We start from the raw sequence: 72,089 nt of genomic DNA on the forward strand, positions 1-72,089 counted from the left end.
TGCATTCCATCTGAAATATGACCCTCAGGAAGAGCAGAAGCTCCTTACATATTGCCTGACGTCTCTTTCAGAACTGATTTGCAGGACAGAGTTCTTCTCCTCAGCTGCTAATGACAATGACAGAGAGTTTCTCCTGAAGTGCTTTGGACATAAGGAGGAAGTTCTTCATAATAAGGGGAGTAAAATATTGGAACAGGTTGCCCAGAGAGGTGGTGGAGGCCCCATCCCTGGAGGCATTCAATGTCAGACTCGATGGGGCCCTGATCAGCCTGATCTAGTTGGAGATATCCTCGCTGAGGAGAAGCATTATTGTATCATGCTGCTTTGATTATCATGAGCATGAAACCCAAAATAGTTCTCCTACAAAGAATGAAGAGATGGATGGCATAAGAGAAAATATAGGTTAGAAGCTTCCATTCAGAAGAGTCCAAACCTCTTTCTACATGTAAGAACATGGAAAATAATAATTCATGTTCAAGATATAACAATTAATTTACAATAATTGAGGGTTTCTTTTCCTAGAGAGTTGAATTTTTTTCCTTATTATTTTGAAGAAAGACTTCTGATAATCATCTGTTCAAACCACCTGCTCAAGACAAGACCAATTCCAAGATTAGCTCAGGTTCTTCAGGTTAATACTCAGCTGAGTTTTTAATATACCCAGTTGAATTTTGAATATTACCTAATAAATCCTTTCCTAATTTGCTAGGGGGAATTTGTATGACTAAGAGATCCCAAGACCTAATCCTAATCATATTGAAGTCAGTTGGAGCCTTCCTGCTTAACAGAAGTTTGATTTTCTTCTTATCCAGGCCTCCTGCCAAGAGTGTTCTCTGACTTTCTTAAGAAGCAGACTACAATAAAATAGGGATAAAATGAAAGGAAGTCCACTAGCAAAGCTTTCAGTGTCACTTGTATCACATCTTTAATTGGCTCAGGGGGTTAGCTGCCTTTCTTGTAATTAGCAAGCAGGTGCTGGACCTAGGAGATAGCACCTCTCAATTAAATAAATTCCCTGTGTAGATTTAGTTGTACTGTCACTTCCTGAGACTAATGAACTCTTTCTTTGCCTGCCACTTACTTTTGTTTCCATTTTAATCACTGCAACAAGGGAAAAATGAAGCTTATCTGGTCAGATTTCACTGTTCCTTTGTTTGGTGCTTCTACATGATTTCTAGTCTTCTGTGGAAGAAGTTGCTTTGTTGTAAAGCATGGGACAGTTTTGGAAATACACTGCCTTAAGGAAGAGAAAGCACAAAATTGAATCCTACTATGGGATTGTGCAGAATTCTGGAAAATTCATACTGATTTGTGTGGTCTTTGATATTACATCTTCCTGAATAGGCTATCCTACAAAACAGTCAGTTCTTGTGAGTGACAGTGGTTGATGCACCTCTTCGAACTCAAACATCTGTCTGCATCCCATGTGAAACTCTGGGAGAAATTAGAAAACAGGAATATTAGGAGATGGATCAAAAGCAGTGAGAGCAGCAGGACAGGGAGGGGATTCTGCCCCTCTGGTCTGCTCTCCTGAGACCCCTCCTGCAGTGTGGCATCCAGTTCTGAGGGGCTCCAACAGAGGAAGAACACGGAACTGATGGAGTGGGTCTGGAGGAGAACACCAAGATGATGAGAGGACTGAAGAACCTCCCCCACAGAGACAGGTTGAGACAGTTGGGGCTGTTCAGCCTGGAGAAAAGAAGGCTCTAGGGAGACCTTAGTGCAGCATCCCAGTATCTGAAATGGGCCTACAAGAAAACAGGAAAGGAACTTTTTACAAGGGCTTGTAGTGCTAGGAAAAGGGACAATGGCTTTGGTGTTGGATGCTAGAACATTTCTTTTCTTGCTACAATCAAACCCAGCTTAGAGATTGTTCACTATTTTTTTTATATAGATGTATGTAAAGGTGTGAGAATATTGAGTGACAAAATAGGGATGCCTTCTCTGTCCTTTTAATTATTCTAATGTTCATAATATATGAAAGTTTTTCTGAGGTGTTTTTCATGAATAACTTCCCAGAGCCATATGTAAATCACATTAATTCCCTTGAATGAGAAGAAATTCTGAACTTCAAAGGGATTGCAGCTTTTGGTTTTTTTTTTTTTTTTTGTTTGTTTTTTGTTTTTTGTTTTTTGTTTTTTGTTTTTTTTGGGTTTTGCTACAGCCACTGATTTCCATATCTTCTGTGCTCTAACATTCTTTATGCCAGTGTGACAGCTACATGTAGAGTATGAACAAATTAGAGTTTAAGAGTGTGCTTTATAATATTTTCATTTGATAGAAACCATATTGGAACCATTCATTGCTACTGACAGCTTTTCATTAAAAATACTTGTGTAGCTGTTTAATAACAATGGTGGACAAATGGTTTTTCTTCCCTCCCTTGGCTCTTGCTCCATAGGAAGCACTTGATTATGTCTGGGGGGAAAAAAAAAAAAAAGGCAGATCCCTTCCAGTATTTGAAGAGGGCTACAGGATATTAAGAGGGACCTTTTTCAGAGTTATAGCACAAGGGATAATGGCTTCAAACTAGAAGAAGCTTGATTTAGATTAGTCATTAGGATGAAATCCTTCACCACAAGGGTGCTGAGACACTGGAACAAGTGGCCCAGAGAAATTGTGGAGGCTCCAGGCCTGGAAGTGTTCAAAGCCTGGTTGGATAGGGCTTTGGGCAACTTGGTCTAGCAGGAGATGCTTCTGACCATGGCTGGGGTGGGTTCGAACTAGATGGTTGTTAACATCCCTTCCACCCAAACCATTCTGTGATTCTGTGATTCCAGGTCAAGACAGTCAGGTGATATGCCAAGTGGAACTATTTCTTTCTCAAAAAGGAAAAGTGTTTGGGACTTCAGCATGTCCTCAGTTGTCCTTAGATCAAGGTCATACTTCACGTTGGCTGTACAAAGAGAAGAGATGATTCCATGTTCCAAAAAGCTTACAGATGTAGTGGGGACATGGGTTAGTTGTGACCTGGGTTAATGCTTGGACTTGATGATCTTAAAGCTGCATTCAGTTCTGGAGCCCCTATTACAAGAAGGATCTGGAGGTGCTGGAACGTGTCCAGAGAAGGGCCACCAGGATGATCAGAGGGCTGGAGCACCTATCCTATGAGGACAGACTGAAAGAGTTGGGGCTGTTCAGTCTGGAGAAGAGAAGGCTCCGAGGTGACCTTCTTGTGGCCTTCCAGCATCTGAAGGGGGCCTACGAGAAAGCTGGGGAGGGACTTTTTAGGATGTCAGGTGGTGATAGAACTAGGGGGAAAAAAATTAGAAGTGGGTAGATTCAGATTGGATGTTAGGAAGAAGTTTTACACTATGAGAGTGGTGAGACACTGAAACAGGTTGCCCAAGGAAGAGGTAGAAACCCCATCCCTGGAGGTGTTTAAGGCCAGGCTGGATGTTTCTCTGAGCAACCTGATCTAGTGTGAGGTGTCCCTGTCCATGGAAGGGGAGTTGGAACTAGATGATTCCTGAGGTCCCTTCCACCCTAAAAATTCTATGATTCTATAATTCTATGAAAGCTCTCTTCCAGCCAAAATGATTCTGGGATTCTATGATTCCTCTAAAAGACTTAATAGGACTCAATGCATATGTCTTAGGGGAACCAAATTTGTAAGCTTCCAGCAACATGGAATTCCATACACTTGGGTTTGCACATATAGATCATGTGGCCATACAGTCATTCTCTTTTGTATCATGGAGTTCATAGTCCATGGGCAAAGACATCAGGAAGGACAGTAAATTTGAAATACATTCCCTGAAGGAAGATTCTTTGTGAAAATGCAATTTCCTTTATTGTTTTTAAGGTGTTGAAATTTAAGAGGTAATAAAACATGAATACCAATTTGGAAGCATTAGTTGCTGCTGGCAACCTTGAGAATGTATTATGCTTTATTTTTCCTCTTCATCATTTCTGCAAAAACTGAGCAAGAGGATGAGTAACAGCACGTGCTCACTGAACCAATAGACAGGTCTGACCTCCTTTTCCCCTTCTCAGGAGCAATAAATTATCACTAAAATTATGGCTCAGGTACGACACTATCACGCAGTGCATCTCAGCTCAGTAAGAAATTCAACCTCATGCCAACTTTGGACATTATGAAGCAGTCCATTTTAGCCCCAAGCTGGCTGCATGTGTCTCCCAGAGGACAGCTGTGTTTGCATTTTGAAAGTCTTGCATAAAGATTTTCCAAATTAATAAAATATTTTTAACATAAATCAGTGTCAGTTTAAAGGAAACCCAAATCCCCTTGAGCAGAAGGGACTAAAGGGAAAGATAAGTTAAGAAAGAATTGTTGGGGGAGGGGGAAGGTGTCAAAATTATTTTTTTAAACTCTGTTTGAAAAATGTGCTTAATTTATTTTTTTTTTTAATACAAAAGATTTTTCTTTTGATTTTCCTTTAACACCACAGAGAGGTGCTGCAGATAAAGTCGCAGGGTGTGTATTAACTTGAAGAAACACTTGGTAAGTCCCACTTAAGCAACATCCAGTGACCAACCTGTGCTCTGAAGAGAGAAAAACTGAATGGAAAGAGTTGGAAACCTTCATTAGATCTCTGCATGCATCTAAAAATTCCCACCTGGAAAGCTACTGCTACTGAAAGGAAGAGTAGGAGAGGAACAGCAGCTCTGCCCTTGATTGCTATGAGGTTGGTGTTTCATCCCAGATATTCATAGAATCATAGAACCATGGAATCCTTTTGGTTAGAAAAGACCTATAAGATCAGAGAGTCTGTTAACCCATCACTGCCAGGTCACCACTAAAACCATGTCCCTCAGCAACACATTTACATGGCTTTTAAATGCTTCCATTGAATGAAGACTCAGTACAGGACACTGATGGATGGGCCAGGGAAGCAGCTGCTCATTCATAGCTTTGGATTGCTTCACTCAGAACTTTGGTAACTGACTAAAGGAAGGAAAACAGGATATATCTCATGTTATATCTCATAAGAGAAAGCAAGCTTAAAGGATGTTTCAAAGGGATTGTGGGGAATTGTTAAAATTTCTTATGGGTAATGGTTAAAGGTGGAAAGGAGAAGCACTGGGGTGTAAGGAATATCAAAAAATTGAGAGGAGTGGTGATAAAGGTTTGGTTTTGCAAGTAATCAACTTCTGCATACAGACATGGCCAAACATGTACAAGCAAACATGTGCAAGCAAACAACTGGATCATGCCTGGCCATTTTTCATCTAGGGGTAGGATACTGCTGGAATCAACTACTGGAAAGATCACAAGAGCTGCTTTCCAGCAGGTCAGCCCCTCACCTGTACTTATACATTCCTCCCCAGATGAAGGACTCTACACTTGTACCTGTTGAAATTCATGAGGCTGCCCCCTCCCCAACTCTCCAGCCTGTTGAGGTCTCACTGAATGGCAACACAGCCTGATGGGGTGTGTGATGGTTTTGAGGCTATGCTTTAATTTCTTTTCACAGAGTTTGAGCAGAAAAGTAAAAGAATGTAAATAAATCACAACTGGATGTAAGAAAGAAAAATAATGATTATTCTAAACACTTCCATTGGAGAGAGAGAAACCTTTAAGATTCAGTTCTCAAAACAAAGTTCAGTCTGTCTAGTGTTCTCTCTGCAGCATTCCAGCAGGCTTTGCTCAGAGAGAACACACCTGCACACTGACCTTGGCTGAGTTATAACCACCTCTCTGCTTCTTGTCTTTCTTGCTTTTGCCAGGGGGTCTGGAGAAGGCAGTGAAGGGGGAGATAGAAGGACAGCTTTCCTGGTTTGCCCAGCAGGGTTTTGTGCTGTTTCTGTTAATTGTACATATCTGTAAATATTGTAAATAGTGTATACTTGTACATATTCATTGTATTCCATTGGAGATTGTAGTTTTTGCTTGTAAAATACAGCCTCATTTGCTTCCAAACTGAGCTAGTCTGGTGTTGTTAATGCAGGGAAGAGATTTCAACCCACCACAGGGTGTCAGCCACTCCTCCCAGTTTGGTACCATTGGTGAATTGGCTGAGGGTACACTCTGTATCGTCACCCAGGTCACTGGTGGTGTTGAATGAAACTGGACCCATTTCTGATGCTTGGGGTACAAGTGAGGAGGAGGTGCTGTCCCTTGGATATTTAAAAATATGATTCCTTTGTGTGAAGTCACTGACAAACTGAACAGCTTTACATTTGAAGCATATGGTTTTACCTAAAAATCCACCTCATGTTGGTTTATTACAAGCCTAAAATTGGCCATTTATAAGACAAGACACATGTATTTTCCACCAAGGTAAGAATAAACATACCTGTTGCTTTCATGCAAAGTGCTGTGGAGAGCCAAATAACTTTCTAGCAATGTAGTAAGATCTGAATAACATCAGTGAGAAACTTTTGCATATTCTTGATTCTTCTTCATCAAGACAGAAATAGACCTGTCAATGTACTACAAAAAATGTCTTCAAGCTAACTAGCTGATGAGACAGGACTGGTTGGCATAAATGCTGGGGGAGACACCATCCTTACAAAAACTTCAGTTCAATTCTTCAGATCTGAAGAGCCTGGAATCTTAAAACTGCAGCTTAGAGGTTGTTATTTAAGAGGAATTTCTGAAGTTATTCAGGTTTGTGAAATACAGAGGAGGAAAACAAACTTCTCTCAAAGGGTCTGCTCAATGATATCCTTCCCAATGTGTCAGTAGGTTTATAATCACTTTTTGTGTGTGTGTATGTCCTACAATACACTTATCCATGTTTTAATATCAAGGTAAGTTTGTTCTTTGTTATTTGAGTGGTTGCTCAAGGTTTTCATAGAATCATAGAATCAGTCAGGGTTGGAAGGGACCACAAGGATCATCTAGTTCCAACCCACCTGCCATGGGCAGGGACACCTCACACTAGATCAGCCTGGCCAGAACCTCATCCAGCCTGGCTGCAAACACCTCCAGGGATGGGGCCTCAACCACCTCCCTGGACAACCCATTCCAGGCTCTCACCACTCTCATGGTGAAGGACTTCTTCTTTACATCTAGTCTTACTCTACCCATTTCAGCTTTATTCCATTCCCCCTAGTCCTATCACTACCTGATATCCTAAAAAGTCCCTCCCCAGCTTTCTTGTAGATCCCCTTCAGATACTGGAAGGCCACAATAAGGTCACCTCAGAGCCTTCTCTTCTCCAGACTGAACAGCCCCAACTCTTTCAGTCTGTCCTCATAGGAGAGGTGCTCCAGCCCTCTGATCATTCTCGTGGCCCTTTTCCAGACACCTTCCAGCATGTCCATATCCCTTTTGTAATAGGGGCTCCAGAACTGGATGCAGTACTCCAGGTGGGGTCTCACCAGAGCTGAGTAGAGGGGGAGAATCACCTCCCTTGACCTGCTGGCCACACTTCTCCAGATGCAGCTCAGGATCTGGTTTTGCATAATGGTCAGAATTAGGCACTAGAAACCAGGACAATGATAATTCATTTTAGTTCCCATAATGATGCTGCCAGGCTTAAGTGAGTATCTCTGATCAATGGAGTAGTTCCTGTTGGCTCTGAAGGCACCTCATTAGTTTTAGTGCACTAACAAACTTCCGAGATAAGAGTGGCAGTGAACATAAAGCTGTGAGAAGCAAAATCAAGATCTGAAGGGAAGCTGGTTTAAAGACACTTATGTTTGTGACAGAAATCACTTGCTCTTGACCAGGAAGGACCATCTGAAGCAACTGCTGGTATAAAGTACCTTTATCTGTGTATATGCTTAAAAGAGATAACACTAACGAGGAGAAGGAAAATGAAGAACCAAACAGGAGTCTGCAGACAGCAATGCTGAGTGTTCTGATGGCATGGAGTGGATTGCACTGAGTTTGGATGTTTTGTATATGTTCATAGCCTTGGCTTGAACACTTTTCCCATGACATTTTCAAAACTAACTTTTCAGCTTCTTTCAGAATGACATATTTCAGTTTAAGCAAGCAAAACCCATGGAAAAAACCTGACCTTAAAGAATGTCAGATCATTTTCAGCTTTATGTGAATCAACATCTTAGCTTTACTTTCAGCAGAAATCACCAAAATATTTACTGTGATCGAAGCTCATCCTCACTCTTCCACCCCACACACCTTTTTTCCACTAAATCAATTATTTGCCCAAACTCACCCTCAGTGTAATACTTTTTCTGGCTTTAGCTAATTAGATTTCATGACGTCCTGTGCATTTTCAGTTGTTCAATCGCTATCAATCACTTTAATTGGAGCAAAAAAGTAGCAGTTTGCATAATCTTGCTGTTCAGTCTAGTCAGCTAGGCTGTCAAGTGAGTTAGATTTTACTTTTTTCCATGTTATTTATTTATTTATTTCAAGCAATATTAGTGGAATTTCAACAGCTCATATGATTTAGAGCTCCTGTTTTGAGTGAGGAATTACATGCAAATTAACAATTATTGCAAGGTAATAGTAAGTATGGCTTTACAAGTGTCAGATAGTTCTAGAAGTCTCCAGAAATTGTGGGGGTTTTTCCCCACTTTTATCTCTGTTGCATGTATCAAAATGTATTAGATAACTGAAAGTACTCATACTGTTATTGATGATCTGGATGAGGGGATTGAGTCGATCATCAGTAGATTTGCAGATGACACCAAGTTGGGAGCAGGTGTTGATTTGTTAGAGGGTAGGAGGCTCTGCAGAGGGACCTTGACAGCTGGACAGATGGGCAGAGTCCAATGGCATGAGATTTAATACATCTAAGTGCTGGGTTCTACACACTGGCCACAACAATCCCATGCAATGTTACAGGCTGGGGTCAGAGTGGCTGGAGAGCAGCCAGGCAGAAAGGGACCTGGGGGTACTGGTTGAGAGTAGGCTGAACAGGAGCCAGCAGTATGCCCAGGTGGCCAAGAAGGCCAATGGCATCCTGGCCTGTATCAGGAATAGTGTGGCCAGCAGGAGCAGGGAAGTCATTGTGCCCCTGTACTCAGCACTGGTTAGACCAGACATTGAGTACCGTGCCCAGTTCTGGGCTCCTCAGCTCAAGAAAGACGTTGAGTTGCTTGAACATGTCCAGAGAAGGGCAACAAAGCTGGTGAGGGGTCAGGAGCACAAGCCCTGTGAGGAGAGGCTGAGGGAGCTGGGGTTGTTTAGCCTGGAGAGGAGGAGACTCAGGGGAGACCTCATTGCTGTCTACAACTGCCTGAAGGGAGGTTGTAGCCAGGTGGGGGTTGGTCTCTTCTTCCAGACAACCAGTGACAGAACAAGAGGACACAGTTTCAAGTTGTGCCAGGGGAGGTTTAGGCTGGATGTTAGGAAGAAATTCTTCACAGAAAAAGTGCTTGGCCATTGGAATGGGATGCCTGCGGAGGTGGTGGAGTCCCCATCCCTGTAAGTGTTTAAAATAAGACTGGATGAGAAAATTAGTGCCATGGTTTAGTTGATTAGGTGGTGTTGGGTAATAGGTTGGACTTGATGATCTCAAAGGTCTTTTCCAACCTGGTTAATTCTGTGATTCTGTTTCACTTCACGTTTCTACCGTACCTGTTAGGGAACTGGAGCACCTCTAGGAAGAAGAAAGGCTGAGACACCTGGGGCTGTTTAGTCTGGAGAAGACCAGCTTAATTGGGGATCTGATCAACATTCAGCAATAACTAAAGAATGGGGAGCAAGAGGGTGGGGACAGACTCTTTTCAGTGGTACCCAGCAAAGAGCAAAAAATGGAACTCAGGAGGTTCCATCTGAACAGGAGAAAATTCTTTGGTGTGATGATGCTAAAGCCTTGGAGCAGGCTGCCCACAGAGTCCACACCCACTTGGACATTGCGATCCTGGGCACCCTGTTCTGGGTGACCCCGCTTTAGCAGGTGGGTTGAACTAGATAATCTCCATAGCTTCCTTCCAATCACCACTCTGCTGGGATTCTTTTTCTCTGTGTTTCCACCCAGCTTCATGGAGTTTGACTGCAACCATTCATTGTTAAAGTGCAACACAGTTCTGAAGACAGAAAGATTTTCCTGAACCGGAAAATCATGTTGTATTGCTCTGTGCCACAAATTCTGCCCCCTTTTCAAGGGAAAAAACTGCTATGAGTTATTTCTGCCACTATCCCCTCTCAAAGAGATGGGAGTTAGAATAATTGCAGTTATGAAGTTAAATTAAAGCCACTGTGTACACGTCATGGGTATCTTGATGATCAGCTATTGTCGTGCTTTAACACTAGTTGACAAAGAAACACTGCACAGTCCACTCTCTCACCCCTTCCCCAGCCCCAGTTGGATGGGGAGGAGAACTGAAAAAAAAAGTCCTAGGTTGTGATAAGGACAGTTTAATAACCAAAGTAACATCAATGAAAAGGAAGATAATGGAGAGAGAGAGAGAAAAATCAAACCAAAGAAAGACAAGAGATGCACAATGCAATTGCTCACTGTCCTCTGATTGATGCCCCAGCACCGACTGGTCCCTCCCAGCCAGCTCCCCACGGTTTACATGCTGGGCATGGCAATCTGTGGTGCAGAATATCCCTTTAGCTGGTTCAGATCAGCTGTCATGACTACGTCCCCTCCAAACTTCTTGTGAACCTCCTTGCTGGCAGAACATGGGAAACTGACAAATCGTTGATTTAGGATAAATATTATTGAGAAACAACCAAAACATCAGTGTGTTGTGAATTCATTCTCACTCTAAATCCAAACACAGCATTGCACCACCTACAGGGAAGAAAATTACCTCTATCCCAGCCAAAGCCAGGACAGTTGTTTGCAAGACAGATTGTTTAAAATGCTGGTTAAATTAATTATTTCCCTATTCCTTTTCACAGATTTCCCTTTCAAGGTCAAATTTCAACTCATTAGAAGCTTTTGCAACACCAATGTCAATTCACAAGGGACAACTGGCAAATCTCAGGTTGACAGCACAGCAGGGTGCTGACGTGGGGAAGCAGTGATGAACAACATGCTGTTTAACATGAACTGTAAACAAAATATTCCAATTCCTCAGCTTTCCAATGAAAGCATACAACTCTAGTAGACATCATGATGCTGCTCTGCTGTGTGGTGCATTTAATGCAAGAACTGCACAATACTCACTTAACAATAGATGTCTTTTGCTGCCTAGATTGGTTTTGCAACTAGAGATAAACAAGCTAAAATATGACAGAGTTTGCTTGACTCTGGGAATACTTGGGGAAATTTAGGAGAAACATATGGTGAAACAATCTGGCTGTATTAATTTCAGTGATAAGTCTTTCTCACAGATCCAAATATTGTATTTCCTAATATGTAGTCCTCAACAAAATTAAAATGTTTGCCTAACACATGACTACGACTAATGCATGAAGTTTAAATAAGCTAAAAACTGCCAGAACAAAACCTTGGGAATTTTATTAGCTGTAATTTCTTCATATCACTCACCAACTCCTGATCCTGCCACTAACAAAACAATTCTGCTGCTGGAGAAAGAGATACAGCAGTGAAGTCACTGCATTTAAGAGGCTCAAAAGGTGTAATGAAAGCCAAGGGTAAGGGCCGGGCTGATCACAAGCTAGAAGCTCTCTCTGAACCCCTCAGCTGAGGGAGCTTGAGCAACTAGTCAAATAACAAAGAACAAACTTACTTTATTGATATTAAGACTCGGATAAGTATATTGTAGGACAGAAATAGTCTGGGGAAAAAAAGTACGATTATAAACCTACTGACATATTGGGAAGGATATCATTGATCAGACCTTTGAGGGAAGTCCAAGATAGACTCTTATTTTAGACAGTTATAGGGTACTACAACTGAAAAATAGTAAGGCCTTCAAGTTTCAGCAGTTAATTTTGATAGCTTCATTCCTCATATGCCAAAGAGAGCTCCAGTTTGAGCACACAGGGATGGAGACAGAAAAAGGTACAGCACACCTGTGCCTTGGTCTCTTTAGCTTGGTGAAGAGAAGATTGAGGGGTGGCCTCATTCATGTTTATCAAGATGTGAAGTGCAGTGTTGGAAGGACAAAGCCAAGCTCTGTTCAGTGATGTCCAATGATAGGACAAGGGGCAATGGGAGCAGAGAAAGTTCCATGTGAACAGAAGGAAAAAATTTTTCACTGTGAGGGTGAAAATGCCTTGGAGCAGGCTGCCCAGAGAGGTCGTGGAATCTTTTTTGGAGACATTCAAAACCCACTTGGATGTGTTCCTGTGTGACCTACTCTACGTGATTCTTCTCTGGCAGGGGTTTGGACTGGATGATCTCTCGAGGTCCCTTCCAACCTCTAACATTCTGTGATTCTCTGATCTCTTCACAAAAAGAGGTATCAGGAAATCGATATATTTCTGACACTATATTGTTTATAGACATCTGAATTATTTCTTTTTGGAGCAGATGGGAAATACATGAAACAAACCAAAGCTCACGTGTTTTCTAACTTCTAATGACTATTGCACTGGGATAAAAATAAATGCAAGTTACTTTGGACTAATTGGGTTTATTTCAGAAACTGTGCAGAGGGTTTTTCCTCCTGAACTCTATAGATAATTCCCTGAGTTGCAATACTTGTTGTGATTTGTATATAATTTGAGTAAATCCAAACAGACTGGTATAAATATTAATCCACAGAAATGATGGTGCACAACCAATTATTTTGCAATCCATTTCAGATCTACACATGTCTTTAATCACTTAATCACTGGCAATAATTACTGTAATCATTTAAGCAAAGCAGCTCAGTGTCTGAGGAAGGTCTACACAATGAGGGTGGTAAAATACTGGAACAGGTTGCCCAGACAGGTGGTGGAGGCCCCATCCCTGGACACATTCAGTACCAAACTTGATGGGGTCCTGATTGAGTTGGAGATGTGCCTGTTCACTGCAGGGGGGGTGGACAAGACAATCTTTGAGGGTCCCTTCCAACTCAGTGTGACTGCATGATTTCTTTCATGCAAACTCTGCCTGCCTTTCCTGGATCACTAGGGAGTTATACTGACAGTTCAATGACTTGAGCTCAAGTTAATAAACCTGCTGAATGACCAAAGATCATCTTGACATATCTGTGAGCTTTCAATATCTATCACTTTGTTTGACAGTCTGTAGTATTGACTAATTTGCTTAAATGACATATTCTACAAAAATGCTGTATCAGAAGGAGGAGGTAGGAGCTGCAAAGTTCCTATGAAAGACAACATGGATAACCAGGTTGAGAAATGGCTTCCAGGAATACCCTGCAATGAAGAAAGTTGGACAATGACATGGTAGGAGTGGTAAGGAATCATTCTTCTCTCTTCCAGGACAATCATTGGGGAACAATGAACAAAATGATCAGTTCAAGACTAACAAAAGCAGCTTTTGTAAAAAAAAAAAAAAAAAAAGAAAAAGGTATGGTAGCTGTGGGACCTGTTACTAGGGAACATTATAGATGATGAAAATGTAAGGGAAAACTGAGCAGATGCCTTGGAGACAAAAGCACTGAAGGGTTATGAGAGATTTTGTAACTACACACTTCTCTCCTGAGCCTCATGTGGTTAGAGACTGGGACAAAAATACTTCCAGGGGAGTACATACCATAAACTTTTTCTATGTTCTCCCCTGCGTGTTTGCTTTTACTCACTTTTGGCAAGGAAGTGCTGTCCTAAATTGCTACTAATCAGACGTTCTGCTGCTATTCCTGTGTTTGTTAAGGAGTTTCTGTGTGACACTTTCCTGAGTTCACTCTGTAGAGCAACATTCTAAAAGGTCTACTACAATAAGTCTCAGTCATTCAACTCAAAATAATTCCATAGAATGGTTTGAGTTGGGAGGGACCTTAAAGATCATCTAGTTCCAATCACCCTGCCATGGGCAGGGACACATTCCACTAGACCAGGCTGCTCAAGGTCTCATCCAAATTGGCCTTGAACACCTCCAGGGTGATCTCCTCTCTTCCAGCTCAAAGCCACTGTCCCTCATGCTATCACTCCAAGCCCTTGTAAAAAGTCTCACTCCACAGCTTTCCTGTAGCTCACTTCAGATATTGAAATACTGCTCTAAGGTATCCCTGGAGCTTTCTCCTCTTCAGGCTGAACAAGTCCAACTCTCCCTGCCTGTCCCCACTGGGGAGGTTCTCCAGCCCTCTGATCATATTCCTGGCCTCCTCTGGACCCACTCCAGCAGTTCCATGTCCTTCTTGTGCTGGGGGCACCAGAACTGGACACAGTGCTGCAGGTGGGGTCTGAGCAGGGCAGACCAGAGGGGTAGAGTCCCTTCCCTGTCCTGCTGCTCTCACTGCTCTGAATGCAGCCCAGCACATGGCTGCCTTCTTGGCTGTCAGTGACCATTGCTGGCTTACGGTGAGTTTTTGATCAATTGGCACCCCATAGTCCTTCTCCTCTTCTCTTAGAAATCCATCTTAGCATACAGAAATTCCATGTTCTAAGAAAGTTTCCCTGACAGTGCTCAAAGCTCTTACCCACAGCAAAATCCATGTTGATGTTGCAAAGGTGTGTATATGCTTGGGTGCATGCCTCAGAGAACTGAAATCACTCTCATGGAAGTGCTTAGAAAAGTGACAGTCAAACTGGTTTTACAATTGAAAACTAAACTTTCTCAGCTCCTTGACTAACAGTTGTCAAGGATGAGTGTTTTAAAGCACTTACTTAAATCAGTTGTCATGGAATCCTAATTCAAGATCCTCCTCACCACGGAATGAGTGGAATGCATGTCACTCAGGATAGGAAAGCAGCAGTGTGTTCTTGATGAGGAACAGATGACCTTTAAAGGTTCCTTCCAACCTCAAATGTTCTGTGATTCTATAGTTTCTTGAGACTGAACAATAATTTGACAGAATTTAAGGAATTTGATGGAACTTAACAAAGTGTACCAGATTTTTATCAATGTACAATTTGATGGCAAGCTTCACCTTATTAATTACTGCATAGAAAAAGTATACAAAGGAACATTAAATTACACTCAAGTTGGGAAGATTTATAGAGGGTCTGGGGATGAAATGGGCAAGGGAGGCCTTCCCATTGAATCCCAAAGTTCAGGTGGACCTTTTTGCTCTCTAAACTGCTCAGAGAGGAATCTAGAAGGAGCAGGATCCAGGTTTAGCCTCAGACTTTCAATGATTTTTGTCAAAGGGTAGGAGTGGAAGGAATAAGGGAATCCTACACAACAGTAATTTATGATTCGTTACTATTGTTATAGTAAATCACAGGATGAAGTCTTACTATTTTTACTAACACTTAACTATTAGTTAATTATCAGCAAAGCTTTCATAATCAATGTAACAACATGGTCAAAGATTGGAGAATGGCAAGGCTCCAATGAGATGCATGATAGTTTCCTCAGTCAAACTGTACACACAAATACACACTGAGGCAGATACAGAAGTTAAATTATGTACACAAACACACTGGCAGACACAAATATAAAGGCTAAGTCATACACCTAGACACCTTCCAACCCAAACCATTCTACAAATCTCTGGTTTAGCACCAGACTTGACAGAGTTAGAGAATGGTTGGACTTAACGACCTCAAAAGGTGTTTTCCAACCAAAATAATTTTATGATTCTGTCTTTGATGACAGAAGTTGAAACTGACACAAGTTTTTTTCCTTTCACCTCTTTTTTTTTATTTCCACCCCCCCCCCCCCCAGTTACATTTGGGATATTTTTATGCCCAAATGCCCAGAAGGTGAGTCTCAGATGTTTCGTTTTCAGTTTTGCTAGGCATCCTTGTCTGTTGGGTAGAGCAGTCTGGCCTTTTGCAAGTCTTTCATGTTCATGTTTTCTGTAGTCTGGCACCTTTTTATCACTGGCATGTATCCTTTGTCTCCTTTCTTTTTTTTTTTTTTTTCCTTTTCCATCTTGGCAGTCACATTACTAACACTTCTGTAAATAATGTGCCTGGACATGCCACCTGTGTTATGAAAAACTTGTTTACTGTTGCTGGTTGCACTCTTTCAGTACACTTATTAGTTTGCCCTGGACCCAAATACATTAATTACATGTTGTCTAACAGAGTTCTAATTTACTGGTGTTGCAGGCCTATGCTTTGGATATGCTGAGGATGACTTTATAAGTGCTTTTGTTTGTCATAGTGATCGTCTTCAAACATCCCAATAGTCACTAGGGCAGTTTCAGTTCACCTAATAAGACGGACTGTTTGAAAAGCTCATGCACGCCTACAGAACTCTAATGGAGATTTCTGACATAAAGTTCCTTTTCTGCCACTCAGTTCAGGTTTCACCTTCAGAAATTGTAAGCATAACTTCAGCCAGTTTTGGCTGCCCAATTAATCACCCAGAGCAGTTATGCATGTGGATACAGGATAAATTTCTAATGAATTTCCTGATAATGTGGAAAAAGCCTAACAGATACAAAGCTTGCACCTTGTCTTCTGTTAGAAGGGTCTTGGCTATCAATCTAATGAAATAATTCTTTATTATCTGGAAAAAAAGTTATCAACTGAATTAGTAATTTTAAATGCTTAAGTCACAGAAGTTCAGTCAGTTTTATTATTTATTTGTTCTGAAATACCACTTTGCTACTAACACAAAAGCAGGTGGGGAACGCTCTCCAGAATTATTTAATCTGATGTAAAAGGTGAGTCACCTTTTCTTCACTTCTCTCTGCTAAATATTCCTGGCACTGCCAGGTACACTACTCTTGACCCAAGCCAGGATGCTGGTGGCCACCAGCATCCTGGCCTCGATCAGCAATAGTGTGGCTGCAGAACTAATGAAGTGATCTTACCCTTGTACTGGACACTGGTGAGATCACATCTTGAATACTGAGTTTAGTTTTGGGCCCCTCACTCCAAGAAGGACATTGAGGGGCTGGATGCTATCCAGAGAAGGACAACAAAGCTGATGAAGGGTCTAGAGAGTAGGTCTGGTGAGGAGTAGCTGAAGGAACTGGGATTGTTTAGTCTGGAGAAGAAGAGGCTGAGGGGAGATCTCATCACTCTCTACAACTCCCTGAAAGGGGAATTGGTCTCTTCTCCTTAGTATCAGGTAATAGAAGAAGAGGAAATTGTGCCAGGGGAGGTTTAGGTTGGAAATTAGGAAAAAATTCTTTGCTGCAAGAGTGGTCAGACACTGGAACAGACTGCCCAGGGAGGCGGTGGAGTCACCATTCCTGGAGGTGTTCAAGAAATGTGTGGCCATGGTGCTTTGGGACATGGTTTAATGGCCACAGTGGTGTTAGGTCAGTGGGTGGACTCGATGATCTCAGAGATCTTTTTCAACCAAAACAATCCTATGATTCTGTGATTTTCTTTCCCTAGGTCAGCTCTGTCTTTTGCTCATGATCAGAACTGGTGAATGATCCCTCTCTACCCTTTGTCTCCACCCTCAAACTTTCTGTTGCATTTTCACCTCCCCATCCCACTGGAAGTGGGTAAGAGTGAGTGAGTGGCTTTGGGGTGTTTAGTGCCAGCTGGGTGGGCTCAAACCATGACAAGTACTTTGTTATTTCATTCAGTGATAAATGTTATGCTGGTGTGCCCTGTGGTAGCTGAACATTCCTTTTCTAGGTTTTTGCTGATTCAAGATGAAGACCATAAGCACATATTGGAAGTGAAAAATTTCATGTAACCACTCAGTGTTTTACAAACTGGCTTTTCTTGTTATAGTGGCTACAAGGGCAGAGAAGTTGTCATGTTCTCTCACAGCAGACTACAGAAAGAATAATCTTTAAAGGCTGTTTATGAAACCAGGTAACATTTATGTCTGCTTTTTGTGCTTCTTTATTTTTGTCTTGTTTTATGCTTTAGTGGGAAACACATCAATGTAGCCAGTTAATATGAAGTGTTCATTTAAATGGTGCCAGGAATGATTTATAAAACAGTAAGTCAGGATCTTACAGATCTTATACTTTAAACACTCAGACTTTCTTCTTCTTTACCTTCCTGGGCTTCCAAGTATCTGTAAACCTCAGTGTTAGATGTTAAAACATGATTGGTACATCATGTCCTCTTTTCAGTTGGATTCAATAACAGGAAGAAAAGAAATGGCTTCTTCAAAAGAACATAAACAGAAAAAATCGCAGTACATTTCAGCTTTACTTTCAGGGCAAATTAATTGAGATAAGATAGTGTGTGTACTTGAAACAACCCCAGGGGAATCTTTGTGTGAGTTAAAGAAATAAATAAGTGAATCATAGGAACAGACCCTGTATTTTTTATGCTGTAACTCTAGGAATGTTTGTTTTATTTTATTCTATTTTTAAAGGATTTTCCCCCAACTCTTTCCTGGGTTTTCTTTTTGTGTTTTTTTTTTTTTAATTCAGCTTTTAAATATGAGCCCTATAAATATATTTTGCTTTTTCATTGGTTGTATTTGCTGTCCATCCTAATGTATTACTAGCCAAAAGGCAAGTGTTCCAATACTTCATTATCTGGCTTCTAGTCCGGATGGACCTTAAAGAGAGGAACTGTTAATTTAATCATTGATTTGATATTTTGATACAGTCACCTAAGCTATTTTAAGAATAATTCATAAAATCATAGAATGGTTTGGGTTGGAAGGGATCTTAAGGATCCAGCCCCCTGCTATGGTCAGGGACAACTTCTGCTAGACCAGTTTGCTCAAGGCCTTGAACACCAGGGAGGGGACATCCACAGCAACCCTGGGCAACCTGTTCCAGCGTCTCACCACCCTTACTGTCAAGAATTTCTTCCTAACCCCCAGTCTAAATCTGCCCTCCTCAAGCTTCAATCCATTCCCTCTCATTCTGTCACTACAAGCCTTTGTAAAAAGTCCCTTCTCGGCTTCTTTGTACTCCCCCTTTGAATACTGGAAGGCTGCTCAAAGGTCTCTCTGGAATTTTCCTCAGGCTGAGCTGCCCCAATGCTCTCAGTGTGTTCCCATAGGGGAGGTTCTCCAACCCTCTGATCATCTTCATGGTCTCTTCAAGACCCTCTCCAACAGTTCCAATTCCCTCTTATACAGAGGGCACAAGAAGTGGACACAGTGCTCCAAGCGGGGTCTCACCAGAGCAGAGCGGTAGAATCCTCTCCTTGTCCTGCTGCTCTCACTGCTTTGGATGCAGCCCAGCATACGGCTACTTTCTGGGCCACCAGTGGCCATCATACAAAAGTAATTTTCATTTCCTGCTTGAGAAACCACCTCCAAACCTACTTGCCAAATCATTGACTTGATGGTTGGTGTCTTCCAACCAAAACAATTCTGTGATTCGATGAAGTAATGACAACTAGCCATTAGAATTTTCCGTAGCTTTTAGTGACATATCCAAGGACCACGCTGGTTATCTTACTGGGCTGCACTAAATTCATGAACAAGATGTGTGAACACCTCCCTTAGCATTCCTGGGTACATCCAAGCACTTGTGCATGTCTACTTTGTTTAAACATTTCCCAACCTGATTTTGCTCAACTAGATGCAAGTTGTCCTTGCTGCATTTACTTCTGTCCGGTCTCATGGCCCTGGGATTTCTCAAGGTTCATCTAGCCAGCAAAAACTAATGCAAAGAAAGTGTTCTGCAGATGACCATTTCCACCTCCCTTGCCATGAGGTCCATTTCAGTTTAGAGCAGCAGGCCAACTTTTTCCTTGTCTTCCTTTTGTCAGCAGTGTAGCTATAGAAATATTTATTGTTGCCTTGCATTTTCCTTGCCAGTTTCTGCTGCAGATGGCTTCTGGCTTTCCTGTTCCATACTTTTTGTAGGCAAATTGCATTATATCTTGGTAACACTTGAGTATTAATATCACCCAGTGATATTAATGCTTAGTAATTAATATCACTTCTCACATAGTTTACCTTTATGCCAACTTGAAAGCAGGATCGTGTGCTCCTCTTATGAGTCTGTAACAATTATCCTACTTACCAGTAACACACATGGCAGCAGAATTTGACTCTCACATTTATATGTTGTTAATCTGAACATCAAACTCAACTACTACACAGTAGTTACCTGTTCTTCTTAAATACAGGTGAAGAGAGAATTATCCACATTTGCTCCTCCAAAAGTAACATGATCCTCAGTCTTTCTGAGTTTGATCTTCTTTTAGGACCATTTTTACACATCATTTGTAGTTGCATGGTTCAGTCTATTTGTGTTGACTGGAAAGAGAGACTGTGCCACGTTTCTGGAGATGACATCATATTTTACTTTTTAGTTTTTAATGTGCCTACAAGTTTCCTGGGTCTTCTCTAGAATTAAGAAAAACTGGGGCATACTAAAGTGCCTAAATAGCAGTTGAGTTTTTCTGAAACATCTCCTTACTCAATATCTTGTCCTTCAGAACCACTCTGTCAGTTTTGATACAACTGTGAGGAAAAATCATTTTGCTTTTTGGCAGTTGCAGGATTAGGGTCTAAATATTTGCCTTTGTCTTGTAAAGATTGCCATGTAACATAAATAAATGAACACACTCCTGAAAATTAAATGTTATGTTGTAACTAATTCATTTGGAATCATTTAGCAGGCACTGGATTTTACACTAATTGCTTTAGGAGATTAATGAATTCACATTGCTATTCAAGTCTCAGATTTCTTGGCAAAGCGTATTGTAAGAAGCTAATAAAACTGGTGCACGAGCTTCATTTGATGTGAGACAACTTTAAAATGTCTGCCTGGAGACTGGGAACACCATGCAGTGAAGTTTTTCTTGAGTAGGCTGTCTCAAACATAAACAGCCAACTCAGAATTGTTTACTTGCCATTTCCTGGGTTTTCTTACTACTTTAGTGGATGACTCAAACAGAATCATAGAAATGTCTAGGCTGGACTAGAACTTTAAGATCATCGAGTCCAACTATAAACCTAACACTGCCAAGTCTACCACTAAACTGTGTCCCTAGGCACCCCATAGAATCATAGAATCATTTCAGTTAAGCTCATCAAGTAAAACCATTATCTAATTCTACCAAGTCTGGTGCTAAACTGCCTCCCTCATCACCACATCTCTGCATCTTTTAAACACCTCCAAGCATGGGAATTTAGCCACCTTCCTGGGGAACATGTTCCAGTTCTTGAAAATGCTTTCAGTGAAGAAATTTGTTCTAATATCCAACCTAAATATCCCTCCAGGGATGATGATTCAATCCCTACCCTGGGCAGCCTGTTCCAAGGCTTAAAGCATGAGCACACAGACCTACCTTTACAACGTGTTCTGTCTTTTTGACACTAGCAGGGTAGAGTACCAAGTCTTTCTGACTTTTTGGATTTATATTTAACAGACCTGTTCATGGAAAAAGCACTGAAAATAGCCTGAAATTAAATGTTAGAGGGTAAAGTAGAGTGCTTCTGGTAGAAAATGAGAAAATTATATACTCAAAAGGAAAGACTGTCAGTCTAAGGTGTAATTCTATGACACTTAGCTTAACAAAGAGGTGATTGGTATTTACATAAGTAACATACATAACCAGTCATATTCCTGAAACACAGGACTAAATTGCAATAGAAAAGTCTAGAAAGAGACTTTTAAGATCATTCAGTCCAACCGTTAACACAGAACGGCCACATCACTACAAAACTGTGTCCCTCAGCACCACATCTCCATGGCTTTTAAATCCCTTCAGGGATGATGATTCAGCCAATGCCCTAGGCAGTCTGGTCCAGGGCTTGACAACCCTTTGGGGCAGAAATCATTCCTGCTGTTCAACCTAAACTTCTCATTGATCATCTCAAGACCAAATGGTCTTCCTGTCTTATTAAGCAGACCACAGCTTTTGTTTCCATTGCAGCTTTTCTGTGTAAGCTACAGACAATATAGGCTGGGTAAGGAGTGGCTCGAGATCCGTCTGAAGGACTTACCTAGAGCTCACAATCTCACTCCTACTGCTAAACAACTACCACTAAGCCACATTCCTCAGCATCATATCCACGTCTTGGAATTACTGGTGATGGTAACTTCACCACCTCCCTGGCCAGCCTGTTGCAGTGCCTGAGAACCATTTCTGGGCAAAAATTTTTCCTAATAGCCAACCTGGCACAATCTGAGCTCCTTTCCTCTTGTCCTGTCACTTGTTGCATGTGGAAGAGACTGATAACCACCTGGCTCTGACCTCCTTTGAGGTAGTTGTAGAGGGCAATGTGGTCTTCTCTCAGTCTCCTGAAGACTGAACCCCAGTTTCTGTAGCTGTTCCTCATAAGATTTGTGTTCAAGGCCTTTCACCAGCTTCGTTGCTCTTCTTTGGGCACAGTACAGCACCTCAATGTCTTAAATGACACATGAGATGGTAGTATGTGCATAAGAGTTGTACATCCATGTATCATGTCTGAGGTCACCAGGTCCTTCAGACAAAAGATAAGTTAAGCCATATCTATTTAAAAGCTGTGATTGAAGGCATTTTTTAATTTTGCAGACAGCTGAGGTGACTGGTTCTGCATGGAAATGCTCCTGCAAGCTATTTTCCACTCTGTTTTCCCCCAGATCAGTTGCTTGCTTTCTGTATTAAACAGTTTTCTAGCAGAAGTAGCTGACTGCTAAATTGCTTGATCCTTCCTGCTGCTCAACCTGTTAACATCCTTGGTCGCTGCTTAGAAACATATTCTGATTTATTATTGCCTTACAATTTGATACTGATTTGCAGCAGAAAGAGTTGATCAAAATCATATGAAGGGAAGACTACTCCTACCTCTGTGCAGTGTCCTGTTGCTATGGTAACTGAGAAGATCTGAGGTTTACAAAATTACCAAAGTCTAGAATGATGCTGAGTGGTTTACAATGTGAGGGATGTAAACACAAACACACATGCACATGCACACACATGAGCAGAGACACAGAAGAGGTCTACATGTGAGAGTTGTTGGCCATGACATGAAACTAAGACACACTTTGTCCTTGCATCTTGCCTGGATCATGACCTGTGGCTGCAGACAAAGGAAACTGTCATTATCCTCAACAAGTCTGCAGGGGACACCAAGCAGCTGATTGGTGTAGTTGACACAACTGAGGGATGGGATCCATGCAGAAACACATGGACAAGTTTGAGGAATGGGCCTGTGTGAAGCTCATGAGATTAAAGAGCACCAAACACAAGGTCCTGCACCTTGATATCAATACAGGCTGAAGGAGGAATGGATTAAGAGCAGCCCTGTGGAGAAGGACTTGGGGGGACTGGTGCATGATAAAGTTGGAAATAAGCCAGAAATAAGAGCTGAGAGCCCAGAACCAACCATGTCTGAGGCTGCATCCTCAGCAGTGTGGGTAGCAGCTGGAGGGAGATTCCATTACTCCATTCTCAGAAGAACTCACCTGTGGTGATGGGACCAGCTCTGGAGTGCTCAGCACAGCAGAGATATGAACTTGTTGAAGGAGAGCCAGAGGAGGCCACAGCAATGCTGGGAGGGCTGGAAGCCCTCTATTGGAGTCGAGGCTGAGGTAGTTGGGGTTGTTCAGCTTGGAGAAGGGAAGGCTTCATGGAGATTTAGTTAGCATATGCAGAAGAACTGAGAGAACTAGGAATCTGAATGCAGGGATTCATGTGCTTAAAAAAATTGCTAATGAGCACTATGAAAAATAAAGTTATGATTGTCTTTGTATAGCTGAAACAGCTGGGAAAGAAACAAATGCTCTGATTGCTTTTCTCTTCCTGCACTACTAATTAAAATCTATCTTTCTAAGAACCTAGCACAAATTTTCTAGGCAAACAAGAGAATTAAGGTAGACCTATTTGGATGGGTACAGACAGTCATGAGCTTTCTTTGGCTGATCAGGAAACCAGTTGCTGTAACATGTTCTGAATTACATGTTGCCATTCATAGATTCATGGAATGGTTTGGGTTGGAAGGGATCTTGAAGATCACCTAGATTCAACCCCCCCTGCCATGGGCAGGGGCACCTTCCACTAGACCAGGTGGTTCCACTAGTTTCAGGTCAGGTTTCCACACAGCTCATCCTTGAGTAGTTGATTTATTTTTTTTAATAGGTGTGTCTCTGGTGAACTCTTTACAAATTGGACTGCTCTATGAAACGTATCTTAAGCTTTCTCAACAGGAGGACTACTCAGTAGAGGAAGTATTACACTTGCTGTCCACATACAAAGAGATAAGGCTGGAGATGAAGGAATAGTCTATGTCCTCTTTCATGTAGGCCAAGCCAGGAGAAGAAGAAATAAACACATGCACTTGTCTTAAAAGTTTTGATAATATCTATTTTTGCAATACAGGATAAGAAGCTGTGTGAGATACTTTACTTTCTGAGGAAACTCAGAAAAAAGATTATTTAAAAACAAAGGTCCCTATTTCTCCTGGTTCAGTCTCTCCCTCCCTATGTCTAAAGTGTAAATAAATAAAGAAGGAAGCAAGCAAGCTACAGGTTAAAGTGACCTTAGCAGAACTCACTTCAGATAAGACTCCGAACAGACAATAGCATCAAAAAGATGTTTCCAAGTCAACTCTGAATGGCTATTTTTAATGTTTTCCTTTTTACCATTATATTGAAGTCACCACATGTAGAGAAAGTAACCTGTGGTTTGTTCTCATTGTGTGGTTGAAAAGTTGATATCTGCTCATGGTGTGAGCTACCAACAGGGAAGCCATAGGACATTTTTATGTGATTATAGCCAAAGGCTTAACCTGCCTTGCAGAACTTCTGGTCAAAGCTTTTTTTGCCAACATTATTGCTGTTTTGCTGTTGCTGTTCTTTGGAGCCAACAGAGTGGAGGCTGGGATTTGTATTGAAATTCAGAACATATAGAAATCATTGACATCAAAATAGAGTTCTTGCTTATAGACAGTTTTGTTCAGCACAGCTTGTGGCACAATGCTATTCACATTTTGCAGTCAGTGAGGTACAGAGTCTTTCATAATGATTGCTTACCTCAGTTCTTCTATAAAAACACAAGAACATTATCTTCTGCATTTACATTAATTAGAAAAGACAGAAAGCAGCAAGTTTTCTTCCTTTTAATTTTTTTTTCTTTCTTTTCTTTATTTTTTTTTTTTGGTTGGGTTAAGTCTATTCATTAAGATTTGTAGAAAACAGATTTGATTCTACTTTAATGCATTCAGACTTCATTGCTTATTGAACTATTTTCATTACTTTGAATTTAGAAAATAAGCTTAGCCTGTTAATGGACTTTGAACAGAAAGATACAAAGGATCTCAGGCTTCACTATTTCCTACTAATTACTAATTCTGTTTCCATAAGGAGGTTTAATGCTTCTGCCTAAAATTAGCTGTGCATGCCTTTTGGAATGTGTATTTAAAAGAGCTCCTGCTGCTCTGGTAGAAATTTGTTTTGTAGAATTCTTGTAAACATGCAAAAAAATGAACTTGTGCATCTGGTTAGCATAGCAGAAAATTCCTGGTATGCACAGACACAAGTGCTTGTGCATGCAAAGGCACGCAGGCATACAGTTTTGGTTGGGCTCTCCAGTTCAAGAGAGACAGAGACCTGCTGGACAGAATCCAACAGAGATCATCCACAAGGATGATGAGGGGACTTGAGCATCTCCCCTATGAAGAGAGACTGAGATCCCTGGGGCTGTTTAGATTGCAGAAGAGAAGACTGAGAGGGGATCTGATCAATGTCTATAAATATCTGAGGGGTGGGTGTCAGGAGGAGGGGCCAGTCTCTTTGCAGTGGTTCACAGTGATAGGACAAGGAACAGTGGGTTCAAACTTGAACATAGCAGATTTCACCTCAACATGAGGAGAAACTTCTGTACAGTGAGGGTGATGGAGCACTGGAACAGGCTCCCCAGGGGGGTTGTGGAGTCTCCTTCTCTGGAGACTTTCAAACCTCACCTGGATTCGTTCCTGTGCAGACTATCTTAGGTGATCCTGCTTTGGCAGGGGAGTTGGACCTGATGATCTCTTGAGGTCCCTTCCAACCTCTGATGTACTGTGATACTGTGATACAAGTATGTGCACAATATGAGGTCTGACTGCACAGAGCATGAGCTTATCCCACACAGTTTAATGTATTATGGGAATTTCAGAGAATTTTGGATGACTTTCTGTTGATGAACAACATTTCCCCCCCCCCTTCTTTCTTAGCTTGTATATGGACAAGCTCTCTGTATTACATCATCAGGCTGTACGGCCCTTCAGTGACATCTAGACAGGCTGGAGAGCTGGGTAAGAGGGAACCTCATGAGATTCAACAAAAAAAGGTGCAGAGTACTGCATCTGGGGAGGAATAACATCAGGCACCAGTACAACTGAGGGGTTGCCCTGCTGAAAATCAGCTCCATGGAGAATGGCCTTGGAGGACTGGTGGACAGTAAGATCTCCATGGGACAGCAATGTACCCAAGAAGAACAATGATATCCTGGAGTGCATTAAGAAGAGTGTGGCCAATAGGTCCAGGGAGGTTCTTTTTCCCCTCTACTCTGCACATCTGGAGTATTGTGTCCAGTTCTGGGATCCCCAGTTCAACAAGGACAGGAAGAACGTCCAATGGAGGCCAGAAAGATGATTAAGGGACAGGAAGATCTGTCTGATGAGGAAAGGCTGAGAGACTTGGGGTTGTTTAGCTTGAAGAAGACTGAGAGAGGATTTTATAAATGTTTATAAATAGCTGAAGGGTGGGGGTCAAGAAAAAGGTGACAGTGTTTCCTGTCAATGAAGTTGTTGCCTAGCTCTCCAAGACCAACACTAGTCCCAGAACACATTACTGCAACAAATAACAGATATATGAAGATTATAACCCCCCTAACAAAGACTTCAGGGCAGCAAAGACCTACTGCTCCCCTTCTTTGATCCTCTTGAGGCCTGACATGTCAACCATAAGGTACACAGAGACAGAAGGGTGAACATAACACAAGAAAAGCTTAGGTTGTGGGAAGACTTTCCACACAATTATTTTAACTGCTTTGTAATGAGCTTTTTCTGTGGTGTTAACAACTGCTTGTCTACTCATTAAGTTAAGAACTTAATTAGGGTAGCAGCAAACTCTTAGCTTCATCCACATGGCATGTTGCCTTCCTCTCATAACAGGGTTTGTGCATGTAACATACTCTGCAGCCTCTAGTGCTCATTCCAGTGTTTAGTGAGCTAATTTCAATTACTAATCTAGAAGACAACTACCCTAAGAAAACAAAACAAAACAAGAAAGCTGAGTACTGTTTTTAACTGACTCACTGAAATGTTAGATGAGTGCCAAGCCTGGTGAGTAACAGAAGGAACTTCACTGACATGAGCACAAAAAAAAAAAAAAAAGGCAGAGAAGAAAATGCATCACTTTTGGTGGGACTAGTGACAGCTAAATCACAGAATCCCAGAATGGTAGGGGTTGGAAGGGACCTCTGGAGATCATCTTTTCTTCCACCTTTTTCCAGGAAGAAATCTTTCTGTAGCTAAATGTTTTCCTCACACTAACACTAAAGGGCTCCACTTTGTTTAGCTTAGGTCTTTGTTTAGCTTAGATCTTAAAATTACCTTGCTCTGAAAACTGGTTGAACATGAATTGTGCCTGTCAAAAGGAGCAGAGGTGGAATCTCTTCAAATTTTTGACTTGACAGACAGAATTAAAATTCCCAGACTAGGCTTGTAATAAAGGACACGTTAGCAAAAGGATTAGAATCTGAAGAGGAGCATTGTATTTTCTTTTGAGATGATATTGCTGTTCCAAAATGCCTGAAGGTATCATAATGAAGACAAAATACATGAAGACATTATTAGGATTACAATGACAACTCCTACAATATGTCATTCATTTCCCTTACATAAAGATGGATGGGAATGGACTGGGTTTCTCAAATTCTCCTCTGAGATGCTATGACTCTGTGCTTCCCTCTGTTCATTATGCTTGCTAATTGCCACAATCTATCTTGAGTGGAGAAATTAAAGGTTTTGTTGAAATGCTTTAACTTCATTCAGCACTGAAATTATACCACATCCGAAAAAAGTAGTCTGCAGTACTGAAATTCAGCAAATTGCTGTTTCAAGTTCCTCAGCTTTTTTGGGTACAACTTTTGTAGCAGTCCCAAATACCAGAGCCTTAGGTTCTGCTTCCCTGGCATCCTCATAGGTAAGTTTAGGAAGCATGGGTTAGAGGAACAGACAGTGAGACAGATTGGAAAGTGACTGAATGACAGAGCTCAGAGGGCTGTGGTTAGCAGTGCAGAGGAGTATCATGTCCAGTTTTGAACTCCCCAGTTCAAGAGAGACTGGGAGCTACAGGAGAGAGTCCAGTGGAGGCTACAAAGATGCTGAGGGACCTGAAGCATCTCTGTGAGGAAGAAAGGCTGAGAGACCTGGGGCTGTTGAGACTGGAGAAGAGCAACGTGAGAGGGGATCTGATCAGTGCTCAGCAAGAGCTAAAGGGTGGGTGGCAAGAGCATGGGGGCAGACTTTTGTTAGTGGTGCCAGGGACAGGACAAGGAACAACAGTCACAAGCTGGAACACAGGAAGTTCTATCTAAATATTAGGAAAAAAATCTTTGCTGTGAGGGTGCTTCAGCCTTGGACCAAGCTGCTGAGGAAGGTTGTGGAGTCTCCTTGTCTAGAGAGATTCTAAGCCTATTTGGACATTGTGATCCTGTTCAAGCTGTTGTGGGTGAACTTGCTTTAGCAGGGAGGTTGGATTGGATGATCTCAAGATGTCCTTTCCAACCCCTTCCACTCTGTGATTCCATGATTCTGCTGCACTGCATCTGTAGTTGTGACAGGAGAATACAGGGACACATTGAAAGAAATTTTAGTGCAAGTGCGACAGTGATGAAGTTTCATCAGCATGTAGATCATTAAAAAAACAGATGGAATCCAGCTGAAGGACAGTAGTTTCTTCCTACAGACCTCTAAGATGTTTTACTGTAAGATAAAAGGATCAGAACATCTTGCTAATAGTGTCCTCAATTGAAATTCTTGGATCTTAAATAAGTTTATCTATGTATCTTGGCTTATGCATAATTAAACAGAAGATAATTGTAAAGCCATCTCTGGAAGCTTTACTGTTTCCATAGGAGTCTCTTATGATGAATTACTCCATTCAGACTATTCAGCTGGCAAAACTGAGACACAGAATTTGCTCACTTATAATCAATCATAAATCAGTAGCAATTATGTTAAAAAAAAAACAAATCTCATTTGATTTCCACTGTACCACAGGCCATTAAATATCACCAAGTGGGAGCCAGTAATGCAGTACTAGAAATACTAGAGGTAGAGTACACAGTATTAATTCTTTGATTCTAATAACACTTTTTCTCTTCCCTTTCCTTCCCTAATCCAGTTCCCATCTGCTACTGAGTCCAGTCTGGGACTTGCCCAGTGCCTGCTGCCACCATCAGTGGTGCCAGTGGTGCCAATGGTTGGGTTGGCTCTTGGTTTGTGTCTCTTTGCCTCTATTCCATGGGATTGTTCTTCTTTTCATCCCAGCTGGTTTAGTTTCTTTCCCAACCCATCAGTCTATCCTTTCTCTACCCTTTGGGAAGGCAGAGGGTTTCATAGGGAGCATCTGTCACTTGTCTAGTTGCCAGCCCAGCCCTGACCCCTCCCAACCAAGTGACATTTTATTCTCAATTTTAATATTTTTCCCCATATTAGATTATTGTTAGAATGCTAATCATGAATTAACATATAGCTGCTCTAAGGACATTGAGCAAAAAGGAGAGGAACTTGTGCAGTTCCTGCATCAGATGAAAAAGGACTCAGTTTGATGAATGCTGTTTATGTCTCACTAACAGCCCTAAAGGCACCTCGTAATTTTGTGATAAGAAAATATTTCCTTGTCAGAAGCCATTAACATCTGGGTTTGGGGAAAACTTTAGTCATTACATGCCCTGTCTGACAGCTCAGTGTAGTATAGCTTGATGAATAACTGACTGAAAGGCTTGAAAGGTCTCAAAATGAAGTCAGTGTTCCAAATTTAGCAAAAGAAAAGCTGAAATGCAATACAATTAAAAATCAAAGCCCTCTAATTGAGAAACAAAGCATGGTGCCTACTTGTTTTGACTAATTTAAGTGGTATTAAAGGAAAAAGTCAGGATTGTCAGATTTCAACCACTTCTCTGCTGTTGATATTTTCACCTTGTAGTTTGCCAACTTTCCAGTTGTTGAATAAGGTGACCTTTGGAAATATCTCTTGCAAAATTGATAGGATTAAAAAATATTCATTAGAATAGAGAGGTTCCACTATGAACTAAAATTTAGCTTGTGGAGTGTCAGTCTTTAATCAATTTTGAAAGTGAATTATTTTTATACAGAGGTTGAAGATAAATATTTTTACAAAGAGGTTGAGGAAGGTATTCCTCTGGTGAAAAAAAAAATACTGCAATTTAGACATAAAAATTAATTTACTTGAAGAACTACACGTGCCTCTGTTCCCCTGCAGCTCTGCTGCATGCCAGTACTCAATCAATCAAACCTGGCTTGGTTGACCGAGGTATTCAAACTGAGCTCTAATGCAAGAAGGAGGTAGAGATACAAGAGATGGGTAGGTGGCAGGGTGACATGGAAATCATGGATACGAAGGGATAAATGTTAGGAAAGCCAGAGCTCAACTAGAGTTGAAATTTGTAAGAGTTTCAAGGGCAATAAGAAGAACTATTGCTCCTCCATCAGCAGTAGATAGATGAACCCTTAAGGAAAATATTGGCTTGCTGCTGAATTAGGAATGTGATTTAGTGCCAGAAGACACAGATAATAAATGCTTTCTTTGCTTTGGTACTCACTTACAAGGTTTCCCAGACTTCTGTGTCTAGAGAGGAGGAGGAGGAGAGGAACTACCAGCAGTGGAAGAAGATTTACTCAGGCAGGAATCTCTCATCAGTCCTACTGATGAAGTGCTACTTCATCTCTATCAAAGAAGCCAGGTGAGTTCTATTTAAATACTGTGAGAAAGATGGCTTCTGTCATTGCAATTACCATCACTCTTTGCTTTTCTTACTGGTTTTGCAAAGAAAGTCAAAGATTATCGTAGAATTGTTTGAGTTGGAAAAGATTTTAAGATCATTGACCCCAACCACCATCCATCACTGAGCCAAACTCCACCAAGTCAGGTGCTAAATTACATCCTTCAGCACCACATCTCTGCCTCTTTTAAACACCTCCATGAATGGGGATTCAACCACCTCCCTGGGGAGCCTTTTCCAGTGGTTGAGAACCCTTTTGGTGAAGAAGTTTCTCGTTGTAGGCAATCTAAACCTCTCCTGATTTAGCTTCCCTCTCCTCCTGTCACTTGTTACTAGGGAGAGAAGACCAAACTCCACCTTGCTACAACCTGCTTTCAGAGAGTTATAGAGCCCAGAAGGCCTCAGCTTCCTTTTGTCCACACTGAACAACCCCACATCCCTCAGCCTCTCTTCACCAGACCTTTTCTTCAGACCCTACACCAGCTTCATTGCCCTAAAAAAAGGCAAATGAGGAAAGGCAAAAAGTGCACTCATCTTGAAAAAGGGCAAAGGAATGTTCTGGTGAAAAATCAGCTAGTAAATCTTGCTTTAGTCTCTGAGACAATCAGGTGTTTCACTGGAATGACCTTTGTTTCATTTTCTTGTTTGCACAGCACTTTCTGTTGAACACACCAGAATAATCATGTTTTCCAGCTATGAAGCATGGTTGGCTTTGCTTTCAGTGATTTGTAAGCTAAAAGGATCTATTTTACCGGTGGCACCAGGGTATTAATGGGAATTTAATGTGCACCTCCCTCATATATCAGTGGGATAATAGAGTCACAAGTAGACTTATGTGATAAATTATTACAGCTTTAAAGAAAAAGTTAATGCTTTTGCTCCTAGAAAAGGTGGTTACACAGTGTGTGTGTTACATTTGCCCTGTCCTTAAGAAGCTTTCTAGTGTTTCTTTTGCCAACCCACACTTTCCACTCTCTGCTCCCACACAGACTTTAATATTTCTATTAACAGAAAAGCAAACAACCCAAAGAAACACAAACAACCCAAAATCTGCATGTGAAAATGGTGTCAAAATCTATAGGAGGAAATATATTCATAGATTCTTAGGTCCAGGGAACGGTTTGGGTTAGGAAGGGACCTTGAAGATCACCTAGTGCTAACCCCTCTGCCATGAGGAGGAACAGCTCCCACTAGCCCAGGTTGCTCAAGGCCTCATCCAAGCTGGCCTTGAGGGAGGGGACATCCACAACATCCCTGAGCAATCTGTTCCAGTGTCTCACCACCCTCACTCTAAAGAATTTCCTCCTAATCTCCAGTCTAAATCTGCCCTCCTCAAACTTAAAAGCCTTGCCCCTCATTCTATCACTACAAGACCTTGTCAAAAGTCCCTCCCTAGCTCTGCTGTAGCCTCCTGGCAGTTCTTCCCTACAGAGCCTTCTCTTCTCCAGGCTGAACAGCCACAGGTCTCTAAGGCTTTCCTCCTCACAGGGGTGCTCCAGACCCCATAGGACTTGCTTCATCAAAGGAAGTTTAAACTGAGTATTTCAAAAGCTATCTGACATATTTTCTTTTGTCACAGCTATATCCAGGACTGGTTTTTAGTGTACATTTGGGTAGATATGTACTAAACTCCTACACTGGACCAAATCTCCAGCTCTTGGCACTGCTTTGAATTCTGGTTTCAGTCCAGGACAGGTTCTGGTTTGTGTAAAAAGGAAATGAAATATCCTATTCGTTCTGCATCTGTAATGTATGAAAACAAATTGCCATTACCCTTTCCCTAGGCCCTAATTTTGATTCCAGTGATGTGAGAAGCTTCACTTTAATTCACTTTAAAGTCAGGACTGTCACATTAGCCAGAATCAGATGGTGTGAAGCTGTTTTATTTTCATTCAGGTGAAACTGTCACTTAGCATAACTGTAGGGTGAATTTCAAACGTTGCAGGAGCTCCATCTGCTTGGATATTACATTTCTGACAATTACAGTCAGGGAAAAGCTGATAGGTCAGAGGAAGGAAGTGAAGAGAAAGGAATGCCTTGATAACTTACAGGGCTAGAAGCAAAGGGCAAAGAATTCACAAAATTATAGAATCAGAGAATTGTTTTGGTAGGAAAAGACCTTTAAGATCATCAAGTCCAAACATAAACCAAACACTACCATGCCCAGTAGAACATGGCCTGAAGTGCCATATCTACACATTTTTGGAAGACCTCCAGGGATGGTGACTCCACCACCTCCCTGGGCTGCCTGTTTCAATGCCTGATCACTCTTGTAGGAAAGAAATTGTTCCTGATATCCAACCTAAGCCTCTCATGGTGCAACTTGAGGCCATTTCCTTTCATCCAATCACTGGTTACCACCATATATATATATATATATATATATATATATATATATATATATATATATGATAATTTATTTTATTATTTAGCTATAGTTGGAGAAATGAAGAAGTTATAAGAATCTTCTATCATAACAAAGTTTTGTGTCTCACCACAATGTTAAATCATTTAGATAGGGAAGAAGATTTCATGTAATCCAGGTGCACAGGAAGAGAGGTGGAAGATATTTTGGCTGTATTCTAAACACACTGAGTCTTTGAGATATCTGCCACTGCATCTTTCTGTAATTGTAATTATGTTGGAAATTAAATCAATTGATACACACACATACACATATAGATAGAAATTAATATATGTATCTATAGTTTTAAAATTAGCTTTATGTCCATTAACTCTGCACAGAAATCAGGGCAACAATGCAGAAAAAGATAATTAGTACTCTTGTTTCATTAGAAGTTTCAGCATGAAGAACACAGAACATCTTGAACCTACTGCAATCAACTATGACACCTAATTAACAAATTGAAACAGTTGAATAAACTTGTACTGTTCCCTTTTTTTTTTTTTTATAAATTATCCCCACACACACTTCAAACATGGTTACATAGAATGAGACTTAATTCAAGATCTAGTTAATATTTTTTGAGGATAAAACTTCAGATTTTTGGTTATTTTGTTGTTTTTTGGGGTTGTGGTTTTTTTTTTTTATTATCCACACACACTTCAAAGATGGTTGCATAGAATGAGATTTAAGTCAAGATCTGGTTAATATTTTTTTGAGGATAAAACTTCATCAGATTTTTGGTTGTTTTTGTTTTAATGAGAAGTTTGACTTGTTTTTACAAATAAATTTGTAATTCTGAGCCCAAAACAAATTCTTTCTTTTAAATTGTGCCAAATCACAAAGCCAGAGGCAGTGGGCACAAATTGACACACAGGAGGTTCCCTCTGAACATCAAGAAACATCATTTTACTGTCAGGGTGACCAGGCACTGACACAGGTTGCCCAGCAAGGTTATAGAGTCTCTGTCCTTAGAGATATTCAGAGTTGTCTAGAGATGGTCCTGAACAACTGACTCTAGGTGGCCATGCTTGAGCAATGGGTTGGACAAGATGACCTCCAACCTCAGCCATTTTGTGCTTCTGTGAAAATCCTTACAGGATCCTGTCTTCCTTCAAGTCCAACCTCTAGAACTTCAATAGTTGCCCTTTCCATTCAAGTAATTTTCATTTTTTTGGGGGGGTGTTTGGTTTTTAGATTCACTTTCAGCTTTTCTATTTTTCTAGAGTAATAGGACTCTTTGACAAGAATCTTTCTTTTTTTAGTAATTACCTCAAAACAGAAGAATTATTTTGCTTTCCATTGAAGCAGATTGTATGCTAAAGTACCATACTGAGATGCATTGAGTTTTGGTTTTCTTCCCTTAGCAGTAAATAGCTTGTTGAAGATGAATAGTGACCTGAATATTCTTACATTTGATAGATAATAATTTTTCTGAACCAATTATTTTCTAGAAATCTGTAGAAGCTGTTCTAATTCCAACTTCTATTCTTCAGTGAGATAGATCTTGAACACCAAGATTTTATTTCTGTTGGCACCAATGGCAACCTGCTGGAATCTTCAGTCTGCCAAACTAAAACTGAAACCAGATCATAGGCTTGATGCTAAGCTTGAGCTAAATCCATGTGGGTCCTGGAAGGTTAAAGCAGAAATGAGGCTGTATCATTGTGAATATGAGGGGAAAACAAATATATATATATATATATATGTATATGTATATATAATTTAGATGAAGTTTAATGTTATTTGCAGGTTCTTAAAATATTCTCTTCCACTTGGGGGTGTAAGACTGGTATTTAAGGAACTGAAGCTTTTGCTGACATGGAACACTATTTGTCTTAATTAAGGATTTCCTCAGTCACAGTCCATGTTTTGACTCCTTAATATTGTAAGATATAATGTTTCACTTGTGAAATCAATTTTCCAGTCAGCTCCAGTGCCTAACTGTTATTTTACGCTTAGTTTTTCTTTTCCATCTTTAAGTCATTTGAGCCTTTTTAAAATTTGAGTGTTTGATAAGGTTGTGACCTTCATTCATAAAGTCATAGAATGGTTTATGTTGGAAGAGGTCTTAAAGGTCATTTAGTTCCAACCACCCTGCCATGGGCAGAAACACCTCCCACTAGACCAGGCTGCTCAAGGCCTCATCCAGGGTGGCCTCGAACACCTCCAGGAAGGGGGCATCCACAACCTCTCTGGACAACCTGTTCCAGATGAGGAAGAAATTATTGACAGTGAGGGTGGTGAGTCTCCTTGTCTGGAGAGATTCCAAACCCTTCCAGACATTGTGATCACAGAATCACAAAGTATTAAGGGTTGGAATGGACCTCAAAAGGTCATCCAGTCCAACCCTCCTGCCAGAGCAAGATCACCTAGGGCAGGTCACACAGGAACACATCCAGGAGGGTTTTGAATGTTTTCAGAGAAGGAGACTCCACGGTCTCTCTAGGCAGCCTGCTTCAAGGCTCCGTCACTCCCATGGTGAAAAAGTTTCTCCTTATGTTCATGTGGAAGTTCTTCTGCTCCAGCTTGCATCCCCTGCTCCTTGTCCTATTATTGGACATGATTGAGAAGAGCCTGGCTGCATCCTCCCAACATTCCTGGGCAGTCTTCTGTGAGTGACTCTGCTTTAGGAGGGAAGTTGGTCTAGGTGATCTCTAGAGGTCCCTTCTGACACTGATCATTCTGTGATTATGTGATTTTTAAGGAGTTGGCTGTTGTGCCACAGTCAAACTGCACACTGTAACAAAAGAAAACAAGCTCTGTTTTACTCTGCAAGTTGACAGCAAACCTAACAGGCCAGGACTGGAGCTGTGCACAGTCAATGTGAGGTGTAGTTTGTATAAGACCTGAGGCCATTTCCTAGCAATAGCAACAATATATTTACTGCACCATTTACTGGAGAAAAAATGCCTAGATAATATTTACCAGTTACACTGTATTTGTGTGCTGGAGTTCAAAAAAAAGTGATCTTACACCACTAGCAAGTATTGCAAGCCAATATTTTTAATCCTACTGAATATTTTTCTATGTTAATGACTGGAATACTCTCTACTTCAGTCTACCATGTGTACAGCACCAGGCATCTGCTATTGTGTCTCTGTAGCTCTGAGGGTGTCCTTATCTGTCTGACAGCTGTGGATTCCACCCACTGTGATTCTCCTTTATTTGCTTTAAAGTTGCTATGGAAAAAGGCAACATCCAGTAACTCACCTAAGGCTGGCTCCTTAGCCTTGTGTCTTATGAACATCGATGTCCCAGAGTTAGCCAGAAGCAACAGGTTGTGTTCTAAAAAAACAACTTCTTCCTCCTGTTTTTCATGCCTTTTTACCACATGGAGATGTATAAAACTCAGAATAAAATACAAGACTATGTTTTTAAAAATGGATATTTCTTGTAACAATAGTTTTCTTTTTGTTTTTTTTGGGGTTTATTCCTTTCCAAGTGGATTCCAGGACTAGTGATCATGCCAAAAGAATCCATATGGAATAAAGATAAAAAAAAGAAACAAAACAACCGATGATTAATGTAAAGAAAAACAGCTACAGATCTAACAATCTAAACTGGAGCTGAACAAAAGTATGTGTGAAATACACTGATTAAAGAATTTCACACATACTCATCGTGAGTAAGAAACAGGATACCGAGCTCAGAATATGAGCTGTTCCCCAAACAGGCAATTTCACGTTCATGTGTCTCTCCACCTACTCTTCACACTCTTTTTAGTGCACCCCAGGATACCATTGGCCTTTTTGGGCAAGAGGGCACATTGGTGGCTCATGGTGAACTTTTCCAGCAGCACTCCCAGGTCCTTCTCCACAGAACTCCTTTCCAGCAAGTCAGCTCCTCACCTGTACTGCTGCAGGAGTTTATTCCTCCCCAGGTGCAGGACCCTACATTTGGTCTTGTTGAACTTCTTGAAGTTCCTCTCCACTCAACTCTCCAGAATCCATGTTTCATAATGTATTAATATCAGGACAAAGTGTCTTCCTAGATATTGATAATTTTAAGGGAGTTTGCTCATGATTGAGTGGGTTTCCTCTGATTTTTGTCCTCTGTGTAGCATGCATATTAGCTTTTGTTACTTCAAAGGCAAGCTTGAGCGACATAATTATTCACAAGTTGTATGTCATTAATCTCTTGATCCTACTGCTTTGACACCACTGCAGTTATGAATGATCAGAAAGAAAAGCAATAAAAGCCGGGGATGTTGGTCAGTGATTTAAAGTCAGAAAAATCTTTTCCTGGATGATTTTTACGTTCAGCTAGTTTTGAATGCTGAAATAAAATCCACTACTGCAATACTTCATGGAAGATGGATTGGGAGCACATGACTATCAGAGGAGGATTACTAGTTCCTTGGCAAGGGGTTAGAGAGCAAACAAAAACCTAATTAATGAGCATTAATTAGAATGCTGTATTCTGGGCAGTGGCTGCATTTGCTAAATATAATTTGTGAGGTTTTTCAGGCAGTTTGTACCAAATGCACAGGGAAAAAATGTGAAAAGTGGAAGATGTCAAGTGCATTAAAAACTACTTTAGCACAAATGCAGCAGACATGCATGAGAGTTTTTAGAGCCATTTATAGAATCATGGAATCAGTTTTGCTGGTGGAGACTCTTAAAACTCATCAAGGTCAAATGTTAACCTAACACTACCACATCCACCACAGTTTAATCAATTCCCATGTAAATACACAGATGAATTTGCACTGACAGTTTGCTTCTTCAGGGTAAGATTCTCAGAATGGTTTAGGTTGGAAGAGACCTATAGATCATCTAGTTCCAGCCCCCTGCCATGGGCAGGAACACCTTTCACTAAACCAGATTCCTCAAGGACTCATCCACCCTGGCCTTGAACACTTCCAGGGAGGGGCCATCTACAACCTCTCTGGGCAACTTGTTCCAGTGTCTCAACATCCTTACTCTAAAGAATTTCTTTCTAAAATGTAATAGCTTTTAACATCAAGATATTTAAAGGAGCTACTCATTCCTTCATAATAAAAAATATATATATTTATGAAGTTGGAAAATACCTGGATTTTACTTCCTGTGTGTTTTGCAAAGAAGTCATATGAACATATGAAAAAGGTAGACACAATTCCTTAGCTTGTGGAAATAGAAGTAATCTCATTATGTGCCTAATGAGGTTATAGCAATGAGAACTAATCTCATTTCCTCTGAAGGACATTTAAAACTAAGTTTCATCCCATAAGATGAAGATTAATATTACCTAACAGGTGATGTGACTAAGATTATACCTGGTGTGTCTTTTTTCTTAGTATTCCTGTTTCTTTCCCTAAAAGAAAAACACTTTTGATTTAACCTTGCTAAACCAAAAATGTTTCCATCAAGATAAAAAATAAAAACAAAACAAAACAAACAAACAAACAAAAAAAAAACAACATGAAAAGCAACCTAACATTTTCATTATTTCCTTTCAGAAATAATTTTTGGGTTCTCATTAATTAATTCTGGTTGCTTCAGTTTTGTAAATTATGGATCACAAGAGTCATTGGTCTGTTATTAGTCAGAGGTGAAAGAAAAAAACAAAATGTATTTGAGGCCAAATTGTTTGCAGTAGCACTTACATCCATTTTCACAGGCCAGATGGATCTCCTGTGACAGCAGACAGCATGGTCCTACTTGTCACACAAGCATAACACATTCAAAAAGTACTTTGCCATCATTTTGTTGGTTATGGAAATAAAACTAGCTAAAAAACAGGCGAGTTTGGAGAGCATAATGTCTTTGCCATCCTTGACTAGTGAAGGAGCAAAAGAGGTTGGTCTGGATAAGAGGAGGATCTGGGGAAACTTTCTAGCTATGTTTCAATGCCTGAAGGGGACCTACAGGAAGGCTCAGGAAGGACTGTTTAGAAGAGCTTGTAGTGATAGGATGAGGGGCAATGGTTAGAAACTGGAGCACGATAGATTTAGGTTGGACACTAGGAGGAAGTTCTGCACTATGAGAGTGGTGAGACACTGGAACATGTTGCCCAGGGATGTGGTTGAGGCTACAACCCTGGAGATGTTCAACATCAGATGTGATGTAGTCCTAGGCAGCCTTCTCTGCTTGGAGGTGTCCCTGCTGACTGCAGGGGAGTTGGACAGCATGGCCTATGCAGTCTTTGAATATAACAGGTAAGTGGCTACACTCTTTTAAGACCTATAAAATTGCTACACTGCAAAGGCTTATCCATCCTGGCTGCTTTAGTGGCTGGCAGAGAGGATGCACAGCCAAGGACTAGTTCTGACCAGCTGTGGTAGCTGTCACATAGCTTAATAAACTGCACTCAGAAAAAAAAAATCTGTGAAAAGTATTAGAAATTCTATGAAAATACTTGCTTCAATGTAATGTACCACTCACCTGTGTTGTGGTTTCAATGCAGGCAGTTTAATTTGTACTCTAATCTAAGGTCTTGGGGGTGTCAGTTGATGACAAACTCACCATGAGCCAGCAATGGTCACTGGCAGCCCAGGAGGCAGCTGTGTGCTGGGCTGCATCCAAAGTAGTGAGAGCAGCAGGACAGGGAGGGGATTCTGCCTCTGCTCTGCTCTGCTGAGACCCCACCTGGAGTACTCTGTCCAGTTCTCGTGCCCCCAACATAAGAGAGACATGGAAGTACTGGAGTGGGTCCAGAAGAGGCCACAAAGATGATCACAGGGCTGGAGAACAGTTGGGGCTGTTCAGCCTGGAGAAGAGAAGGCTCCAGGGAGACCTTAGATCAGCCTTCCAGTACCTGAGAGGGCTAGAGGAGAGCTGGGGGAAGACTTTTAACAGGGGCTTGTAGTGATAGGATGAGGGGCAGTGATAGGAGGGAGATTTAGACTGGAGATTAGGAAGAAATTCTTTCCAGTGAGGGCAGTGACACACTGGAACAGGTTGCTGAAATTCAGGAATTCTGTGTACTCTTGGTTCATTTATTGGTTGTTTTGGGCGGGTTGGTTGCTTTTGTTTGTTTCTTTCTTCTGTTTGTTGTTAGTCTTTTGTTTGGTTTGGTTTGGTTTGGTTTGTTTGTTTTTGTTTTTTTTTTTTTAAATGAGGGGGAGCCATTGTTGTCTATTTGCATAGCAAACTAATATCATGTGTCATAGTGTAGAGTATTTTTCCCACAATATTCAACCAATACATATTAATTTTGCATAACCTTTCAACTGACTCTCCTTGTTGGCAAGCTTTCTCATAACATTCTTAATATAAAAGACCTTTGCATGTTTCCCTCCTATAAATTATTCTGCTAATCATCATGCTCTCCTCCCTTGGAGATAATTAACAGAAGAACTAGAAAATGCTGGTGATTTGTTTATTTCAATTCTATTTCTTAAAGTTATCTTTAAGAGCAGATAATAAAAGCAAAGTAGCAGTTACATAAAAAATAAAATATATTAACCCACTTTTTCCTCTGCAAGGAGCAGTCTTTTTTTTTTTTTCCATGAAGCACCCTCACTTCTCACAGGTTACCTTAATGGCATTTTCAGCTGAGATTGGGACAGTTTGGTCTATTACTGTTCATTGTCAGTATCTTATCCAGAAGCAGGAGGATGAACTCTGCCTGCCACTAATGCCCAATTTATGTTTCTTTGTGTCTTTATTTCAGCAGGAGAATGTGCTAGATGAGATAGTGGAAACAGATGTCCAACACCAGATGAAAAAATGCTGCAGTGTGTTGAATTTCCGTGGGCAGCTGGTATTATACCTTTTAAATGTCTCTTTATGTTTGCCAGAATAGCATAATAGTCAATTCACTCCTCAATAACAAGCTGGCTGTTCTTGGGAAATGGAAAGGTGTTACATCTATTTCTCTCTCCATAATAGAGGCTTTCTAGATCATCCATTAGCTTCACACTTGAATTAAAATCTAAACAAGAAAAGAAAAAAACAACAAACCAAATCACATTCAAACAAAGTTGCACACAAGTGCTGAAAACAAGGAAGGTTGCAGGTACAATTCCTGCTTGTAGCACACGAAGCAGATTGCTTTTTTTTTGCATAGCTGGTTGGGTTTTTCCATCATTGGTTTGCTTTATATTGAATTACTTCATATAGCTATACTGGAGCATTATCTCAGGGCCACAATTCCTTGAAGTTGCCTTCTTGGACAGAGGTGAACCTAACGAAGTTCAATAAGAGCAAATGCAGAGCGCTGCACCTGGGGAGGAAGACTGCACCACTGCAGGTGAGCTGCTGGAAAACAGCTCTGTGGAGAAGAACGTGGAAGTGAAGTTGGACAAGTTCACCACAAGCCAGCAATGTGTCCTCATGGCCATGAAAGCAAGTGGTCTACTGGGGTACATTAAGACATATGTGGCCAGTAGGTGGAGGAAGGTTCTCCTCCCTCTCTGCTCTACTCTGTTGAAGCCACATGAGGACTACTGGGTCCAGTGCTGGGCTCCCCAGTTCCAGTTCAAGAGAGACAGGGAACTATTGGAGACAGTCCAGTGGAGGCTATGAAGATGCTGAGGGGCCTGGAGCATCTCTGTGAGGAGGAAAGGCTGAGAGGCCTGGGGCTATTGAGCCTGGAGAAGAGCAGTCTGAGAGGGAATCTGGTCAGTGTTCAGCAAGAGCTAAAGGATGGGAGGCAAGAGGATGGACCGAGACTCTTTTCAGCAGTGTCCAATGACAGGACAAGGGGCTACCGGCACACACTGGAACCCAAGAGGTTCCATCTGGACATGAGGAGAAACTTTGGTGCGAAGGTGCTGGAGCCCTGGAGCAGGCTGCCAGAGATATTGTGGAGTCTCCTTCTCTGGAGAGATTCCAAACCCACCTGGACATTGTGATCCTGTTCAAGCTGTTGTGGGAGGCCCTGCTTTAGCAGGTTGGTTGGATTTGATGCTCCCCAGAGGTCCATGCTGGGGTTCAGTGTCTCTGTGACTTGGATGCATTTTTATAGTAGCAAAATATGTGAATAATGGCTCAGCAACACATCCTTAAGACAAGCAACAGGAATTATGCAAAAGAGAAATGAGATATCAGTAGAGTAGTGCAGGCTGGAGAATCTTCATGCAATTTGTTGGGAAGAAGATTTACGGAGATGGATGTGAAATGCATTTTGCAGGTGTAGACACCACTTAACAGATGCCATTCTGAGATTTCACTTTGAATTTTAATTGATTTAATGGTTTGTGGAGCAGGAGCTCTCACCCTTGAAAGAAATCTGTTGTCAATGTGTTTATATTTTTAACTTCACTTTGATGCTTAGTTCATTGTAACTTGTTCTGCTTATTAGATTTGGGAAAATTGCTAATAATGGAAGCTTTGGCCACTCACAGATGCTTTCATCCAAGTATTTAAAACATTCCCATGCTTTTAGCATGCAAGGCTTATTATCAGGCAATTTTAGAGCTCTTTACAGGAAAGTACTTGGTGCTCCACCTAGCAAAATTTTGCACATTCAAGGTGTTTCATTTTTTTTCCTCTTCTGAAGCTACTGATGGAGAATAACATTACAGAATGAGAGGATCATAGAACAGCTGAGGCTGGAAAGGACCTCTGGAGATTGTCTAGTCCAATTCCCCTTCTTTTAAGAAGCATCAAATAAAGTTGTTTACTGGACTTACCCCAGTAATCCTCTTATCTTGCAGACCCCACTACTGGACACACCACTCCAGCTGTGTCTTCACAACTGTTGCCTAAAGAGAAAGATCACTTCACTTGGCCTTCTGGCTATGCTCTTCCAAATGCAGCCTGGAGGTTACTGGATGCCTTTGCCATAAGTGAACACTGCTGTCTCATATTCAGTTTTGGTGTCTACCAGGACTCCTAGATTCTTCTCTGCAAAACTGCCTTACATCCATGTGGTCTCCAGCATGGACTAGTGCATGGGTTTACTCCTCCTCAAGGGCAGAACTTAGCATTTCCCTCTTGAATTTAATGAGATTCTTGTTGGAATTCCTGCAAACATGAAGCTTCTTCCAGTTGTCCAAAGAAGAGTTCATTTACTTTTCCCCAATCAAGTGGACTGTAGCAGACAGTCACCACCACAATATCACATGTTAGCCTTCCCTCTGTTCCTGACCTATAAGCTCTGATCTGGGTCATCATCTGTTTCAAGGCAGAGCTCCATGTATTCCCTTGCCTTCTTCCTGAGGCAGAAGTCACTACCTTCCAGACTGCCATGATGGGATTTTCCACTTAGCAACCTGATAGGCACAGTCTCTGCCAGTTTCCCAGCTTCATCTGGATGTTTTCACTCTTGAAGATACAAGGTTTCACAGAAGACTCAGCTGATCTCTTTCTCATCATCTGTGTTGCTGTGCAGTATCCTAACCTGCTCCTGCAGCTCCTTCTCTTAGAGACACTGCCCTTGACAACTGCATACCTTCTGCAGGCTAGAAGTCCATGTATCCCAAGCTCAGCAAGAGGCCCAAGGTCCTCCCTTCTGCCTGAGACTTGCAGAGCTGTCTTCTTTCAGGACCTCCACCCAGGCAAAGGCCCTGAATGCTTCAAGGACTCCAGTGGCTGCTGAAGACTGTTCCCTGTGGCACATCACCACCGTTGCTGAGGTTGGGTGTGATGGTCTGTGAGCAGTGTTTCTGGCCCCTTCTTTATGTCCTTCTGTATAACCTGCTGCCTAATTAACTTATTAGTGCTCAGCAAAGTAGCTCCCATGGATCTTACCCCCATTGATCACAGAACTGATATTCAAAGCAATAAAAATATGGTTTCTTCAGATGAAAAATTTCTAATTTTTGAGACCTCACTACCCACTTTTTTTTTTTCCTTTTTCTTTTTTTATTCTTTTCCCATGTACAGTGTGATTTAGATTTTCATGTAACAGATGGTGGTTGTTTTGAAGTTCCATTCTGTAAAAGGTCAAAGAATTCTTAAATACATAGTTTAACTAGCATCAACCAGCTGAAAGAGAGATCTGTGACAGTGAAAATCTTGAAAGTACTAAACTTTTAGCTAAGAAATGCTCCTGTATGTCTCTGGATGAACAGAAGGACCTGAGTCAGGGAAAAAAAAAAAAAAAAAACCAACCAAAAAGCAAAATCCCTGAAAACCTGTGTGCTGAAAGATTAAAGAGACTTTCTTGTTAAGGAATGTCTGGGGCATGTGAACAAACTTTAAAGTGAAGTGGATAGACTTGCCAAGCAAAGTGATTCTGAGTTCCTTTGGAAAGCAAAGAGGGGAAAGTTATGGGTATGTGATCCTTCAGAAAACCAAAAAGGAAGAAGAATGAACCAAGGAAAGATCAGATAGGAACCCGATCAATTTCAAGCACTATAACTTTAATATTAGTCTCCAAGTCTTTTTAGTCGTTTTTTTGCTCGTGTTCAGGATGGTAACACCATGGCCATTGACTTCATAGAGTTAACACAGATATGTTAAGAAGGACATCCAACTGTTGGAGCAGGTCCAGAGGGGGCCACAGAGATGGTCAGAGGGCTGAGGAACCTCTCCTATGGGGGAGGCAGGGAGAGTTGGGCCTGTTCAGCCTGGAGAAGACAAAGCTCCAGGGAGACCTTAGAGCAGCCTTCCAGTACCTGAAGGGGGTTACAGGAGAGCTGGGGAGGGACTTTTTGCAAGGGCTTGGAATGATAGGATGAGAGGGAAGGGATTGAAGATAGAAGGGGACAGATTTAGACTGGAGATCAGGAAGAAATTCTTGACAGGGAGGGTGCTGAGACACTGGAGCAGGTTGCCCAGGAAGGTGGTGGATGTCCCCTCCCTGTAGGTGTTCAAGTCCAGGTTGGATGAGGCCTTGAGCAGCCTGGTCTAGTAGGAGGTGTCCCTGTCCATGGCAGGGGTTGGAACTGGATGATCTTTAAAATCCCTTTCAACTCAACCTATTCTGTGATTCTATGTGCACCACATTCCTACAAACTTCTAGCTCTTTTTTTTCTTGGTTTTGTTTTATTTTGTGGGGGATTGTGGTTTTTTTTTATTTGTTTGTTTGTTTTCTTTTTTCCTTCTATGAAGTTCATTCACATCTGCTATCAGTTTTAATAGATGATCTAATGCTCAGTTTTCTGAATTAAGAGCTGTTTTGGCACACAGCAGCAACAAGTCCACCAAATGAAAGCTGAAATAAATTGTTCCATGCAATTATGTTGTATTAAATAAGATAATACTTAATCTGAAGAAGAAAGGAGATAACACACTTGAAAATTAGTTTTCCTGGACATCTATAATTTTTTTTGAGTTTAATGAGGTCAATAACATAGCATAAGAAAGGCAGTCTTAGTGGTGTAAGAATTAGCTGGTCTTCAGTTGTTGTCCTAACCTGCTAAGCTGTGTGCCTGTGGACTAACAATCATTTGCTGTGGTTCAGTAAGGGATAAAACTAGGCTTGAGTATGCTCCCTGATTCTGCCAAGTGCTTTGCAAGTTATATGAACGTTGAAATGGACTTGAAAATTACACTGTGACCCTACCAACACTTTCCCCACAGTGTCCAGGAACTGGGAAAGATGTTGTACCTTGAGCATCAGAAGGAAAACACCAATACCTGTGATTATTGTTAAGAAAAGCTCAACTGTTTTCAACCAGCAGACCATTGTCAGGAGGTTAAAGATGATCTACCTTCCCTTCCTTGCTTGCTTTCTTTCTTGCTTGCTTTCTTTCTTGTTTGCTTTTCTTTTCTTTCTTTCTCTTTCTTTCTTTCTTTCTTTCTTTCTTTCTTTCTTTCTTTCTTTCTTTCTTTCTTTCTTTCTTTCTTTCTTTCTTTCTTTCTTCTTTCTTTCTTTCTTTCTTTCTTTCTTTCTTTCTTTCTTTCTTTCTTTCTTTCTTTCTTCCTTCCTTTCTTCCTTCCTTTCTTTCTTTCTTCTTCCTTTCTTTCTTTCTTTCTTTCTTTCTTTCTTTCTTTCTTTCTTTCTTCTTTCTTTCTTTCTTTCTTTCTTTCTTTCTTTCTTTCTTTCTTTCTTTCTTTCTTTCTTTCTTTCTTTCTTTCTTTCTTTCTTTCTTTCTTTCTTTCTTTCTTTCTTTCTTTCTTTCTTTCTTTCTTTCTTTCTTTCTTTCTTTCCTTTCTCGCTTTCCTTCTTGCTTTCCTTCTTGCTTTCTTTCTCTCTTTCCTTCTTTCTTTCCTTCTTTTTTTCTTTCTTGCTTGCTTACTTTCTTCCTTCCTTTCTTTTCTTTCTTTCTTTCTTTCTCCCTTTCTTTCTTTCTTTCTTTCTTTCTTTCTTTCTTTCTTTCTTTCTTTCTTTCTTTCTTTCTTTCTTTCTTTCTTTCTTTCTTTCTTTCTTTCTTTCTTTCTTTCTTTCTTTCTTTCTTCTTTCTTTCTTTCTTTCTTTCTTTCTTTCTTTCTTCTTTCTTTCTTTCTTTCTTTCTTTCTTTCTTTCTTGCTTTCTTTCTTTCTTCTTCTTTCTTTTCTTTCTTTCTTTCTTTCTTTCTTTCTTTCTTTCTTTCTTTCTTTCTTTCTTTCTTTCTTTCTTTCTTTCTTTCTTTCTTCTTTCTTTCTTTCTTTCTTTCTTTCTTTCTTTCTTTCTTTCTTTCTTTCTTTCTTTCTTTCTTTCTTTCTTTCTTTCTTTCTTTCTTTCTTTCTTTCTTTCTTTCTTTCTTTCTTTCTTTCTTTCTTTCTTTCTTTCTTTCTTCTTTCTTTCTTTCTTCTTTCTTTCTTTCTTTCTTTCTTCCTTCCTTTCTTTCTTTCTTTCTTTCTTTCTTTCTTTCTTTCTTTCTTTCTTTCTTTCTTTCTTTCTTTCTTTCTTTCTTTCTTTCTTTTCTTTCTTTCTTTCTTTCTTTCTTTCTTTCTTTCTTTCTTTCTTTCTTTCTTTCTTTCTTTCTTTCTTTCTTTCTTTCTTTCTTTCTTTCTTTCTTTCTTTCTTTCTTTCTTTCTTTCTTTCTTTTCTTCTTTCTTCTTGCTTTCTTTCTTCTTTCTTTCTTTCTTTCTTTCTTTCTTTCTCTTTCTTTCTTTCTTTCTTTCTTTCTTTCTTTCTTTCTTTCTTTCTTTCTTTCTTTCTTTCTTTCTTTCTTTCTTTCTTTCTTTCTTTCTTTCTTTCTTTCTTTCTTTCTTTCTTTCTTTCTTTCTTTCTTTCTTTCTTTCTTTCTTTCTTTCTTTCTTTCTTTCTTTCTTTCTTGGTTTCTTTCTTTCTTGCTTTCTTTCTTGCTTGCTTGCTAGGTTTCATTCTTGCTTGGTTTCTTCCTTTCTTGCTTGCTTGGTTTCTTCCTTTCTTTCTTTCGTTCTTGGTTTCTTTCTTGCTGTCTTATTTGCTTGGTTTCTTTCTTCTTTCTTTCTTTCTTTCTTTGTTTCTTGGGGTTTTTTTTCTTGCTTGGTTTCTTTCTTTCTTTCTTGGTTTCTTGGTTTCTTTCTTGCTTGCTTGGTCTCTTTCTTGCTTGTTTTCTCACTTGCTTTCTTGGTTTCTTTCTTGCTTGCTTGCTCTGTTTCTTTCTTGCTTGGTTTCTTTCTTGCTTTCTTTCTTTTGTTCTGGGTTTCTTTCTTTCTTTCTTTCTTTCTTTCTTTCTTTCTTTCTTTCTTTCTTTCTTTCTTTCTTTCTTTCTTTCTTTCTTTCTTTCTTTCTTTCTTTCTTTCTTTCTTTCTTTCTTTCTTTCTTTCTTTCTTTCTTTCTTTCTTTCTTTCTTTCTTTCTCTCTCTCTCTCTCTCTTTATTGGAATACTCAAGTGCTCTGTTTTCAATCTTGGGACACAGATAGCACCTTAAGAAGAATGAGTCTTAAGACTAGGACTGTAACAATAGGACCTTTTTTCAGGCAAAAGCATGAAAATTAAAGTCCTTCTAACATCTGTCTGTATGACTATATAGCAATAGATGCAGCTGCTCTTCTCAAACTAAGGAGAGCACTTGTAGTGCAAGCACTTGGAATGAATGAAGAGTGGAGAAGTGTGATTAATAACCAACTCCTGTTAATTAGCAGCCTGTCTTGTACTCTGTGCCAGAGGGTTTGGCAGTTTGAATGACTGATTCCCTACAGTGCCATATAAACACAAGTTCATTATCCTTAATTTTCAATTTCTTTGTGCAATTTCCCTCTCAACAAGAAATGGGTAGACATGTGACATCTAAGTTCTTCCAGGTTCATGGGTGTTCTTTCATTTGAGAGTGTGAACTAGCAGAACAGCAAAATCTAGGATTTATGAGCATTTTCACACCCAGGTTACGTACTTATGCAACAAAAACACCAAACAGCCACAAGTGTACACTATTAGTGCAGGCATGTAGTGACAGAATAAGATGTAATGGCTTCAAACTGAAAGCAGCTCCATTTAAAACAGACATTAGGAAGAAATTCTTCACCATGACGGTTGTGAGGCACTGCAACAGGTTGCCTAGAGAAGTTATGAAGGTTTCAAGACTGGAAGTGTTTGCAGCCAGGTTGGATTGAGCCTTTAGCAACATGGTCTGGTAGGAGGCCAGATCCCTGCCTGTGGCAGAGTCATGGAATTAGATGATGTTTAAGGTCCCTTCCAACTCTTTACATAATTCTATGATTCTATGATTCTATGACTCTATGATCTAGTTAAAGATGATCTGTCATTGTTGAAGCTGTTCCTGTTCACTATTTAACTGGTTTGTGCTGCTATAAACTACATGAAATGCTTGGTAGAAATAATCTTTTCTGTTTTGATTTTAACCACAAGGACAGATCACCAGGTGATCTACCTCCCTGGTAGGTTTAGGTTGCTTAGTTTTGGGGTTTGGATGGGTTTGTTTCTTATGAGGGTTTTTTTGGGCAGGTGGGGTGGGTAGAGTGGACATTTTGTTTGCATATTTTGCAAATAACATTTTTAAAAGCTGGTGTAATTTTCCTGGGAATCCTATCCTATACTGCACTATAAAAATTTACCATGAAATAAACATAAATATGAATTCATTTATATTGCTTCAGTTTCAAAGTGCAGACAGAACTTGCCCTCATCTTTCAGGCTGCTGCAAACTGCTATGAACCCTGGGTACACTGATAAGCTGCTGATATATTTGTGCATTTACAGGTCTCTGACTCCAGCCTGCAAAATCTGATGTTTGTATCAAACTGTATGTAGGAAATATGCAAACAATCAAAAAAATGAAAACAACCCCCCAAACCCCCAAATCTTTTTATGCTTGTGTTGGCTTAGGTTTATTTTTCTCAGACATGAAAGGCAAGGAGTGCAAACTCCAAAACATCAGTAGGATTTCAATGCACAAGTGTAAATTCACTTTCACGATGGAAGGCAAAGACAGTGGAGGCATGACAGAACTGTCCAGTTATGTGTCCAGCTCTGGGACCCCTAACAAAAGAGGTACATTGACCTGCTGGAATGGGTCCAGAGGAGGTCACAAAGATGATCAGAGGGCTGGAGAACCTCCTTTCTGGGGACACGCTGAAAGACCTGGGGTTGTACTGCCTGGAGAAGAAAAGGCTTCAGGGATATCTTAGAGCAGGCTTCCAACACCTGCAAAGAGCCTAAAAGAAACTGGGAAGGGACAAAAGCTCATAGTGTTAGGAGAAGGGCCAATGGTCTTAAATTAGGGCAGAGTAGATTTAGACTGGACATTAGGAAGTTCTTTACTATAAAGGTAGTGGATTTAGACTGGACATTAGGAAGTTCTTTACTTTAATAAGGGTGGTGGAACACTGGAACAGGTTGCCCAGGGAGGTGGTGGAGGCTGCATCTCTGGAGACATTCAAAGTCAGGATTGATGGGGCTCTGAGCAACCTGAGATGTCCCTGTTGAACACAGAAGGGTTGAACTAGATGAGCTTTAAAGGTCCCTTCCCATCAAGAGTATTCTATGATTCTATGATCTTCTCTTACACATGGCAGGTTATTCAGAGATCTGTGCATGCTGCACTTCCAGACACTGTTTCTATGTGTTGCTCTATATGCTTCCCCTGGACATTCAGGGTTGTTTTAGGCTTTGTTTTCAAGTGGATGTTTAGTTATCTCTTGACAAACCCTCCCTGTTTTATTCCAAGCAATCAGGTAATTACATACCCTTCAACCACACTGAGTTTCACACTGGGTTGTTAATGAGGCAGTTCCTCCAACATAAGATGTGTTTACTCTGCATGGCTTAGTCCCGACTTTCTCCAGTCAGTATTAACCTTCACTCATTGGACTGTTTCCAATAGGTGTGCATAAAATAAATAGTATATTAGATGCTCTCACCTGATCTAGGGGCTGCATCAAGGAATCATACTTTCATGGATTTATAGATTCATACAATGGTTTGGATTGGAAGGGACCTTAAAGATCATCTAGTTACAATCCCTCTGCCATTGGCTGGGAACCTTCCACCAGAATAGATTGCTCAAGGCTTCATCCAACTTGGTCTTGAATATCTTCAAGGAGAGGGTGTCCATGACTTCCCTGGGCAACCTGAACCCCACAAATTAATAGCAGTCTTCATGTGACTTACAGAATCATAGAAGTGTTTCAGCTAGAAAAGACCTCTAGGATCATCGAGTCCAACCATCAGCCTAACACTGCTATGGCCATTAAACCATTTCTCAAAATGCCATGTCTACATTTAATCTAAAAAGTTGTTTGAAGTAAACACAGGGCTTTATGACTTCATCTTACAAAACAGCTTTTCATAGGAAAATAGCAGGAGAAAAATCCATGGGGGAAAAAAAAAAAAAAAAGAAAAATCCTAGCCCTGAGACTCTCAGAAGTACTCAGTGAAATCAGCTGGGTGATTATGTTGCTGCTGCAAATGTTTCATATTAATTTTTATTTTCTTTGTCTTTCAGACTTCACAAGTTCTTCTGGGTAATAACCTCAAAGGCTGCTGGACACATTAGTGCACTTAAAAGGCTCTTAGGAAAATGTTCTTTAGGAAACATTTGGTTATTTAAATATGATTATTAAGCACAAAGCAGCTTAGCATTGCAGATGTGTTTTACAGCTCTCTTAAACACCCAAGTAAAATTTCTGTCTTGCCATAGGCCATCAGCAGTTAAAAATGTTTGGGATTAATGCATATAGAAACAAACATATTTATATTTATATCCATATCCCCTCTTTTCAGTGCTGAGATAGGGGTGCTTTGATTTTCTGTTTGAAATCTCAGGGCTATTAAGGATGTAAATGTCAGGCTCCTTGAAAGCAGAAGCTGTTTGGTTCTATGTTTCAAGATTATTTCCATACTCACCAGTTGAGGTTTTTTTTGGGGTTGTAGGTTTTGGGTTGGTTTTTTTTTTTAGTCACTTTTAAATATGTTCATGTGGCAAAATTTGTGCAAATTTGGCATTTCCCCCTTGGTTTGATTGCGTAATGTATCTCTCCAATCTAACGTTTGTCAGTAGGAGAAAATACTTCGATGCTAAATTGGGTAATGTGCAAACCTCAAAATGAAGCCTCTGCAGAGACTGAGTCTTCTATTCCATATGGGCATATAAACTGACAAATGTGATTCATGCAAAATTGTGGGATTAATGGGAAAATTATGGCCCCCAAAAAATGGGATAAATGTGTGTGGTGACTGGAGATTAGACACAGGAGACAGACATCTTTGGATAGCTAACCCCAAATCACAGCCCAGAGGAATGCCATGAAAACACTGTATTATACCAGACATTTTAAGAGTATTTTAACCCAACTAGTGGAAAACCTTGCAACAAAGACTTCCTCTTGTCAGTCAGTAGCTCTCTTCAACTCCATGGCACTGCAGCCATTTTTGTTACCCAGTGATGTGGCTTTTTATTTGTGAAAGAATGCAATAGATAGAAATTTAAAGAATAAAAAAAAACAGTTTTTTTTTCTTGAAAAAGAACCCAAACAGCAGCACACACAACACATATGCTGGTAATCAGGGAAGAAAGGTCAGGAATAACTGTAAATGTTAACCCAGACATTGCCTTCATGGTAGAGTTACAGGTACAAAGGCACTGAAGTAAGGGAAAGCTTCTGTGTTTGCAGCTGAAGGTTATGAGAGGCTTCCTCTGGGCTTTCTTCTCTACAATGTTTACTACTCATAAAAATGACACAGTAAAATATTCATGAATAGCAGGTGTAATGCATTAAACATGATGAGCCTGCAGTGAAAGAGTGATACAGCTGAAGTAATTGAAAGTTGTCAGCACAGAGATGTACGCTAAGGAAAACCAGGATGTAAGGATGTGTGGATTGCCAGAACATCTGGTTGGTGAGGATATCACAGAATCCCAGCATGGTGGTGATTGGAAGGGAGATCTGGAGATCATTCAGTCCAACTATCCTACTAAAGCAGGGTCACCCATAGCAGGTGGGTTTGGAATCTCTCCAGAGAAGGAGACTCCACAGATTCTCTGGGCAGCCTGCTCCAGGGCTCCAGCATCCTCCAGCAGAGAAGTTTCTCTTCATGTCCAGATGGAACCTCCCAGGTTCCAGTGCCCCTTGTCCTGTCACTGGGCACCACTGAAAAAAGTCTGGCCTTATCTTCTTGGCCCCCACCCTTTTAGCTCTTGCTGAGCATTGAGTAGGTCCCCTCTCAGGCTGTTCTTCTCCAGGCTCAACAGCCACAGAGTCACCATCCTTGGGGCTTGTGGATACGGTACTTGGGGGCATAGTTTAATAGCCATGGTGGTCTTAAGTTGATGGTTGGATTTGATGATCTTGGAGGTGTTTTCCAACCAATCCAGTTCTGTGATTCTGTGAAGCATCAGCCAGCATGTCCCTTTTTCCTAAGGGTGACTTTCCTTCCAGCTCGTAAAAGGTTTTACATAGCCACATAAAACAAGCCTCTCGATAACAAATCCTTCACAGCACAAGGTGATGGGTATTCTGCTGCTGACTCTTTGTTTAGCTTTTATGTTTAAAGTTTAAACTATTTCCTTTGGCTCTCCCCTTCCCCTCCACATAGCCTCACCCTTTCAGATTCTTAATAATTGAATCTTGAAGAAATCTGCAAAAGAGCTGCAAGCTCCATTTAACACTTATGTACTTTTTCCTTATATCACAATAACATATGGTCCATTAAACAATCCATGGATTTTGTTATTGAATTGTTTCAGATACCTTGCCCTTGCCAAAGGCTTTTTTTATTATTATTAATGTACTAGCTTGTTGGAGGGTTTTTTTGTTGTTGTTTTGTTTGGTTTTTCAAAATCTGCTTTTATTTTTATTAAGTTTGTTTCTAATAGTGTCTATCTCAAAAATGCATTTGGACTTCTTTAATAATCACATCTGTCAATTCTCATTTGAATACTTCCACAGATTAAGCTTTATAAACCACTGGCAATACCAACCGATTGCTGTTGAGAACTTCCAAAGCAAATCATTAAAACCACAGGGGAAAAAAAAAAAGATACTTAGACACAAAACTCCTTCCCCTGGTTCCCAATTAATCTCTGGGGCTTGTGACACTGTATGAAATGAGGGGTGTGGGTTTGAGTTGATGCAAAAGGTAAGTTCTGGATTTCAGAGGAGAAAATAGTGTGCAATAAGAGCTACATCACGGTGGAGTAGAGTGGCAGAATCCCCTCCCTCGACCTCCTGGCCGTTCTTCTTTTGATGCAGCCTAGGACACAGGTGGATTTCTGAGCTGCAAACTCACATTGCCAGCTCATGTCCAGCTTTTCATCCACAGTATCTTCAAGGCTTTGCCTGCAGGGCTGCTGTCAATCCATTCATTTCCCAGACTATATTTGAATCATAGGATGGTTTGGGTTGGAAGGGATCTCAAAGATCATCTCATCCAACCCACTTGCAGTTAGCAGGGACATATTCTGTTAAACCATGAAACCTTCTATTTATTAGTGGAACATTCTGCTAAACCATAGAACCTGCTATTAAACCATGGAACCTCCTATTAAATCATGGAACCTCCTATTAAATCATGGAACCTCCTATTAAATCATGGAACCTTCTATTAATTCATAGAACCTTCTGTTAAAGCATAGATCATTCTATAAACCCACAGAATCTTCTATTAAACCACAGAACTTTCTATTAAACCACAGAACTTTCTATTAAACCATAGAAGAATGTTTGCAAGGTGAAACTGAGGGAGAATTGTCTTTTTCTTTTTTCAAGAGGTCTTATAACTTCAGATATTTTTTGGTTGTTTCTTTTCATTATGTTATTATTATTATTTTCATTTTCATACTAGGGGTTGCTTTTATTCTTTGTATTTATCTTATTTTCATGCTCTAACACTGTTCTGCATTTTGATCTCTGGTTTTTACCTACCCCTGCCTACCCCCCAAAAAAAATAAAAAGAAAAAGAAGCTGTTATCTGTGATTAAAAACTTATTGTATGGATTTCATAACATGAAGCAATGCAGAGAATTAACAGAAGAGAAGCAACACTTAGGACAACGTAGAAAATGCTAGTATAAATAGCCCAAGGGCAAAGATCAAAGGAATGCACACAACAGGATAATGGAGGGCTTTTTTTGATGGCCTATAATTTGAAACCATTCATTTGACCATAAGCAAGATACTTCTTCCAATAAAAATAAATAGTTTGGGATTGAAAGATAAGAGAGTAAGCAGCAATAAACAGCTATTAGCTGTTCAATAGGAACTCTAATATGTAAGTGGCAAAAAAAAAAATGTATCTGTCAAAATATAAGCATATTTTGCCATGAGTGCCACTAGAAGCTGGGAACACGACTGGTTTAGATGCTGTTGGAAACTGGGACCTGGGTTAACAAAAAAAGTTATATGATATAGGCTGGAGACACAAGAACAAACAGTAACACTTAGAAAGTACACACAATGAAGAAATATGAAGATTGTCTCTGTGAGACATATAATAAAGGACAGGAAGAGAAACAAATAAGGGAAAATAGGAGTCCAACAAATAGTAATTTTAGTTTTTGCTAAACATGGGGAATTCATAGATTCATAGAATGCTTTGGGTTGGAAGAAACCTTAAGGATCATCTAGTTGCAAACCCTTGCTGTGGGCAGGGACACCTTCCACTAGAGCAGGTTGCTCAAGGCCTCTTCCAACCCGGCTGTAAGTATCTCCAGCGAGGGGGAATCCACAACTTCCTTGGGCAACCTATTGCAGTGTCTCACCACCCTCACTGGAAAGAATTTCTTCCTAATCTCCAGTCTAAATCTGCCCTTCCCAAGCTTCAATTCATTCTCTTTTGTTCTATCACTGCAAATCCTATTAAAAAGTCCCTCCCCAGCTTTCTTGTAGCCTCCTCCAGATACTGGAAGTCTGCTTCCTGAAGCCTTTTTTTCAGGCTAAATAGCTCCAGCTCTCTCAGCCTGGGAGAGGAGGGAGGTTCTCCAGCCCTCTCATCATCTTTCTGGCCTCCTCTGAACCCACTCCAGCAGCTCCATGTCGTTCTTGTTCTGAGGGCTATGGGAGAACACTACAGAACAACTTAGATATAAAAGTCCATTTTATTTTCTCTCCAATGCTCTATACAGTGAAGGGGACTATAAGTTTATCTGGCAAGTAAAATTCAGTAGCTGAAGTAGGAATATATAAGAGGTTTGGTTAAATGAGAACAAACATCTGTATGTTTCACTCCTCTGTTTTGGACAGAAGGCACAAAAGCAGGTGAGGTATCATGCAGCCCTTCAGGGCTCTGCAAACTTCTAGTCATCAGCCTGACTGAGCAAGAAAGGTGTCCTTGTCCTCTTCTTTTAGCTTTTCAGATCTGTCTAGAGCTTTAGAATCTGTGGCATATATTGACAATGATTTCTATGGATTCTTTATGCAGCCTGAGCAAAGCTGAATTTCCCCTTGCTGTGTCTAAATGTGCTGCATTGTAAATTGCTTAACTGCTGCTCTCAGATTTGGCATTTTAACCCTTTTCTCTCCTATCACTGACTATTTCACCCCCTGGTTCTCCTTTTCTAGATGAGGAGCCTTCTCTCCTTATTAGACTGAATTTATTGTTTTATCAACACCCTCACAGCCATATCACATCCATCTCCAGATCTCCTCTCACTATATTACTTTTTTTTTCTGAGACTATAAAGCAAAGCTGCACATAACAGGCAAGAATTCTGACACAGACTTAGGGGCATAATGTTACATTTCTGCTCAATTTTTAACACCCTATTTGTTTCTTGACTGTTACTGAGCTGTTTTACTCATTGAACTAAACGAAGAACTTTACTCATGCCAAAGAAAAGCTCTTTTGCTACCATTAACACAAAGAGAGATTCTCTGATCTAGACTAGCAGCAGATCAACACTGGGCATCTTTAGGTGCAGATTTATTTCCGAGAACAGATGGGAAGATTTGTTTGAATAGTTAAATACTCATAACACAAAGCAGCTGCTTAGCACTGCCTAGGGTGAAAATACTGATTGCTATACTAATAAATTATTCCAACTGAACCCTGACCACAAAGGTCTTCTCACTGGTAAAGAATCAAATTGAGCATCTGTGTGTCCTATAGTTCAGAGTAACAGTCCCCAGCCCTCACTGGCCTGTGGGCAGTGTTACACAAGGAAAACCCTGTGGGCAACATGATTTTTTTTCCTCTTGTTATTATCTTCAGTTTTAATTTTTCATTGTGTGTGGCTCCCAGTGATATTGCTGTCTCTTGCAGGCAACATGTTCCTAGAGAGCTGAATGTGGAGGAGGAGCATGTTGGCAAACCAGTGATTTTCCACATTTCAATTCCACCTAGCCATTTGAACAGCCTCTGTATCATAAAGTGATTGTGCCTGGAAGGGATCACTTATGCCTTGATAAATCTGAAGTGTTGATTAGAGCTGCTGCATATGAGGACAAGCTGGCACTTAAATGTTGATACTTGTCAACACCATGCACAGTGCTATGTGCCTGTCATATGCATATTAATCTGCTTTATCTGATGGCTGTGTATATACCTACATGTCAGAAAGTCTTCTCCTTCTATTAAGGGACAGAGGAAAAATAAAACCAACTGAAAAGTTCTTCTGCATAAAACAGAAGAGTTTATACTCACAGATGACAGAATGACAGAAAGAGATACTCTCCCTTAGCAATGTACTTGAGAGCTGACATCTCTTCTGCAGATAATGTGAAGGGCGAATCATAGGATCATACAACAGTTTAGGTTGGAAGGGATCTTAAAGATCATCCAGTTCCAACCCCCTGCCATGGACAGGGACACCTTTCTCTAGACCAAGTTCCTCAAGGCCTCATCCAGCCTGGCCTTGAACACCTCCAGGGAGGGGGCATCCACCACCTCCCTGGGCAACCTGTTCCAGTGCCTCACCACCATCACTGGAAAGAATTTCTTCCTATTCTTCAGTCTAAACCTCCCCTCCTCAAGCTTCAATCCATTTCCTCTTGTCCTATCACTACAAGCCCTTATAAAAATGTCCCTCCACAGCTTTCTTGCAGCCCCCTTCAAGTACTGGAAGGCTGTTCCAAGGTCTCTCTAGAGCCTTCTCATCTCCAGGCTCTCTCAGCCTGTCACCATAGAAAAGGATCTCCAACCCTCTGATCCAAACTATTCCATGATTCTATAATCTATGATAATTAAAAAGCAATCATAGAATCAAAAACAGCCATAAGATCTCTTTCAGTAATAACCATATTCAATATTTTCCTGCAGATAGGGATGAGAACTGGTCAAAGTACTTCTGGAGCAATCTGGTTTTCTAATTACATTGACAATTTTGTAAAGCATAGTCTGCTAACTTCAGTGACTCTTTCCAATTATACTGGGAGAAGCTCAGAGCATTCCATTTGAAGAGCCAAGTGGGTTCTGTTTCTGTCTTGTTTGGATTACTGTCATTAGATTGCATACGAAAATATCAAATATATATATTATTTTTGTAACGTGATGAAAAATAAGCAAAAAGACTGCATTTAGTGAATTGTTTTAATAATGCCTAACTAGCCCTTCCTTGCGGATATCTGTGTTTTATTATGTTCTTTTATTAGCTAGCACTATTACTTGCAATAACATTATCTGAGATTAAGACTTCTTCCTCCTGTGGAATTAGCTGATGATAAATTTTATTATAGTCCGAGTCAGATGTGTGGCTTTTGTGGAACAAAAAGGTGAAAAGAGAGTTCTCAAACACTGTGTAAATGAGGTAATTCGTAAGCAAGGCTGAATTGTACAAACAATCACATGGATTTGCAAATTGGGAATGCCAGGAGAAAACAATTGTCAGGGGTCAGGGCTGGGCTGGCCACTAGATCAGTGCCAGAGGCTTTCCATGAAGCTCTCTGCCTTCCCAAAGGGAAGAGAAAGGGATGAAGGGATAGAGACGGATGGGGTGGGAAAGAAAATAAACCAGCTGGGATGGAAAGAACAATCCCATGGAATAGAGACAAAGGACACAAATCAAGAGCCAGCCCAACTCCTGATGGCAGTGATGGCACCATTGGCACCACTGATGCTGGGGGCAGGCACTGGGCAAGCCTCAGACTTGAAAACCGGATTCAGGAGCTGAATTCTTTAACTGGATTCAGAAACACACAGATCAGGATCAAAGGCAGAATGGACAGAGCCCTCCTGGAACACCAGCCAGAGAAGGAGAGGCTTCACCCTGGTGATCCCTCAGCTTGTTCCTGAAGATGCCATCCACAGGATACAATCCCTTGTTGGGCAGTTGAGGGCCACCTTCCCCTTCTGCTCCTCCCCACAGATGCCACCTCTGCCTTCCTGCCCCCCAATGTGTGACACAAGCTGTAGCAGTGCCCTAGGTGTGCAGAGGAGCAAGTCTCAGGCAGAGCCTTTCTGCAGCCCAGCCTTTGGCAGGAACTTTGCCCATCAGGTTCTCCTTGCTAGAAGCAGCCCCTGGCTGTGCAAACCTGCCCTGAACTTCAGAAGGTGTCTCAGTGAGCAGAGACTGAGCTGGGAAATCGAATCACTGAATAGAATTCACTCTGATCTAACTCTGACCAGGACAAGCATGCATTTGTATTCTGTGTGAGCTGAAGAGATGTTATTTCCACTCCTGTTGATGCACACAAACTATAGCAATGCTGTACCTCATGCAGAGCTCTGCTTCTGTCATTGCCTTTTCAGAAAATCTTATAAAATGACAATCTGCTATTCCCAGGAATTTTAGCAAATGTGTTGTAAATAGCAATGCTTTTTCTTTTTTTTCTTTTTTTTTTTTTTGTAATAAAACTTTCAAAAATGAATCTAATTTCATGTCATGCAATAAACACCAAGTTTACTCTACACTGATTTCAAAGCCATAAGAAAATATATCAAATTTTCAGTCAACATGAAATGAGTTTCAAACTTTATAGGCTTTTGCTCATTTCCCACCAACTTTACTAGGGATGAATAACTGATTTGAAGTGGAAATTACAACAGGATGTTTTTTTCATACTCTGAAATTGAAACCCAAATTTGGTTATTGCAGTTAATGTTGCAGGATCAGGAAACACACAGTGTGAAGCTGAAATGGAAGTCTTAGAATCACCCCTACAAACCTTCAGAACTAACTTGCTCGTTGCTGTAGTCACAGCACAGCTGTGTGGGAATTCTTGGCAACTAGGAGATCTCCATTTTCATTCCATCTTCACATTTAAGAGAAGAAATCTTTTAAGGCAGTCCTGCAATACTCATTTAGAGGTAATAACCAGTTCTCCTGGGGTCTGGAGCAGAAGAATGCAGTATTTTAGGATTGCAGCTGTACTGCAATAAAGAGAACTATCAAAAAAAAAAAATATCTATAGCACCACATTTCCTTCTGCTGGAAATAAGGAGCAGAATATTCTTCATTAGGTTGGGTAGAGAGAAGCATTACAGTGTATCATCACACTACATATTTAGTCTGGAGAACAGGAGGCTGAGAGGAGACCTGATTGCTGTCTGCAACTCCCTAAAAGGAGGTTGGAGTGAGGTGAGGGTTGGTCTCTTCTCCCTGGTATCAGGTGACAGAACAAAAAGAAATTGCTTGAAATTGTGCCAGGGGAGGTTTATGTTGAAGACTAGGAAAAGTTTGCTGCAAGAGTGGTCAGACACTGGAACAGGCTGCCCAGGGAGGTGATGGTGTCACCATCCTTGGAGGTGTTCAAGAAATGTGTGCACATGGCAGTTTGGGACATGCTTTAAAGGCCATAGAGGTCTTAGTTTGAAGATTGGACTCTATGATCTTAGAGGGCTTTTCCAACCAGAACAATTTTATGATTCTATGATTCTTCAGAGGCTGGGTCTTCACATTTATTCTTCTTTTCTGAAAGCCTAAATGATGAATTTATTTGATTATCTGCCATTTCTCTCTAGATGTTGCAGTTAGTACCCATTTTCTTTAGAAAGCATTTAAAAAAGAACTACTCAGATTGGCAGTTCACCAGTGCAAGAATAGCTTGGCAGTATCCTTAATTTTCTGGGAAGCAGTTTGAAGTGGCTACAACACAGTGACAGAAATTTAAATCCTTGGCATATGATACTTTTTTCAAATCTGTTTTCACAGACCTGCGTTGACAAAGCTAGTTTAAGTTTTGATGCTTCTACAAGAATAGATTCTTGTTCTCAGTACTGAAAGTTTGGTACTATGCTGGGTGAAGCTTGACAGTTCCATACAATTCTGTACACAGAAGAAGAAAGAATAAATTTGGATAAATGTCATGGCCTATGTGATTCTGTTTGTTTATTTGGGGTAATGTTGTGCAGACTTGGGAACTGAAAGCAGACTCGTTATTTTAGGCTTTCCTTTTAGCCACCAACATTGAAGGAGGAGTTGGTCTTTTATTTTCTTTTGGTTTAATGTTTATTCAACACAATAACATCAGTCTAAGAAATAACAATTCTCACAAATCATTCTCACATATCACAGAGTGGACAGGAATTGCAATAAGTTGCCCAGAGAGGTGGTGGAGTCACTGTCCCTGGAGGTGCTCAAGAAACCTGTGGACATGGCACTCTGGGACATGGTTTAATCATAGAATGGTTTTGGTTGGAAGGGACCACCAAAGATCATTTAGTCCAAACTCCCTGCAGTCAGCAGGGACATCTTCCACTAGATCCACTCAGAGACTTGTTGCACCTGACTTTTAATATCTCCAAGAATGAGGCCACAACCACCTCCCTGGGAAACCTGCTGTGGTGTTCCAGCACCCTCCTGGTGCAGAATTTGTTCCTGACATCCAATATCAATCTGCTCCTCTCTAATTTCAAACCATTGCCTCTCATCCTGTTGCTGCAGGCCTTTGGAAACAGTTCCTCTGAAACCTTTTTGTAGCCCCTTCAGGTACTGGAAGGCTGCTCTTAGATCTCCCTGGAGCCCAGGATGTCATTTGCCTTCTGGGCTTAATGATTATGGTTGTCCAAGGTTACCAGTTGTACTTGATCACAGAGGTCTCTTCCATCTGAAAATATTCTATGATTCTGTGATTCAGAAACACATAAAAATCCATCACTGAATGAAGGATCATTTGTAATTGTTGCTGTTCTTTGTTCATCAATGTTTTGTTAACAATCCAACATTCCAGACTCTGAGAGCATTTTAAAAGAGAATTCAGAGTAAGTACTTCCCAAACTTATTTAAAATACAAAACAATCTCAGAAGATTTAACCCTCTTACTTTTTTTTTTTAAGTATATTTTCAATGACCAGCTTCAATTTATTTTCCTTAACCTCTTTGTGATATGCAGTAACCTGATTAAAGTCTATTGCCTTTGCTTTAGAGATAATAGGTTTCACTTAAGAGAGAGCATGCCCTCTGCCAGACGGCTATAAAGAAAGAAAGTGCTTTGAAGTACATAGGCATTGATGTCTTAGATGGAAAAATGCTAGATGTTATTTCCTTAGATCAAATCTTTGGCCATAAATCTGGCAGATCCCTGTTCTAAATACGCTGTTTGTTAGCCACGTGCAGTCTGAAGCTGTCCATTTCAATAAGGATTGGGTGGTGAGAACTAAGGAGGCACTGAACTTTAAAGAAACCTGCTGGGATAGGTTCCCCAGTGATTTCAGAGAAAATTTACAGAGGGAGAGATTAAATAGTTTTTCTAATGCAACAGGTTGTCAGTTGCATAATCCTCCAGAGAGCTGTGCCGAAATCTCTGGCGTTGAGAGTGTTCAGTCATGATCTGAAAGAGGAAGGGAATAGTTTGCTGATGGTGTGGAATTAATCCACAGCAGTAAAATATCCTCTTCCAGCCACACCTTCCCCTTTGCTGCTCTAACCAGGAGCGAGGATGGACATTTAATCCACACAGATTCTCAGGTATGCAAGCACATACATGCACAATGGACACTTGTGCACCCCAGTCTCACCAATTGCTAGCACCCACACCTGTAGGGCTGGCACTGAGGCTTCCCTCCCCAGGGAGAAAGTGAAGTCACAGAGGACCTACTGTCCTAGTGGACATCAATTTATCTAAGGGACAGCAAAGTGCCCTTGTGGCCAAGAGGACAATGGTATCCTGGGTTGTAATAAGAAAAGTGTGTCCAGCATGTCCTTAGCTCAACTCATGTGTTTTCTTGCTTTTACCCTCACAATTCTCTCCCCCATTCCAATGTGGAGGGTAGTGAGCAAGTGACTGTGTGGGGCTGAGTCACTGGCTGGGGTTAAAACAGGACAGTGCTGTTTTGGGAGCTGATGCTGGTCAGAATTCATACAGTGTGCCCAAAGAGGCTGCTTAGGATCTGGCCTACAAGAAGGAGTGAACATCTGTGTTCTGTGGGTGGTCTGAAGTCTGTGGAATTTTACACACAGATCTCTTGCTATGGTATGAGAAGGAAGATGTTGTCATGCTGGGTGGTATTTGAGGTGCACTAGAATAATACAAGGATACATTTCTATCTGTTAGCTATGGGACCAAGAATCAAAGAATCGTAGAATCATAGAATCAAGAAGGTTGGAAGAGACCTCAAGGATCATCGAGTCCAACCTGTCACCCTACACCTCATGACTATCTAAACCATGGCACCAAGTGCCACGTCCAATCCCCTCTTGAACACCTCCAGGGATGGTGACTCCACCACCTCCCTGGGCAGCCCATTCCAATGGCCAACCACTCTCTCTGTGAAGAACTTTCTCCTCACCTCCAGCCTAAACCTCCCCTGGCGCAGCTTGAGACTGTGTCCTCTTGTTCTGGTGCTGGTTGCCTGGGAGAAGAGACCAAGAAGATAAAACCTATCTTCTAAGTGACACATGCTATAACCAACCTGACTGCCTGAAGTTGTTGACTTCTTCATCTGTTTCCTCCAGTCCCAATGAACAGCTATTGTAGCAGAAGTCATCCAGTGAAGATGGATAATAAATTCATTGTTTTCAGCAATGATGGGCTAGAGTATTGCTGAACTCAGGAAAGAAGGCTTTACCAACTACAGCTGAGACTGCATAGGATTAGAGGTGTCTGCATTTTAACTAACAATTTCTAATCAAATATAAATCAAAGCTTGACTGGTCTGGTTTGGTTTTGTTTTTTTTTTTTTTCATCTCAATGGGGGCTGAAAGAGATTAGGTGGGTTTGTTGCTGCCATGGGGCAGTTATTTAGGAAACAGTGCCACAGACAAGCTCACAGTTCTCTAGATTCAGCTGCATGAGTACAGTTTTCTGTGATAAGAACCAGTTTAAAATACAAGGCATTGAGTCTCTCCCAGGTACTGGGATTGCTTAGTTTGAAGAAGAGGAGGCTGAGGGGAGACCTCATTGTTCTCTACAGCTCCCTGAAAGGAGGTTGAATTGAAGTGGGGGTTGGTCTCTTCTTCCTAGTACCAGGAGACAGAATGAGAGGAAATGGCCTGAAACTATTCCAGGAGAGATTTATGTTGGAGATTAGGAAAAATTTCTTTCCTAAAAGAAAGGTGGTCAGGCATTGGAACAGGCTGCTCAGGGAGGTGGTGGAGTCACTATCCCCAGGGGCACAGCACTTTGGGACATGGTTTAATGGTCATGCTGGTGTTAGGTTGATGGTTGGACTTGATGATAGTAGAGGTCTCTTCCAACCAAAACAATTATATGATTCTATAGAAGATATTGTGTCTTCATCTGGCTATGGATGAAGCTTTTAGTTTGTGAGTTTGACTTTCCCTACTCTTTTGTGAGGATGTCAGTTGACATTAAGCAATCTGAGTTTAACCAATAGGTCATAAAATTGGTTTTGGCTGCTAGTCATCTTCCATACAGGTACACGATGGGATAACAAGGACTTTGACAAGGAGTTTGAATTTTGCATAGAAGAATTAGCATTGTTTTATTCTGGTGTTCAGAGAAACAGAAATTTTGGGCATTATTTTTAATTGAATGGAGTCATGCCAGACACCAGACTGTCATAAATTCTTTCTCCCTAACAAAAAGAAGAACTAAGTCCCAAAAGCTGCTGGCAGCTTAAGCTAAAAAAGGAAACCTAATTAAGCTCCTATTAAAATAATTTTCCATTCCAGGAAAATTTGAGAATTCAAAGGTGATTTTTTTTTTTTTATAATAACAAGACTCCATAATTTAAATAAATAAATAAATAAATTCCCAACAGTGAGCAAAAGGTAAGATTTGCTAAATCTAAACTTTAGGAACAATTTCTTCACCCAAAGGGTAATTGTCCCACTGTACTCAGCACTGGTGAGGCACACCTTTGAATACTGGGTTCAGGTTTGGGCTCCTCACTACAAGAAGGGCATTGAGGAGCTGGAACATGTCCAAAGAAGGGCAATAAAGCTGGTGAGGGGTCTGGAGAACAGGTATGGTGAGGAGCAGCTGAAGGAACCTGGATTGTTTAATGTGGAGAAAAGGAGGCTAAGGGAAGACCTCATTGCTCTCTACAACTGCCTGAAAGGAGGTTGGAGTGAGGTGGGGGTTGGTCTATTCTCCCTAGTATCAGGTGATAGAATGAGAGGAAATGGCCTCATGTCGTGCCAGGGGAGGTTTAGGTTGGAGATTAAGAGAAATTTCTTTCCTATAAGAGTGGTCCAACTCTGCCCAGGGAGGTAGTGGAGTAACCATCCCTGGAGGTGTTCAAGAAACATGTGGACATGGCACTTTGGGAAAGGGTTTGATGGCCATGATGGTGTTAGGATGATGGTTGGACTTGGTTAGCTTAGAGGACTTTTCTGACCAAAACAATTCCATGATTCTATGACTGTTAGTGGACTGAGTTTATTCCCTGTAAATTGTCCTGTTGCTGTGCTGTTCCTAAGATATCTACCTTTACTTAATTGCCTTAAGTTTTTTCATCAACTACTGAAGGAAATCAAATGAAGTCTTCCAAACTCCTGGGCTTATCAGGATGTTAAAATAGTTTTTAAATTAAGACAGCGGATGAAATTTTACTTTTTGATCTTTGAAGCCACTCATCATTTGGGAAGAAAAGGAAGCTCTGAGTGAGGGAAAACAGTTTATTTCTTTATCAAGGAGTTTAGATGCTCAAAAGGGCACGACTCACATCAAGTAGAGCTTTTTAATTAAGCTTGCTAAACAAATACTAAATCTTTCTGTGCAAGTATTTGTATTCAGAAAGCAGCACTTCTTGCCTTTGTTAAACATTGATTAATGCCACAGGCAGCTCACAAGCAATATTTTAGGAAGATCATTAAGTCTGATTATGAAGTCTAAGAGCAGCACACAAAGCCACATTAGGAGTTGCAGTGCTTCCAGGATTCTTCTTCAGGGACTGCTGGTGCCAGCTGGAGGTGAGTGCTAACCTTTGCAGTGTGCTAAGCAAGAGAGAGCCTTGCTCATTGCTGGCTGGGTAGAAGGAGCTTGCACCTTCTCCACTGAAGGCTCTGTAGCACAGGGTCTTATGTTGTGGTCAATGTGAGCTGAAGACACAGGGTGCCCTTAGCACATCACAGACCCTGACAAGAAAGAGCTCCAGAGAGAGGATGCAGATGGTCAGGTCTTGTGCTGGCTGGCTTCACTGGGGACAGCGTTGGCTTTTTGTGCCAGGGGAAGTTTAGGTTGGATGTAAATCTTCTTCTCTACTCCTGGTTCTGCAGAGGGTACTTCCACTGGAGGGGCCTTGAGTGTATCAGGAGTGACTGCAAGGTGGTGAAAATGAAGGCTGGGAGGAAGCTCTCTCCTTGATCCTGCAGGTGTAGGCAAATGACACAAGCAAGGGCAGGCTAATCCTGCTTGTTGATGCCTGCTACTGCTCCCCTGGCACAGCTCTGGGGAAGATGTTGGCCCTGACAGCTGAATGGGAGCACATCTGTTGTTTCACCTCTCTGCTTAATATCCACTGCACTAGAATGGAGGTCTGGATCTGGGTGTGGAACTGTATTACTGAGAGGGAAAATCCTTTCAGCACATCCACTCATGACAGCTGCTGAGGAAAATATGGCACATTCTCTCTGGGTTTGTTTTTGGGGTTTTTTTTGTTTTTTTTTTTTCACCCAGATGTAGTGCTTTGAAAGCTTCAGCAATTTTCAACACCTATATTAATATTTTGTCTATTAATATTAAACTACATGACTGGATTTTTAATTGCCTTTTAATTGCCTTTCTTTGGTCAAGATTAACATTTGGCTGCCAAGTGAATTTGGCAATAATTATTTAGGAATTGTTTGCTCATATTTCCACACCATTTAAAATGACCTGTTTGTCCATGGCTTACATGAAAAAGTATTGAGTTCAAAGATGGAAAGTGATTTAGATGAAAAGTAGCTTACACTGGAATATACTCCCTCAAGGGCTGTCCATAGGAAAAAAAAAATTAAGGTAGAATAGAATAGAATAGGGTAGAATAGAATTAAAAAAACCCAAACAACAACAACAAAAAAACCCAACCAGAATTTAAAAACAAAAAGGTAAAATAAAATAAAATAAATAAAATTTAGTTTAATTTAATTTAAAAAATAAAATAAAATTGGATGTTGGGAACATTGAGATTGGTTGAACACTGAAACAGGTTTCCCAGAGAGCTACTTGAGGCTCCATCTCTGGAGATATTCAAGGTCAGCCTTGGATAAAAATCTAAGCTACCTGATCTAGTGGAGGATGTCCCTCCTGACTGCAAGGAAGTTCAACTAGATGACCTTTGGAGGTCTCTTCCAATCCAAATCATGCTATCATTCTATGATTCAATGAAACTAAAATGTAAATACATAAAATAAAATCTAAATTTAATTTAATTTTAAAAAATAAAATAAAAATGGATGTTGGGAACATTGAGATTGGTTGAACACTGAAACAGGTTTCCCAGAGAGCTACTTGAGGCCCCATCCCTGGAGATATTCAAGGTCAGCCTTGGATAAAAATCTGAGCTACCTGATCTAGTGGAGGATGTACCCGCTGACTGCAAGGAAGTTCAACTAGATGACCTTTGGAGGTCTTTTCCAACCTAAATCATGCTATCATTCTATGAGTCAATGAAACTAAAATATAAATACATAAAATAAATAAAAAATAAAATAAAATAAAATAAAATAAAATAAAATAAAATAAGATAAGATAAAATAAAATAAAATAAAATACAATAAAATGTCTTTATCTAGATTGGTGACTTGTATGCTATCTTCTCTTTCTGGTTTTCTCTTAGTTCAAATTTGCTCTTACATGCTCTAGGCTTCTAAAACTCTTTCTGCGTTCCAGATGTCAAAACAAAATTAAATACAATCAAAACCTGTCAATCCTCATTGTTTGCTACAATTCCTTTCCTTTTACAAACACCTCTAAGGGCATCAATATGCATTTCTGTATTTCAAACCTCTTGTGCCTCCACTTAAAAGCAACAGCCTTAACTCCTTTGTGGCTGTTTTTCTCACAGGGTTTAAAATGTTGACTGATGGAAAATGTCAGCACCTCCTTTTGGGAAAATACATCCCCATAGAGAGCAATCCAGAACCATTGGATTACAGTAGTCTTTCGTGATCACAATTCAGCCACAAAATTACACCAGAAGTAAGCAATAAATAAATGAAAAATGTTATATTTAATTTTTTTTTCCCCATAAATTGTTCCTGGAAAACAAAGTGAAAGTATGCGCAGCTCCTACCTTAGCCTTCCCTGCCTTTAAACACAGACAATTCTTTGCCCTAGATGATGGTCTGCAAGCTTGTGGATGACACCAAAGCTGTATGGATGCGTTGACACATTGGAGAGAAGGGATCCAATAGGCTTCAGAGTCAGGCCCAATCCATCATGAAGTTCAGCAAGACCAAGTGCAAGGTCCTGCACCTAAGTCAGAGCAATTCCAATCACAAGTAATGGCTGGGAGAGGAGTGGATCGAGAGCAGTCCCCAGAGAAGAATCTGTCCCCGGCTTTCTGATTGGCCTCTTTAAGCACTGAGAGGCTACCAGAAGGTCTCCCTGGAGCCTTCTCTTCCTCAGGCTGAACAACCCCAGCTCTCTCAGCCTGGCTTCCAGCTCTCCTCTCATTACTGTGGCCATGTCTGACCCTGCTTCAGAAGGTCTCTGTCTCTGCCGTGCTGACAACTCCAGAGCTGGTTTCAGGAGGCCAGGGGGGCAGAATCACCTCCCTTCTCCTGCTGCCCATGCTGATGGGGATCAGCTCAGGAGACTGATGGCTCTGGGCTGGCAGTGCTCAGTGCCAGCTTGTGTCCAACTTTTCATCCACCAGCACCCACAAGTCCTTCTCCACAGGGCCAGTCTCTAACCCTTCATCCCCAGCCTGTATGGGGAAATTTTGAAACTATGAACCAGCTCTAGGAGAGAGAGATGAAGTGTGTTTTTACTTGCCCTCCAAGTTACTGAGAGTAATATTGCAGCTAGGGAGGAACCTACTAGTTCAACACAACCTAAATCTGTTCCACTGGTGTACTTTTACCAGAAGAAATAGTTTCCAATGTTTTCACCTAGCACTAATTCAGTTGTTTGCTAGGACATATGCTTCATTCTTAGTCTGGTTTCTCTTAGAGGTAAACAAATTCAAACAAGGTGTCATGTGAAGATAAACTTCTAGATGGTTGCTTTCCAGAAGGAACATCAGGTCTTGTGCACGTTTCCCTTCAAACTGAAAGTGCCAATTATATCTAATTAGTGGTGGCAGATGGTCAAGATAAAGTTTACAGTAAACATTTTGACTATGAACCCAGACACTCTGCTTCCACAGCAGTGCCTCCATTAGCCTCCTGAAAGAGGTTTTCACACTGGTTAAAACTTTCAACTTCCATACCTGTCTACTTAACACTTCTAACTTTCACACATACTTTTACTTTCTCTTCTCCTTAACTATCAGACCCAAGAATTATTATTTCTATGGGAGCTGCTGTAAGACCCACACAGGTTTATTTGTGAAGCAGGATGGTTTACTGCAGGTGCTAACAATTTCTGTTCTAAGATTTCCCTTCTTCAGCATTCACACAGTGCCCACATCATCCCAGGCTCTTCTCCTCCAGCCCAATTATGAGCAGGGAGAAGGGCATTCACATCCAAATACTCAGTATCTCCAATCCATGCTTGTGGCCTGGCCTTTCAATGTACTGGTCCCACTGCAGGCTCAGACACTAAAAACATGTCAGGGATATTCCTCAAGAGGATTTCCTTGTGTCATTAGTTCACTTTTTCACCAGCTTTCTACCTGGATCACTGTCACTGTCCAGTATTTGTCCCCAGAAGTGTTAAAAAAGTTGAAAATTGTTAACAGTTCTGTGCCTCTGTTTCTTTCCAGCACATTCCTAGATCATGACAGATACAGGCAGGAAGCTTTTGGTTAAGCTTCACCATTGCAATTATTTCTGCTTTGTTATTTTTCCCAGTACACACCAGTACCTTCCAATTAGTTGGAGCAGATGTGGTCTTGATGTCACCTACCTGAGGGATGTTTTCAGAAAGGCTTCACCCTGTGACATTTATCTTCTCCTGCACTGTTACAGAATGTTTTTCTGTCAAACTGTTAATATTATCTCCCTTCTCATTGGTATTTTCCTTATGCCAACAGACCGATACTGCCAACAGAAAAATTGTTTTTTCTTGCAGGATTAAGTAGCGGGATTGAAGGAAGAGAAAAAGATTTTCATAGAATCACAGAAATATAGAAATGTTTATGTTGGAAAAGAACTTAAAGATTATTGAGTCCAACCATTAACCCAGCACTACCAAGTTCATTGCTAAACCATGTCCCTCAGCACCACATCTGTACATCTCTTAGGGAGTTCCAGGGATGGGGTCTCCGCCACTTCACTGGGCAGCCTGTTCCACAGCTTGACAACCCTTATTGGGAAGAAATGGTTCCTCATGTCCTAAACTTCCCCTGACACAACTTAAGGCTTTTTCCTCTCATCCTATCACTTGTTACTTAGGAGGAGAGACCAATCCCCACCTGGCTCCAACCTCCTTTCAGGGAGTTGCAGAGAATGAGGTCTCCCCTAAGCCTCCTGTTCTCCAGGCTGAACAGCCCCAGGTCCCTCAGCTCCCCCTCATAGAACTTGTTCTCTAGATACCTTATTAGCTTTGCTGCCCTTCTCTAGACCTCATCCAACACCTTGAATTAATTCTTACTGGAATAAAATATCTTTAATACTAACCAATGGGTGAAATGGATAATGCTAGGACATCAAATTCTTCCCTTAGGGTGTGTTTTGAGGCCTGTTCCAGTGCAATTCACAAGCTCATTATTTCTTTTTAATAAGATAGTAATTGCCAGGGCCAGATAAGAAGATAACAATTTCCTATTGTGATGCAGGATCAGCATGTGAATATTGGCTTGCATGCAACGAGAATAACAGAACTATAATTATGTCTAATGCCATGGCTAAAAGGAAGGGCCAGACCCTGGCTGATGCCTGCGACTGCTCTCTACAGCTGCCTTTAGGCTGTCCCATGTCTTGTCACAGGTTAGAGCAGGTGTTCTTCCTCACAGATGAACTGACAAAGAGGTAAATAATATGTTGGCTTCTCGCTCAGTGTGCTACTGAGTTCTGGTGACTAGTTCTAAACTAATTATTGTAAGGTTTTGTAAAAGGAAAGATTGGAAAAATGAGAGAGCCTGCAATTGTAAGAGTCCAGTACTCTCTGAAAAGTTCATTAGCTAGTCCACATGTGAAGGTTTAATCTTTAACACCAAATTTACTTATTCAAAGCTATATGACATTAGGTGGGATTCAGATTTAGCAGAGTAACACAAAATGGACTACTCCTGGGAGTTTCCTGGGTCCCTCTGTTGACCACAAGAGTAGCTCTGCCCACTTCTGTGGAGTGGATACAGCAATCAGTCAGAGCAAATCTGGTGCCCAAAGGAACCCCACCACTGATCTCTGTATCGAGCCACTTAGGGAACTTCAGTGGTAAAAGAGGCTTCTAAAACTTGTTGTGTTATATATTAAAGCTTTGCAATATTCAGCATTTGAAGCAATTTGATAAAGATGGAGGTCACTAATGGAATATCATAGGTCCTAGGGTCATAAACAGAGCAATTTTCTTTTCCTTAATAGGCTGATAAAAAGTAACTTAACAGCCATAAAATTTAAGTGGCACAAAACCAGACAAAGGAGAGAAGGTAACAGGAGACATTATGAGAAACACAGCTATAATTTCAGTGATGCTTACTTGTGGCTAGGACAGATGGGAAATAACACTAAATCCATCAGCTTTGTGATTTCCTGGGGGAAAATGTAGGGCAGGAAACTTTATCAGGAAAATTCCAAGAAATGGATTACGCTAAACGCTTCCTATGCAGTGTAAAATGCCAGGAGAAGATTAAGAAATTTCCAAGGTGAAGACTTCTGAATTATGTAGCTGTTGTCAACAAGATGTGCTGTCTTTGTCTCTTGCCACTGACAGCAGTTCAGTAATTATTTGTGGGTATACATAAGGGTATAGAAGGAATTTTAGCTTGTCCTATATAACAGGCTGAAGTATGCTAAAACCCCAACCAGTATTTTCAAACAATATTGAGCATTGCTATGCCATCAAACCCATTAAATATGCAAATAACAACCATGTTGTTGAATGTGTCATGACAGGTGTTGCAGGGCGATTAAACCTGCAGAGGTGGGGAGGGACAGCTAGTACATTGCATTAAGGAGATAAAAATGAAAAGAGAAGGTGGCTGTGGGTGAACAAGATTATTCCAAGGAGAGCAGCATGAGAGAAGAAGCAGCAAGGGTGACAGGACTAGAAGCCCTGCCATATGAGGAAAGGCTGAGAGAGCTGTGTTTTTCCAGAAGAGACTTTTAAGATCATTGACTCCGACTGTTAGCACTGTCTGGTCACCAATGAACTGTGTCCCTAAGCACCACATCCACATGGCTTTTAGTTCCCTTCATGAGTGGTGACTCCACCAACTCCCAGGTCAGCTTGCTCCAGGGTTTGACACCCCTTCAGGCAAGAAATTGTTCCTCATGTCCAGCCTAAACCTCCTCATACTCTTGTTCTCTCACTTGTTGCTTAGAAAATTAGACC

The sequence above is a fragment of the Indicator indicator genome, chromosome 10, assembly GCF_027791375.1.
Source record: "Indicator indicator isolate 239-I01 chromosome 10, UM_Iind_1.1, whole genome shotgun sequence".
Taxonomy (NCBI): Eukaryota; Metazoa; Chordata; class Aves; order Piciformes; family Indicatoridae; genus Indicator; species Indicator indicator.